This window comes from Papaver somniferum, chromosome 5 (genome assembly GCF_003573695.1).
Source record: "Papaver somniferum cultivar HN1 chromosome 5, ASM357369v1, whole genome shotgun sequence".
Classification (NCBI taxonomy): domain Eukaryota; kingdom Viridiplantae; phylum Streptophyta; class Magnoliopsida; order Ranunculales; family Papaveraceae; genus Papaver; species Papaver somniferum.
Genome location: NC_039362.1, coordinates 10,132,635 through 10,204,723, shown reverse-complemented (window position 1 = coordinate 10,204,723; position 72,089 = coordinate 10,132,635). Strand labels below are relative to the sequence as shown.

The 72,089-nt window shown below is 38.7% G+C and overlaps 4 protein-coding genes and 1 non-coding gene across 5 annotated transcripts; 2 read left to right on the top strand and 3 right to left on the bottom strand.

Moving 5' to 3' along the window:
* Positions 1–24,455: 24,455 nt before the first annotated feature.
* Positions 24,456–38,192, bottom strand: LOC113278743 (probable methyltransferase PMT26). The gene is made up of 3 exons (XM_026527501.1): positions 37,835–38,192; positions 24,618–24,952; positions 24,456–24,527 (listed from the first exon to the last, which is right to left on the bottom strand). The coding sequence occupies exons 1-3, from the start codon at positions 38,190–38,192 to the stop codon at positions 24,456–24,458; spliced, it is 765 nt and encodes a 254-aa protein (XP_026383286.1).
* Positions 38,193–44,059: 5,867 nt separating this feature from the next.
* LOC113278742 (F-box protein At5g65850-like) lies at positions 44,060–44,878 on the top strand. The gene has a single exon (XM_026527500.1). It carries the CDS (start codon positions 44,060–44,062, stop codon positions 44,876–44,878), a length of 819 nt encoding a protein of 272 aa, XP_026383285.1.
* Positions 44,879–48,006: 3,128 nt separating this feature from the next.
* Positions 48,007–49,569, top strand: LOC113278741. Its single transcript, XM_026527498.1, has one exon. The coding sequence runs from the start codon at positions 48,007–48,009 to the stop codon at positions 49,567–49,569; it is 1,563 nt and encodes a 520-aa protein (XP_026383283.1).
* A 6,951-nt stretch (positions 49,570–56,520) lies between these two features.
* Positions 56,521–56,593, bottom strand: TRNAA-AGC. Its single transcript has one exon. It is a non-coding gene; the product is annotated as a tRNA-Ala (tRNA).
* A 2,750-nt stretch (positions 56,594–59,343) lies between these two features.
* LOC113280978 (HIPL1 protein-like) lies at positions 59,344–64,635 on the bottom strand. Its single transcript, XM_026529606.1, has 5 exons — positions 62,490–64,635; positions 61,727–61,944; positions 60,851–61,025; positions 60,530–60,774; positions 59,344–59,806 (listed from the first exon to the last, which is right to left on the bottom strand). The coding sequence occupies exons 1-5, from the start codon at positions 63,030–63,032 to the stop codon at positions 59,404–59,406; spliced, it is 1,584 nt and encodes a 527-aa protein (XP_026385391.1). The 5' UTR covers positions 63,033–64,635; the 3' UTR covers positions 59,344–59,403.
* Between the last annotated feature and the right edge of the window lie 7,454 nt (positions 64,636–72,089).

Genomic DNA, 72,089 nt, shown 5'->3' with positions numbered 1-72,089 from the left:
AGTGGTTGCAATACAAGAGTTAACACACGAAATCAATTTGTTCATTTAAATCTGCAACAACGAACAACGCTTCATTAGTGCATAAAAAATGATTTTCTCATAAAATCATATACATAATTTTCATAATGTGAACATTCACACAACTGAACTATGATATTTACAATAAGACATAACTTCATCACAAATACGTTGTATAGTTTAAAGGTTACTCAAAACCCATGTCTTGATTTTACAAAACAATAATTAATGCAATTTGTTCATATAAATTTTCAGAATTTATCTAATAAAAAAAAATCCATGTGAATAAAATATGTTATCATGTTTCACATAAAATATGTCACGGCTACATATATATATATATATATATATAAAAAATCTATTTTCCTTCGTACTAGCGTTTTATGAAAAACGAAGGTTTATGCTAGTTTTGTGAAAGCTCACACCTATTGTGATAAAACACTAATTCTCATGAAAGCTCATAAATAAATTTTTATCACTGGACATAAGTTCACATACATAAAAATATATATCTATTTTCCTCGAATGAGCATCGTCTTCTAAAACGGGGTTTATTTCGGTTTTGTGAAAGCTCACATCTATTAAGGTAAAATCTTGGTTCACATGAAAGATCATACACTAAGTTTTATCACTGGACCTAAGTCCATATATATATAAAAATCTCTCATAAATAAGGGGTTTTTATTAGTTTTCAAAACTAACGGTCGAACGAACATACGTTAAATAAAACAAGGGTTTTTCTACAAAACTGACGTCAACATATACACATGTATAGAATTTTAACATGATGGAGGCATGAACAACTCATGAAATCATCCAGCAAAAGTAAAAAAAAAAAAGATTTACTTGGACGTTACCGGCCGGAATTTGGCCGGACGGTGAACGGACGGCGCCGGTGGTGGAATTCCGGCGAACTTCTCCTGCTGCTCCTGATGCTCGGACGTGAGATGGGAGGAAGATGAAGATGGTGGTCGGTTGTGGGAAGAAATAAAAAAAAATAAAAAAAGGATTAATTTGCTTTTATACCTAATTTTATTTCCAAAATCTAATTCCATAAGGATTTCCCTTTTGGGCCCGACCCGTGAATCCTAAACCATCCAAGGTTCCACCATCGAACCGGCGAGTTTACACGGTTTTATGTTCACTGGACGACGCTCTATTATGCCACAGAGGTTCCCACTCAAACCATGGTTTGCTCATTCAGTCGAAATCCGGTAATATCTTATCTTATGACTAAGTTCAATTACTTATTTTTATACCTGGAAAATCACCATTAAATGCTGACTGAGGAACATGACTATTCCTCACTAAGCAAGGGACTTAATGTAGATGGTGGATTTTCGACAAAGGGTAGAATTGTAAAACTATACTCCAGATTCGACAACCGGATGAGTATTGAGACTCGTGTCTCTCATTAAAGCATGAAAGCTCATGTCATAAATCTCTGACTGAGAAGGTTGCCTCTCAGAGTACGTGCAGATGTGTAGTCTCTCAGCTGAGGCCACGACACATCTCATGAACACCGAGCAATTTCAGTAATTACTCCGGATCCGACAATCGGATGAGTATTGAGACTCATGTCTCTGTGTATGAAAGCTCATGCCACCTCTGATAGAGAAAGTCTCTCAGAGAAGATGAAGATGTGCAGTCTCTCAGCTGAGGCCACGACACATCTCATACTGTATAGAATCGAAATATAGGGCGGCTCCTAGACATCATGTCTGCTAGTATAGAGCGACAACGTCTTCGGGATGTAACCAGATTTTATCCGACTATGCAAGAGGAATATGACACTCCAGCAAGTTCATATTGCTCAACCCTCAGATAATTAATGCTCCTAGACAGGAATCCTTTCTAGTATAGAGCCATCAATTAATTATCTTAAATCGTCTGAATATCTACCAATATTCTACGAGCCATCGTCTGAATATCCAGCAATATTTTACGAGTCGTCAATTAATCGTCTGAATATTCAGCAATATTCTACGATTCCTCATTATATTTCGTTACTTCAATCTGTGGTTTTTCCCAGCAGAATTCCACGGGTTAGTGATAAATATTCAACGGAACATGCATCTGAGCATCGAATAAGCCCTGACAAAAATGGTGCAAGTGTAATTAGCAGATAATGCATAGACCAGCATTTTGAATGCACGAACGAGCATTTCAAAAATACGAACGAACGAGGAACCTATGCAAAATAGGAAGGGAAAATAATAATAATAAAATATTAAACAAAAGCGCCAGGGGACTAGGTTCACCAGCCGGCCAGTCATGCCGTGACTAGTCCCGCGCCCAATTTTATATTTTACCATATTTTTACTATTTTCACGATCTCATGAAAATCCTCTCGTTCGAGCAAATTTCCTTTATTTCAATGAAATTATCTAAATCACATGATTTTATCAAAAAATAATAAAATTAGAGAAAGGTGTCGCGGGACCGAAAACCAGCCGGCCATGCCTTGACCGTGGCCGATCCCACACCTCACGTCTCCATCATTTTATTATTTCTCTCAAATTATGAAAATTCCTTGATTTTATGAATTTTCCCTAAAACCATGAAAATTACCTAATTTCATGTATTTTTATCTAAATCACATGATTTTATCAAAAAATAAAAAAATTAGGGAAAGGTGTCGCGGGACCGCCGGTCATGACTTGGCCGTGGCCGAACCCACACCTCACGTCTCCATTATTTTATTATTTCTCTCAAATTATGAAAATTTCTTGATTTTATGAATTTTTCCTAAAATCATGAAAATTACCTAATTTCATGTATTTTTATCTAAATCACATGATTTTATCAAAAAATAATAAAATTAGGGAAAGGTGTCGCGGGACCGCCGGCCGTCCGGTCATGCCTTGGCCGTGGTCGGTCTCACACCGCACGTCCCATTATTTTATTATTCCTTCTCAAATTATGAAAATTCCTTGATTTTATGAATTTTCCTTAAAATTACCTAATTTCATGTATTTTCTCTAAAATCATGGAAAATTAGGAAAACTTGTGGGACCGGGCTCTAGCCGGCCGGCCATGCCCTAGCCGGTCCAACATGCCCATTATTTTATTATTATTTGGTGTTTGGTTTCCTGATTTCATGAAAACTTCCTGATTTCAAGAAAATATCTTGGTTTTAAACAAATCCCTTTGATTTTATGAAAAATTATCTAAAATCGTCAAAATTACATAAAAGTGGGAAGAGTGCCTTTGGGATCGCGGCCATTGGCCGGACGGCCATTGACGGTCCCACACTCCCATTCCCTATTTTATATTTTAAATTATGTCTCTCATCTCATGGAAGTTCCCTAATTTCGCCAAACTCTCCAGTTTCATGGAATTTCCCTTAAATCAGAGAAAAATACATAAAATCACATAAAACTGGGAAAAGCATGTGGGACCGCGTGTCAGCCGGCCGGCCATGCCCTAGCCATGGACGGTCCCACACCTTGTGATTCCTTGTTTATTTATTATTTTCATCATCTAATGTATTTTTGCCGGTTTCAGCAAAACCATGGATTTTGCATATTTTCTCCAAATGTTGCTCAAACGTGCATCAGAAAATATCAAAATTCTCAGGACTGAAGCACCGACACTCTTGTGACACAGGCACATCCCCTTGATCGACCAAGGGTGACCCTGAGGCTTGCAAATAGCTGGTCCCGCATGTTTTAATGATTTTAACCTAATTTGCTCAATTGCTCATATTAGGTTCGAACTCTTTCCAAACAATTGGAAGTTCGCTCAAACGACCATCTACTGGTCCCATGACCATCAAGAGCCGGTATCATGACCTCTTGGTCGGCCTCTCATATTTTCTACATCAGGTTTTACGATTTGTTGCTTACACGAGCATTATTTCAGTAAATGATTAAACTAGCATTTAATCATTCTTTCACCAACTGGTCCTCAAGAGACTTTGGTATTTTTTGCTCATTGAGCATCTGGGCGTTATGTGGTGAACCCGTCATCCCATGTAGCCGGTCTCGTGTTGATTTGCAATCATTTCGGTAAAATTAGGGTTTTGAATCCAGAGCTCTGTAGAAACGTGATTATGTGCAGATTCGAACACTACTCTAATAATTTTATGTTGATTCCATGATTGATATTCATATTTATTTTGCTTGACTCAGTAGTCAGTAACTTAAATTAACATTTTATTTGGTCCAGCTACCAACAATTCATCAAAAGAACAATATTTGTTCAAACTAGTAATATTTGTTCAAATTAGCAATATTCGCTCGAACCGGAAATATTTACTCAATTAGTTATATTCGCTCAGACTAGCAATATTTGCTCAAATCAAAGAATATTGGTTCAACTATCAATATTCAACAATTTAGCAACACAATTTTGCTCGTCTTAGGTTATAATGATACCTCGTCTCAGAAGACACATTAAATTCATGAGTTTCGAAACATTTGTTAATCATGTTCAACTCAGTGCTACATGGACTCATCGTCCCATAAACTCAGCAACTGACTCCACAATAACGAGATTTCAATCGTGTCACATGGGGGGATATTAACTAGGGTTTTGGTCTGGCGGTCGACGACACGTGTGTTCACCCACGATGAGAATGTGAGCAAGTCGTGCAATCAGTTGGAAGAGTCAGCAAAGTAGTGTGTGGAAAGTTAACCAAGTCTCCGCACGATGAGTAATTGGTTTTAACATGATTTCCTCATTTCCCATTCTCTGATTCCAGCAACTGTCACACTTCATGGGATCATGGTGTTTTCAACTCTGGCATGATAAAATTTCCCTGAATCCTGATTGAAAAGACAGAAGTTTTCGAACAATAGAACAACATTCGCCAAAACGAGCAATTTCTCATCAAAGTTCATACAGACAATCTTTCGTCTACACGAACTCACAGAAATTACTATCAATTGAGAAAAATTCAATCATTTAGAGCATTTTCATGCTGAATTCACAACACACCTACAATCTTAGATCACCATTGATCTCACGCATTTCTCGGCTTCCCTCCTACAGATCAATCAATCCTCTTTTGTGACCAAATTGACTCTGGAACGTCCATTGTTCTTGGTTTAGGCCGGGGTCTTACAGATGGATCTCTCGAACTTAAAGCACTCCCTTCTTGTAGTGCATCTGTGTGAGATTCAACATTTCGCTCGGTTCAAGGAGTCTCCACACGGTCGACTCTTCAATTCCATAAAAACCAGCAAATCTTTTTTCCCACTCACATATTCCATATGTATTAATAGTTTTTCCACTAAAATTGACAAAGGGGGAGATTGTTAGAGAATTGCTTGATCAACCTCGCATGCGTTGCTATCTCAAGCATGTTTGTCAATGTTAGTGATCAAAACTATGATTCTTGATTTCTAGCCTACATAGCTAAGTCTCGGACTAGGATAGAAAATTGTAGTTGAGCTCAAGGACTTCATGGCGATTCATCATACAACAACGAAGATCTATACAAGGAACCGTGGAACTTCATCAACAAAAAGGTGTGTGGATACTTGAACTTATCTATCACTCAAAAGTCTATCTATTCTATCTCCTACTTCTTATGAGACAAAAGTCGTATGTTATATAGACTAGATAATACACGCTTGACAATAGAGGGTAAATCAAAAGTTGTCATACAATTTAAGGGTTCCTCCGCAAGGTTCGTCCACGGAGGGTGAATCAGGGCCTAAGATCAGGCCGAAAGGCGTAGTCGATGGACAACAGGTGAATATTCCTGTATTACCCCTTGTTGCTCCCGAGGGACGGAGGAGGCTAGGTTAGCCGAAAGATGGTGGCGATTCACAGGGTTCAACAAGCAATCGATATTTCACGATCAAAGGTGTAGTACCACTCATGGTGATCTGGTCGAATTGGGAGAAGCAGTAGGTATTATTACGGGTCAATCTATTGGGGAACCGGGGACCCAGCTAACGCTAAGAACTTTTCATACCGGTGGAGTCTTCACAGGCGGTACTGCAAAACATGTACGAGCTCCTTCTAACGGAAAAATAAAATTCAATGAAGATTTGGTGCATTCATTTCGAGCTGAGCATTCATTGATTATATTTTATCTCGAAATCGTATGTTGGTAAAGCGTTTCGCTTTGATCAAGATTCTCTTCACCTAGTGACGAAAGTCATGAAAAGTTTCAATCACTTTGAGAATTGCTCTGACGTGAATCGGTCTGTGAATAACGGCTACATAGCGTCCTCTGAGAATGTCTCAATGATTGAAAAAATGAGAGTTTAGATTACATAACCATGTATTCCTTGACCCGAAGTTTTCGAACTTTGTTGATCAAGAGAAATTGGGAGGATTGTTGAAATTGGCTTGCCAAGTCTGCGAACCCAGTCCGCAGACTCAGTCCGCGAACTGACGGAAGTTCTCGACCGAGAATTTCTGCTGGATTTTCCAAAACTCGTTTGTGTGCTAAGTCCGCGAACTGGCGGAAGTTCTCTTTCCGAGAATTTCTGCTGAGTTTGGAAAACTCAACCGATTAACTTAAGTCCGCGAACTTGTTTGTGAACTTAAGAGGTTATGATCTAAAGATGTGCTCTGAACAAGAAACATTAAATTACTAAGGAATGCTCTATGAAAACCGTGGCTATAATGTTCATGAGTCGATTCAATCGAATCGAATCATCTTTGTTTCAATTGTGTCTTGTGTAGTTACATAAGATCTCATAGAAATTAAACAACTCTCTAACTAGTTCATTTGAGTCAATTGAACTAGTTATGGTGAAAAAGAACAAGGTTAATATGAAATGCTCATATGGTTAACCTTTTGGGTTACTATGTTGAACCAACATGAACGTACACGTTTGGGCATGGTTTTCACGAACCCAGTAAACGTATACTGAGTGTGTGTGACAAGCTAAGTTTTCGATCTAACGGTTGAGAAATATTAGCTTGAATCTAAATCAGTTTTTCATCTAACGGTGAATATGGATTGCTTTGTAACTAAGGCAAAACCCTGATTTGAAGGCTATATAAAGGAGATATCTAGCACTGAGCAAACCTAATCCCTACACGTCTGTGTGCTACTAGTGCGCTCGCTAGAGTCGATCTCCATTAACCTTTGATTTTCTTCTCTAAAATCAGGTTAACGACTTAAAGACTTCTTTGGGATTGTGAAGCCAGAACGATACTACTTTATCGTAGTTGTGTGATCTGATCTTGCATCTTTTATCGTACTAGTACAATCGATTGATTGGCTTGAGATCGTGAGAGTTCTCCGATAGGCAAGATAAAGAAGTCACAAACATCTTCTTCTTACTGTTTGTGATTCCTCGAAAATCCGCTTGTGTACTCAGGAAGGATTGTAGAGAGGTGATTGATTAATCTAAGTTGTTCTTCGGGAATATAAGATCGGATTATCAATTGGTTCTTGTTCACCTTTATTTTATATCTTAAGAGAGAACAAAACCTATGGTTTATCTGTGAGAGACAAATTTATCCTTTGATAGACTTTTCTGTGTGAGACAGATCTGTTTATTATCAAGTCTATGATTTTGGGTTGCAACAACTCTTGGTTGTGGGTGAGATCAGCTAAGGGAATCAAGTGCGCAGCATCCTGCTGGGATCAGAGGCGTAGGAGTACAACTGTACCTTGTATCAGTGGGAGATTGATAGGGGTTCAACTATAGTCCAGTCCGAAGTTAGTTTGCAGTAGGCTAGTGTCTGTAGTGGCTTAATACAGTGTGTATTCAATCTGGACTAGGTCCCGGGGTTTTCTGCATTTGCGGTTTCCTCGTTGACAAAATTTCTGGTGTCTGTGTTATTTCTTTTCCGCATTATATTTTATATAATTGAAATAATACAGGTTGTGTGTTCGTGATCATCAATTGGAAATCCAACCTTTGGTTGTTGATATTAATTGATCCCTGGACATTGGTCTTTGGTCCCGTCCAAGTTATCTCTCTTTGATAAAGACTCGCAGATTTCTATTTGCTTGAGTAAAGATCAAATCAAGAGATTGAGATATAAACTCTTTGATATATGTTTTTATTGATTGCCTTGGAATGAAGCCTTGGAAGGAAGGCATAGTTGCTTAGATTAAGCTTATCTTAGTGTGTTAATTCTTGTGTTACACCATTATGGTGCAGTTCAGGTTTTGACCTGTGCAGTGGCTCAGGTATTGAAACTTTGACATGTCTGACTGAAGTTATTCAGTCTGACTCCAATTAGTTCTTGTCTTACTTAGTATCTGACTGAGTTGGATCGTGTTGACTCACCGAGTTTCCTGTCTTGACCTGAGTTGACTCAGTTGACCGATTTAGACTTTAGATTTTGACTGTTTGACCTGGACGTTGACCCGACCTTAGACGTTGACTGTCATTTGATCATTGACCGTTAGTGATTGTTAGTTGACCTTGGTGGACTTGGGCTTAGGGAAATTTTCTTAATTAGATGATTTGGACCTCTTGTGGTCCGAATTAGACTTTGGTTTCTTCTACAAAGTTGTAGATATTCATAAGACTTAGCTAGTGGATTATAGAACCAATCTAATTGAATTAGTAAACCTTTAGATACGCAAGATATGGATAATGAAGAAGTGTAGAACCATAAATGGACTCAAAATCATTAGATAGACTTGTATGATTCTTGTATGAGCCATTTTGGCTAGATTCTTAGAGTTCTTTGTGATTAACAATTAGTCTATATTAACAACGATCGATTCAAAGGATGGACCAATGGATCATGGATCTCGAGGTAGGCGCGGTTTGCCACCAAAATAGGTGGGAATCTATATTTAACTCTTTTTTGATTATTGTTGTTTTGTTTTAGAAAATTTTATGTTTAACAAATTCATGCATTGTCTGGTTGTGCTTTCCCTGCATTGTTTAACTTTGATTTATGAAAATTCTATTATTTCTTTTAATCTTTCCATTGCTTGGAAAGGAATTATATTGCTTTGTTTGTCTCTATGAATTGTTTGGGAAATAAGAATTTCCATTTGAATGCTTGGAAAATAAGATTTTCCATCTGTGGTATATAGGATACTGCTCCTTCATTTATATCTACATGAATTCGAGCTTTTATGCAATAACTAGGTGCGGGACGAGTTCACCATATATCTATTTAGGTGCGGGGCGAGTCACCATATTATATATTGTTTGGAAGGAGTTAGTTCCATATACGTGATTGTTTACCACTGTGAAATTGGTTGTGTTTAGTGTTAGGGAAAATATGAATTGTTTTCAAATCATTTTCAATGATTACTTGGAAGTTAAATGTTTATTCCTACTGGGCACCCCTTTTAGGGATGATGTGCTCACCCATTCCCACTTTCAGTTTCAGAGACAGATCAGAGTTGCACAACGTAAGTTTCAAGGAGTTTAGTCCGTTAGTTGGTTAACTTCGGCTATGTTTATTATGTTGCATATTATATTTGTAAACCAAATGAATATTGTATATGTATAGTTTGAGAGAAGTTCTTGTATATATATGTTTCAGAGCGGGTTAGTTCTGGGTTAAGTTTTGTAGCACATTTCTTAATTGAATGCTTAAGTATATGATTTAGATTTCTAGTGCCTCTATATTTAGTTAATCTCTTGGATTAGTCAGCTGCTAGCTTATGGGGCGCTACAGTAGATTTCTTAATTGAATGTTTAAGTAAATGTTTTATATCCTTAGAGAAGTTCCTATGGGATGAACAAACTCAGAGTTTGTTCATTTTTCTCCCACTATGGCATGAAAAAACATGAAAAATGGATGTTTAAATCATCAAATCTGTTACTTTGAACATTTAGCCGGAACATCCAGCGCGCGTCTGAGGTAAAGTCGGGCGATCATGTCATTGACTCGGAGTTAGAATGAATGTCGCTGGAGTTATAATGAATGTCGCTGGAGTTAGAAGGAATGTCGCTCCTCACATATTCTCTCTCCAAAACCTGATTATTATAATTATGGTTTATTTTTTATTATTTATTTTATTAGTTAAATAATCTGTGGGACCAAACTCTTATTAGTTTATATAAATAAAATGATTCTTATTAGTTTATGTTAATAAAATCAATAGTAGGACCCTAAAACATCATATTTGTTCATTCTTCCTTGTTTCCCATAGTGGAAAATGAAGTTTGTTCATCCACGTGGCTCAATAAATTTTTATTTTTGTTCATCGCCATAGGAACTGCTCCTAGTGCCTCTTTATTCATTAATCTCTTGGATTTGTCAGCTGCTAGCTTTGAGGGCGCTACACAAGTTAATATTACAAATGGCATTTTCTCTCAAGGAAAAAGGTGAATCAAGTAATCAAACATCTTGCAAGATTGTCTTTGTCAATGAAGATTATTCCAAAACCTATGAAAAAAATTCTTTCTAGAGATTCATAGAAAAGAAGTTGGTCAAGGATTATGTGCATGTTGGTGAATTATATTTTCTTGAAAAGTCCTTCATGTAGAAACTCAAGTTCTTGATGTGTGCGGTTGGATCATCCAACAAATGGCCACCATGACAATTTATGAAAAGAAATTTGGTTTTCCTTGTCCAATCGAGAGGATTTTTAAAGCCTTTAACATTGCTCCAATTGGTATTTCTATTGGTACTCCCTCTCCTATTCTCAAGACTACATTCAAACGAATGAGAATGAATGATTACAAGAGGATGATACGTCTTTCCCATTCCTCGATCGGTTTCTGTGATCCTACCTCATTGGGACTTTTTCACGAAATTCTCAAGAATGTGAAGATGGTAGACAACAAGGTAAAGTGTGTGCAAAAACAATTAGCTTTGATTGCTACAAAGTTTCCCGAGATTCAGGAGATATGGAAAAATTCAAGATTCTTGGATTGAGTCGGAAAGTGAAGATGATGCTTAGTTCCTTTAATTACTTCATCTTGTTACTAGTTAACTCCTTGTAGGAATTTTACTCTTATTGTTTTAAGGAGGAAAAATAGCTTGAGTAGCGTTTTTATGTGTTTGTTCTTCACTATAATAATTATGGAACAAATGTATCATATGTTTTCGTATGTTAAGCTCTTAACTCTTTGTGTTCGTTACTGACTAAAAGAGGAGTCAACTATTTTGAGAACTCTAATCTTGATCTTCCCATGGTAACACTTTTTGTGAATATATTGCATGGACACCGTAAGATGTTCTTAGTTATCTCCTTTCCTCCTTGAGTGCTTAAAAACCAGGGAGTAAGTTCGGGAACTTTAATCTCTATCTGCATACATGGATAGAGAAGATATAATTCTTACATTGAGTCATATCGCATAAATTGTCCTCTTTGTTCGTAATTGGCCTAGAGAATAGTTTTTGTCAATGATTATTTTTCTCATGAAAACAATGTATCTTAGTTCCTCTAAGATTAAGATCACTATTTTTAACTTCTTTGTTTGTAACTGGCGAAACGAGAGAAAAATACTAAGATACAAATTTACTTTATTCATAACTGGAGAGTCAATTTTGAAAAAGCGGGGGGTACAACAACCACACCCAATAATTCGATTAGCAATCTATATGGACAAACTCCTATATCCTTTCTAGAGAATCAACTAGACAGTCAGACTCAATCTAGAGAAAAGTATATCAAAGAGTTTATATCTCAATCTCTCGATTTGATATTAATCAAGCAAATAGAAATCTGCGAGTCTTTATCAAAGAGATAACTTGGATGGTACCTGATAAGAACGAAAGTGCTACATTTTATACCCATATTTATATTATCTAGGACTCAATATTTTGACTAATGACACTATTTTAGTGCTTTTGCAGAAAGTACAAGTGAATTCGATCATCCAGCAAATAAACATCAGAATGTGAGACTTAATGGTGAAGCGAGTTGATGTCAGCACACTAATGCCACTTAAGATTGGTCAAGAGTGACTTTATTATTGTTACCATAACAAGAATATCACCTCCATGACCACGTGCGAATGAAGAAAAAGGAAAGATTAATGTATCTTGTCCTTACATAAGTTCCCTTGATATATTTATAAGAAGAATCTGAAGGAATATTTGAAGCCAAGTGAAGTCATTTTGCAAATACAGTTAAGGTGGGACCCAGCACATGCAAGAAAATATCATGCTTTCTAAATGAAATTCATATACTATGGAAAGTGGAGATTCAGTGATACTTTACAATGTCTCGTCATATTATGACACGCGGCACAACATCATTGGGTGAATTTATATTTTCATGACATGTGGCAGACTTCTATTGGGAGGTGATTGGCGACAAATAAGAAAAATGTGAATTCATTTGTGAGCTATATTTATGTGTTGTTTCAAAATATACTGGTGGGCGCCCGGCCACAGAGCTGGACGAGAAACAGGAGAAGGATTTTGGAGTTTTTTTTTCGATTCTTCGTTTATGTTTAGCTAAAGTTTGATTTTAATATGTTTATGGTTTTTGAGAAAGCCATGGCTAGCTAGAGTTATGTTAGGGTTTGGGTAGAAACCAATTTAATTGTGTAAACTCTACATTTATATGCTCAATAATGATTTAAATGACTAGTAGTTTTTCTTCATATAGCTTGGTATTTTATTGTTCATGTGATTTTCTTGATTATTTATGCTTTTGAATTGATATTTCGTGCTTCGGTTAAATCCCTAGATGTGGTATGCAAGGATAGATAGGTAATGCTTTAGAATCACTACTCATGAAGCGAAGAAAACTAAAGCGGAGAAACAATATTTGAAAATGCATGGAATAAGTTTTTAAAGATTAGTATAGTTTGCATAATTAATTGGTGGAAACCGAAAATCCTAACAACCTTCTATCATTCTGTTTTTTCGTTAAAATTATTTATTGTTTCATTTTGTTTCAAATTTCTGAAAACTCATTAAACATTATCTATTTGATTATTTGGTCTTGGTATTAGTTAGAAGTAGTATTTTCACACTTCTCGTGGGAACGACCTGTACTTGCCATTGTTCTACTAGTGAGACACTGTGCACTTGCAGTATTTTATTGTAGGTTTCCGAACCTACCAAGTTTTTGACGCCGCTGCCGGGGAGTGGTAGCAAAATACTTGCTAGTTGATATCATTGTATATAGCTTATTTTTAATTTTTGTAAATAATTTATTTTTATTGTTCTTTGAGTTCTTTTTACGCAGTTTGTTTGATTATTTTTTAGGTACTTTAGTCTGAAGTGCGGGCGAAAAGAAAGTGTGCACTCGCAAGATATTTGCAAGAGCCACTTGGGAGATCCATTAAAGGTTTGCTTAGATCATTTTGGGTATGATTTTGATGACGATAGTGTTATTTGTGAATTCAATGCCTTGTTAGACTCCACACTGCTGTTAGACACTAATAAATGGAAATTTAAACTAGAACCTCTAGTTTTGTTCGAGTCTCGACTAGTTCCATCAGTCGAGAAAGTTTCGACCATGACCTTTAAGCCATTAAGTTCAGAATTTTTTTGTCTTGATGATATTGATAATGAAACCGTTTTAGATGATGATTGGTCTATGAGTCATGATATTATTGCTCCATTTGAGCCAACATATGTTCGTGTGCCCTATTTTGCTCAACTGGAACCAATATCAGCCATAAAAGTTATTTCCGCTGATTTAAAACCTGATTTAGGGCGTGCACCTCAACTAGAATTTATTGACAAATTTATACCTCTTTGTGTGAATGATCTACATATCCTGACAATGCATGGATTGATTACTAAGGATTGTTATTTATGGGGAATGGATTCACATATATCTTTGGATGATTATAATTTTTGCAGGTGCATATTTTCAGCTTATCGGATTGGTTGGGTTGATCCCCAACTTTTCAGACTCTATATATATGATTGGCAGCTTACTTTGGGGTATCAACCTCATTTTGTTTGAGATTATATGCTATTGAAAGAAGGGAAACAATACATTTTGCTTTGTGGGAGTCAACCCATCAGATTTGTTCCCTTTTCTCTATCTTTTATTTTTATTTGTTTATTTTTTTTTGCAATTTATAATTTCGCACCTTGATTTCTACGTTGGATGACTCAATTACATTGAGGACAATGTAATATGTAAGTGTAGGGGAGTGGCACTTTGGTTAGGATTTAAAAAAAAAATTATGACCAGCTATGTAGCGGGTCTAAAAAAAATGATCAGCTGTGTAGCGGGTCTTAAAAAAATATTATTATCGTTATGGTTTTTAGGGTCATGACCAGCTGTGTAGCGGGTCTCTCTCTCTTTATCTTATTATTTGACCAGCTATGTAGCGGGTCCAAAAAAAACAAGAAAAAAAAATGATATGACCAGCTGTGTAGCGAGTCTCTATTTTCATATGACCAGCTGTGTAGCGGGTCAATTCTTTGTTTTGCTCGAGGACTAGCAAAATATAAGTGTGGGGGTGTTGATAAGCACGAAAGTGCTACATTTTATACCCATATTTATATTAGTTAGGACTCAATATTTTGACTAATGACACTATTTTAGTGCTTTTGCAGAAAGTACAAGTTAATTCGATCATCCAGCGAATAAACATCAAAATGTGAGACTTAATGGTGAAGCGAGTTGATGTCAGCACACTAATGCCACCTAAGATTGGTCAAGAGTGACTTTATTATTGTCAGCATAAGAATGGAAGAATATCACCTCCATGACCACGTGCAAATGAAGAAAAAGGAAAGATTAATATATCTTGTCCTTACATAAGTTCTCTTGCTATATTTATAAAAAGAATCTGAAGTAATATTTGAAGCCAAGTGAAGTCATTTTGCAAATACAGTTAAGGTGGGACCCAGCACATGCAAGAAAATATCATGCTTCATATACTATGGAAAGTGGATATTCAGTGATACTTTACAATGTCTCGTCATATTATGACACGCGGCACAACATCATTGGGTGAATTTATATTTTCATTACATGTGACAAACTTCTATTGGGAGGTGATGTGGCGACGAATAAGAAAAACGTGAATTCATTTGTGAGCTATATTTATGTGTTGTTTCAAAATATACTGGGGGGCGCCCGGCCACAGAGCTGGAAGAGAAACAGGAGAGGGATTTTGGAGTTTTGTTTTCGATTCTTCGTTTATCTTTAGCTAAAATTTGATTTTAATATGTTTATGGTTTTTGAGAAAGCCATGGCTAGCTAGAGTTATGTTAGGGTTTGGGTAGAAACCAATTTAATTGTGTAAACTCTACATTTATATGCTCAATAATGATTTAAATGACTAGTAGTTTTTCTTCATATAGCTTGGTATTTTATTGTTCATGTGATTTTCTTGATTATTTATGCTTTTGAATTGATATTTCGTGCTTCGGTTAAATCCCTAGACGTGGTATGCAAGGATAGATAGGTAATGCTTTAGAATCACTACTCATGAAGCGAAGAAAACTAAAGCGGAGAAACAATATTTGAAAATGCATGGAATAAGTTTTTAAAGATTAGTATAGTTTCCATAATTAATTGGTGGAAACCGAAAATCCTAACAACCTTCTATCATTCTGTTTTTTCGTTAAAATTATTTATTGTTTCATTTTGTTTCAAATTTCTGAAAACTCATTAAACATTATCTATTTGATTATTTGGTCTTGGTATTAGTTAGAAGTAGTATTTTCACACTCCTCGTGGGAACGACCTGTACTTGCCATTGTTCTACTAGTGAGACACTGTGCACTTGCAGTATTTTATTGTAGGTTTACGAACCTACCAAGTTTTTGAAAGACCAATATCCAAGTGTCAATCAATTTAAATCAACAACCAAAAGGTCGGATATTCTAATTGATTGAACAACGCACAACCTGTGATATTTCAATTATATAAACAAATATATGCGGAAAACAAATAACACAGACACCAGAATTTTGTTAACAAGGAAACCGCAAATACAGGAAAAACTCCGGGACCTAGTCAGATTGAACACACACTGTATTAAGCCTCTATAGACACTAGCCTACTCCAAACTAACTTCGGTCTGGACTATAGTTGAACTCCAATCAATATCACACTGATCCAAGGTAAAGTTATGCTCCTACCCCTCTGATCCCAGCAGGATGCTACGTACTTGATTCCCTTAGCTGATCTCACCCACAACTAAGAATTGTTACGACCCAAAGGCGAAGATTTTAATAAAAAAATCTGTATCACACAGAAAATTCTACGGTAATAGATAAATCCATCTCCCACGAATATACCTACGAGTTTTGTTCCGTATTTTGATAAATCAAGGTGAACAGGAACCAATTGATAACCCGGAATTATATTCCCGAAGAACAGCCTAGTATTATCAATCACCTCACAATAATCTTAATCGACGCAGCGAAAAAAATATGGCGGAATCACAAACAACGATATAAATCTCAAGCCAATTGTTACAATCGTACTCAAAACGATAGAATCAACAAGATCATATCACACAACTACAAGAAAAGTAGTATCGGTCTGGCTTCACAATCCCAATGAAGTCTTTAAGTCGTTAACCTGGTTTACAGAAGAAACCCAAGGTTAAAGGAGAATCGACGCTATCTTACACAACTAGTATCACATGTAAGGTGTGGGGATTAGGTTTTCTAGTTGCTAGACTTCTCCCTTATATAGTCTTTCAAATTAGGGTTTGCAATCAATGTTAGCTTGGTAACAAAGCATTCAATATTCACCGTTAGATGAAAACCTGATTAGATTCAAGCTAATATTTCCCAACCGTTGGATTGAAAACTTAGCTTGTTACACACAAATGAAATTTCCAATTTTGGGTATATGTAACTGTTACCAGGCATTAACATTTGTTGGTTCAACAATAGTTAACCAAATGGTTAGCCATATGATCACTTTTATATCCACCATATTCTTCTTCACCATAACTAGTCCAAATGTCTCAAATGAACTAGTTAGAGAGTTGTTCAATTGCGTAGATCTTCTGTAACTACACAAGACACAATCGAAGCAAAAACGGTTTGATTCACTCGAAGCAGTTCATCAAATTTATAGCCATGTTTTGCAAAAGCATTCCTTAGTTTATATAAACATGAGTTCAAGAACAATCGATTTTAGATATAACCAACTCAGGTTCGCGGACTGGGTTTGCGGACTTAAGTTCACAGAAGGAGTTCACAAACTCCAACAGAAAATCTCGGGTCGAGAACTACCGCCATTTTGCGAACTGAGTTCGTGGACTTAGTTCACGCCATATTCCGTTTCTCTTGATCAACAAAGTTCGCAAACTTTGGTTCATGGAATAAGGACTTATACATATATGTGTTTCTACAACAATGCTTATATCCTACCGATGGTTATGTAATCTTAACTCTCATTTCAATCATTGAAACATTCTCAGAGGACGTTATATAGACATTATTCACAGACCATTTTTCGTCAGAGCAATTTTCAAAGTGATTGAAACATAACATGACATTCGTCACTAGGTAAAGATGAATTTGGCTAAAGCGAAAGCTTACTAACACATATTTCGAGAAATAGATAGGAGAGATAAAGTCGGCTCAAAATTACAAATGCGTATAATGAAAGTCTATATATCAATACGAATTTTGTCTCAAGAGTAGGAGATAGAGTAAATATAATTTTGAGTGACAGATAAGTTCAAGTCTCCACATACCTTTTAGTCTATGAAATTCCACCAGTTCCTTGAGTAGTCCTTCGTCTTGTATGATGATTTCCATGGAGTCTTGAGCTCAACTACACTTTCTATCCTAGTCCGAGACCTTTAGCTATATAGGCTAGAAATCAAGACTTATAGTTTTGATCACTAACATTGACAAACATGCTTGAGATAATAACGCATGCGAGTTCGACCGAGAAATGCTTTAAAAAATTTGTTAATGTCCAAGAAAATCCTTCTCTTGTGATTAGAGAAAGGTCGCTCATGTTGTTCTTTTGGGAATGATATCAAATGGGGAAGAATTCAATTTGAACTTGTGCTCAATTGTCATATCCTTGTGGGGAGTGCGGCTGTGAAATTTTAGGATATGTTTCTACCTATATTATCTTCTTGATGAAGACGCTGATTTTACAGAAAACATCTCATATATATCTTATGGGATGTCACTTCTTAAGAACGGTGTTTCTATCAACCCAAGGTGCAATTAGAAGTGTGCGGATGACTAATAATTTTGTGTCTGAATGCATAAGAAGTTGGTTTGCATACGATATGAACAATCTAAATGAGAATTCGACAGTGAAAATGGTCAACACGGGAAAGCACGCTGCAAATGTGTATTTGAAGATATCAATCCCAACCAAGTTACTGTGATAATAAATATTTAGCAACTCAACTCGATGACATGAAGATTCATGCAAAAGCAGCATGCGAATGCACCTAATAAGGCAAAGACTAATAGAGATCTATCTCAAACTCACTGGTAATGCATCTTTCAAAAAAACTGATAAAAATCATTCAGCGGCTGGACTAATCTTTCGTAATTTTGCAGGAAACTATGAGCAGGCGAAATGCACTAACACACATAGCTTCATAAGCACATATCATTCTGAGAGTGAGGTACTCTTGCAAAAGCCATTGAGTGGGCTGAAGAGCTCAGATTATAGCATGTATGCTTTGAGGTGGATGTGAAGTTACTGGTGGATGCAGTAAACTTAGATATTAGAGTTAAACTTTGAAATGATCCATTATGGAAATGTAAGTTTATTAAAAGAGTTTGTAATAATCCAGCGGACTCATTGGCCAGGTATGATAGGATTTTTAAAGTTTTTAAAGTCAAAATCGGCTATCCACAAGTTTTTATTGCTGGGTGCAATATTGGAAGAAATAAACAATGTGTCCCTCTCAGTTTAAGTAATGAATTTTCTTTTGGTATATAAAGAAGTATTATTTATCAGAAGTGTATTGCAGCTGTTTACTGACCTCTTCTCTCTTCTCCTCTCTTAGAGAAAAAAACTCCAAAAACTCTTCAAGTAGCCTCCATTTCTTTGCTCAGTTCTAGTCCGTTTTGGACTAGATCTGAGCAAAAAAATTGCTTTATTTTCATTATTATTAGTTTTTAGTGTAAGATTTAAATTTTGGTTTGATTTCATGTCATTGGACATTTTTTTCACCTTTGGAGCAATTATATCTTCGCTTTTGTGCGATTTTGTCTTCATCTTTATGGTGATTTTATCTCCAATTTCCAAGGTGACTATTTCTAGGAATTTTGCTTGGTATGTGGTTTGTTATTTTGGATTATTCAAGAACATCAATGATTCGACTCGGCGGCGCTGCGATTTCACCTTCAATCCAAGAGATTTAGATCATCCGGGTTCGTCTCAAATCATCTCTTTTTGAAGAAGACAACTATCTTAAATGGTCGGATTTTATTCCGGTTTATACCACCCTTCCTCCTCCCTACAAAAATTGAATACTATTGCAGTTCTCGCTCTTTCTCTTCACGATTTATTCGTAATTTGTATCTTTATTTGTATTAGGATTTTAATTTTCTTGTTTTACGATGTTCTTGATTGTAAACATCCTTTATTTTTCATGAAATAAAATGTTACATGATATCAAAAAGAAGAAAAAATATTTATTGTCTCAAAATACCGAAGAAACAAATGCATTGCTCCCTAAGCCTTGTTACCTCAAAGTGGGCTTTTCCCAGTTTCCATTAGGGGAAATTAGGGGGAGACCCAAAAAAAATAATATTCTCATTCTCAGGCCCACAATTAATTTTGGGTACCGTGACACCCATAATTATTTTTTTGACACCCATAATTATATGAAATTATTAAGAATCAATATATAACTCGTTATGCATGCTATTTTTTCAGGCATAACTCGTTATGCAGCATAATTTTTCAGGGGTATAATTGGAAGCGCAACTTGGACATAACATATTTAAAAATCCGCGCCTTGAAATTTTAAAAATTTTATATCGTTGGAAATCTTTTTAAGAGAGCTACACAACGAGTACAAACAACAATATCAAATTTTTGTTTTTCACGAAAAAATCGGAGTTGATCATCATTTTAGGCAAAATTTTCGAAAACTTGATACATAACCATTATGCAGCCACCAAAAAAGATGCATAACACATTATGCAGACGCATAACGAATTATGCAACCATTTTCTCGACTGCATAACAAATTACGCATCTGCATAACAAAGTTATGCATCTATAACAAGTTATGTAGCCATTGTTTTGGTTGATTTTAGTGCGTACATAAAAAATTGATGCATAATGCATTATGCAAACATATTTTCGGATGCATAACAGGTTATGCATCTATTTTCTCGATGCAGAAAAGATTGTGCAACAAATTTCTCGATGCATAATGCATTATGCAGCCATATTTTCGGATGCATAACAGGTTATGCATCAATTTTCACGACTGCATAACATGTTATGCAGATATATTATTGTAGGTGCATGACAAGTTGTGCAGTCTTTATTTTTGTTGGTTTAAATAGTGACGAAAAAGTTGATGCATAACGTGTTATGCAACCGTTTTCTGGACTGCATAACAAGTTATGCAACAAATTTTGTAGATGCATAACAGGTTATGCATCTATTTTCTCGATGCATAAAAGATTGTGCAACAAATTTCTCGATGCATAATGCATTATGCAGCCATATTTTCGGATGCATAACAGGTTATGCATCAATTTTCACGACTTCATAACATGTTATGAAGATATTATTTTAGGTGCATGAAAAGTTATACAGTCTTTGTTTTTGTTGGTTCCAACAATAACAAAAAAGTTCATGCATAACATGTTATGCAAACATTTTACGGACTACATAACAAGTTATGCAACAACTTTTTAAACTGCATAACAAGTTATGCATCTATTTTCATGGTTGCATAACATGTTATGCATCCATTTTCATAGCTGCATAACATGTTATGCATCCATTTTCATATATGCATAAATTTTTTTCGAAACCGATTGGAACGGTAACCTTTTGAAACATCAATCGAAGGTTCAGATTATAAATCCATTTTCAGCCAAGCCAAGTACACCATATCAGTTCATTCATCCATAGCCCATTACATCTCCAGATGCTCTCACTTCCCTGTACGTCCCAATACCGACACCAATACCATGATCATCTGTAACAACATCTCAACCACAGAATAATCACGCACCATTTGCATCCATTTCAGACCGTTTTCCTCCATACCAGGCCTTCCACAGTAACCAACACCACTAGCAAATCTGTATGTTCTCAACAACAACAACTGCTTCATCTCCAGAATCTGTTCTTAACTGACTTCTCATCACCATCTTCAGTGACACCAACACAATGACCATCTCCATCTCAGAAACATCCTCTGCAGCTACAAAATGTCATCATCTGCTTCATACCAAATCTCCAGTGCCAACCAACTTAAACTGCATCTGCTTAGCTTCAACACCATCATTTTACATTATGTGTGCCAACAACATCAGTACCATCTCGACATCACCAGCTTCAGTAAAATGTCTCAGCTGATTCTCAACATTGTCTCATACCAAAACCCATTCATTCAAATTGACTGCTCCAGTGAACATCTTTCCCTAGCCATCCAAGTTCAGTCCCATCAAACCCTGTATCACCAATGCCTGATCACTGTAACTGCATCTTCTGTTCTTTCATAGACCATCAGAAGCAACATAACACTTCCATAACATTCTCAACATTAACAGCACAACCTGCAATTCTTTGTTAACAACCACCAGCAAAACCTCCAATCGAAGCCACTATTTCATTCCCTGATTTCAAACCTACAGCAACATCACTTCCTCCAACCCTTGAGCCTCTTCACTTTTTGTAGCTTCTTAACCAGATTCAAACCAAATCAGAACTCATCTATTTTGCAGCCAACCTCAAATTAAAATCAAACCCATGACCATCAACACCTTTATACCCTCAAACCCCATCTAATCAAACAAGTTCTTCATTAAATTTCTTCACATAATCAAACATCCTACAAAACCTAATTTCTCTATCCTCAACCAATTCAGCTGGATTGAAACCCAATTTCTCAAATTCAATGTGTCAGTCTTAAAATCGAAGAGACCCATCTACTAATTTCATCGATTCTTCCCTGATTCTTTCATAAAGAATTCTTTGGTTCCTCATCACAGACACAAAGATTGATCTCTCCTTCCTCCGGTATCCACCAACACAACATCTTCCCTGGTTTCTCTTCGAATTCACGTGAAGAACAAGCTCAACACTGTAATTAAAGAAAAACGAGGAAGAATAAGGGAAGAAACAATTTTAGAAATTCTGGGTGTGGGAGACATTTTCACCGAGAAAATGGGTGCGCGCCTTCAGTTTTTTGTCGGTGGGTTTGACAGTGGGAGAAATCTGAAAAATGGGTGTGACTGTAATTTTCACTTTCCATTATTGAGCTGGCCCAATAGGATTGCAAGTATTTTCTTGAACAATTTTCTGGGCTATATGATGGTATTCGAGGGGACCATTCAATTATTAGACCATCCACTATTTCGGGATAAGAGGTGTCGTAGTGAAAGGCAACAAACGACCAAATTGATCATTTATTCTACTATTTATTGTTTTTTATCTTGATTTATTTTTCCAATTCTTCAGAAAAAAATACTCCCTCCATTTTTAGAAAAATGTTATTTTTACTTTTTCAATTTGGCCTAACGAAGGGAGTATTATTTTTCTTAAAATATTATTTTTATTTTATTTTTGTTTTTTCGATTCGAAAATTATATATATCTCCTAGCATCAATCTATTGTTCGCAAATGAGGAACAAACTGAGGTTCGACTAAGTTGATTTTTTCCTCGTAACAGAACATAGGTGCGGTTGAGTTGGTTTTCTATAATTCCTAGACGGACTTCAAAAAAAATAATATTATCATGCGTATGCAAAAGAACAAAGTGCAATTTTCCGTTTTAGCCGAGACATCAGTTGGATTTTTTTCATAACTCCCCTTATGCAAAAAACAGATCGATATTTTTCATTTTAGCCGAAACATCGGTTAACTTTTTTTTCCACGAACCTCCATTTGTTCTTCGCATATGAAGAATATATTTAGGTTCGGCTGGGTTCTTTTTTTCATAGTCGAACATTAATCTGAAGAGAAAAAACAGCTAACTGAACCAAACCCAATAAATTTTTTTGAAAATTTTCAAAAGTAAAACTAAAATAAAAATAAAAAGAATAGAAAAAAAGAAAAGAAAAAAAAAGGTCGTGAGCTCAAAAAATAAAAATAAAAATAAATTGGAAATTATTTGTTCCACATGATTGGGATTGTTATTCATAAAGGTATAAGTCCAAGCTTGTTACTAGCCTCCCAACCAATTCCTTGTAGAGTACTCTATATTTGTCTCATTAATCATTATTATTATTTATTATTATAAAAAAATAAAGAAAAAAAGAAAAAAGTAAGGACACTTTAGCCATTCTATGTATGGGTTTTCATTTTAGTCATAATGATCAAGTAACAATTCAAACTTTAATAACGCGTTGGGATGTATATTTAAAAGTTACTTTTTCACTTTTAGTCGTAAAAAGCAAAAAATCAGTTCGGATATAAAATTTTAAAACGATTTTTATGAGTAAAAAAAAAAAAGCTTTTGTAAAACAAAATAGTATTGCTTTTAACCCCCGCTTTTGACTTCTATTTTTAGAATGGTCCCCTCAAATTTTTGTATAGTGCAAAGTCATTCTTATTTTCTTTGTTTACATCCCATCGCAAAGATCATAAAGTACAAAAAGTTTGTATAGATCGAAAGAAAAACCACACTAAAAAGCGCCACACACAATGCCTCCTACTACATGTCTTCGGAGGGGCCGGGTCCACTGGGACCCACAAATTAAAAGAAAAATTGTGAGTGTCCATTTTGTCATGGTTTTTTTTTCTCGGTTCATAGAGAACCACATAAAGTATTACGCGTGATTTTTTTTTTATTTTTTTGAAGCATGTAATTTATTAAATGAAATTAATTTATAATTTGTCGTGGGTATGTGGTACCCACTGAGTCTGAAAATAAGATTTGATTAATAAATGATGGGATTGTCTGGTCTCATATTTTGGTTGATGAGTTTCCTGTTTGATTTCCATCTGCCAAGTGATTGGCCAATCTGTCGGCTGCCTGGTTTCTTTCTCTGTAGTTGTGTTGGATGGCGGCCTGCGAGATATGTTGGAATCTCATTTTTATTTCTTCAATCATTCCTTCTATGTGCCAAGGTGGAGGGGTAGATGAGGTGATGAAACGCAATAGGTTTTCTGAGTCAGTTTCAAATATAACTTTTGGCCATAGTGTTTCTGCTGCTGTTCTTGTAGCTAAGAGCATCACTCAGGTTTCCGCAGTTAAGGCAGTCGTAATTCCCAGTGGTTGAGCTACAGCTAAAAAAGTTCGTGTGTCTGAATCCCTGCAGATGAATCCTGCTCCTAGGGCTGCACAGGTACCGTCCCGTCCCATGGAACCGTCCCGGAACCGCAGGAACCGTACCGGAACCACGGTCAGATGGGACAAGTACAAGTACTAAGACTGGTACCGTGCCTAGAGTAGGTACGAGTAACGGGTGCTATTCCCGTCCCGTCCCGTCCCGTAGTACCGAAGATTTATATCCGTTGAAATTAGGGTTAAATCTTAGCCGTTGATAGTGGGGTTATACTCTTTCTCTATCGTATTCTCTTCATTAGGGAAAATACTATAATCAATCTACTAGCAACATTTTAAGAAAATTATACAAATACTAGACAGACTCTTACCAAAAATAAGATTAAGGAGAGTGAGGCAATGAAGTCTCACCATGTCCCTATTCTTCATCCAAGAAAGCGTCATCTTATAACCTTTCGGAATCGGAATCAAACATCTGGAATTAGGTTTCGGACAATGTATTTCTCTATACTCCATATGTCTTCTCGATTTCAATCCTTTTATCGCCTTCATATTATCAAGACAAGGTATATAATCTGCTGCTACACTTCCATTACATAATCTCCAATCAATCTCAGCACCAGCAGAAGAACCAGCTTTCTCTTCATCATTATCAGATAATCCTGCCGACGAAGTTGAAGAGATCTCAGGATCGGTGATTTTAGGGATATAAGAAACAGAATTACGAGTATTTGAAATTACAAGAACTGAGAAACAGACGAGTAAGATGATCGATGCGTATATGAATGGGTATTTTGTTTCTCTGAATATACTCTCTATTGAATTCGCAATTAGAGAGAGCCAGAGAGGAAGATAAAACTTGATCTTCCTCTATTGAAAAATAATTTGAAATTAGGGTAAAGAACCGGTCCCGTTCCGTCCCGTACCGATTTAAATAGGTACAGGTCCCGTCCCATACTGTACAGGTACAAGGTACAAGTACAAGGTACAGGTACCGGTCATAGGGAGGTACATGTACTGAGCTAGGAAAAAACCCGTACCGTCCTGTCCCACGTGCATCCCTACATGCTCCTGCAAATCCTGGATGACTTCTGGATGCTCCATCTATGTTAATTTTGATCCAGTTGATGTTCGATATTGTGAATAATCCCTTATCTCTTATTGGGTGATCTAATGTTGGTGTATCTCCTAGAAAAACTAGTGGTGTGGAGTGAATGGCCCGGTAGCAATATTTTGTTTCTTCGTATACTCGCGTCTCGGTTTTGTTCTTATAAAAACAAATAAAAGCTTCACTCTTTTTCATTTTCATCAACTCATAAGGTTTACATACATAACAAGAACATCATCGAGAACCATAGAAAAACCTACTAAACTACTAGTACAATATGTAAATTCTAACGCACAAACAGTCGGAATACTTTTTTCTTTCTTGTACACAAATAGTCGGAAGTACAATTTAAACATTTAGTTGAATGGTCTCTTAAAATAAAAACATATGCTCCTCTGGAATATTTTGAGAATCAAGATTTGTATGGCCAAAGCGAAACTGAAAATGAAGTAACTCACATTATTCCATAAATATAAATTTCTTCTTATGAAACCGCTCTGATATAGGTTGTTAATGCAAATATTGACTGATTGATCACGAAATGCAAATTAGATTGTCGTCTTGAATTAATCAAACAAAAAAAATCGCCAAGAAAAGATGATAAAGAATTTACCTGAAATGATAGTTTATTCCTTGAACGAGAGAAAAAAGGATTTTGTTGTACTGGATCGGTAATTTCGATGAAAAAATAACTATTTCCCCAGAATTGGAATCATAAACCCACCTACGACGTGGGTTTTCTGTTCCCCATTTTGGGGAAACATAAAATAAAGGGGAATCATATTCCTACAGTTATTGCACGTTCCAAACACGGGTATGGAATCTTATTACTAGGAATATGATTCCAAACCCCCCAAACAAACACGCATCTAGAAGCCATGAAAATTGAAATACGAAGGCATCCACATGATAATATTTCAAGCTTAAAAAAACTGAGCACCTCCAGTTGTTTCTACTGAAATCAAAATCATGTCAAACTTCATAAACTTATTAAAAAATCGAGACCCTATAAAAGTACCAAAAATCATCAGGTGAAATCGAAACCCTAATTGAAAATAATATCTAAAAGAACAGATCGAAGATTTAAACGAGCATATCGAAACCCAAATCGAGATTACTTACATCTTCTGCTTCAAATCGAAACTTCAAATCGAAACCGTCAAACTGAAACCCCAACAGATGAACTATCTTCTACAAGCAGCTTCAAATGAAACTTCAAATCGAAACCCTCAAGCTGAAAACCTAAAAAATGAAATTTCTTCTACAAGCAGCTTCAAATCCAAACTTCAAATCCAAATCCTCAAACTCAAACCCTAACAGAGAACGATTTTTTTGCAGAGATGGGGAAAGAGAAGAAGTGGATAAGCCGAGAGAAAAATGGAGGGGAATGACCGAGTCATGTGAACAAGGGGACTAATGGCTAACGTCGTGTGTGACCAAGGGACGAAATATCCTCAGGTAAAACTGGCTTGGGTGGAAAAATGATGAAGGTGTGACCACCCACGCGCACAGATGGCACGCTCGAACCATATCCAATTACGAATTCGTAACATCTATAGGACAATTACGAAATATGACAAGATTTGTAACAACTTCAGCCTGTTACAACCGGTTTGTAACAGTATCTTCCTGTTACGAATTCGTAACTGCCAGTGGGCTGTTATGATTTTCAGTTACTAATCCAAGAAAATGGTGTAGTGAGTTCTTAGCAATTAAAGATTGGCAAGAATAATGCGATACAGTTGAGAGATATGTACAATATATAAACAGATCATAGAGACGACATCTCATATTCTTTGGGAATGTCACCTTTCAAGAGCAGTGTTTTTGTCAACCCCAAGTGCAAGTAGAAGTGTGCAGGTGGCTAATAATTTTGTGTCTTAATGGATAAGAAGTTGGTTTGTAGACGAGATGAACAATCTAGATGTTCGAAAATGAAAATGGCCAACACAATTTGTAAATTTTGAAAGCACGCTGCAAATGCGTATTTGAAGATATCAGCCCCAACCTAATTATCGAGATAAGGAGTATTCAACAACTCAACTAGATGACATGAAAGGGGATGAAACAGCAATGCACCTAATAAGGCAGTGGATGATAAAGATCTATCTCAGACTCACTGTATGTTATGGCACATCTTTCAAAAAACACTTATAAAAATCATTCAGGAATTTGACTAATATTTCGTGATTTTGCAGAAAACTATGAGCAGGCAAGATGCTCTTACACAGAAAGATTCCTAAATGCGGAGCATGCTGAGAATGAGGGATTGTTGCAAAAGCCAATAAAATTAATGGGGTGAAGAGCTCAGATTACAACATGTATGCTTTGAGCTACACACGCAATTAATGATGGAAGGAGCGAATTGTGATCATCACAAAATAAAATGGAAGAATCAATCTATTATCTAAGATATTAGAAATAAACTTTGCAATAATCGATTATGGAGTTATAAGTTTATTAAAAGAGTTTATAATAAGCCGACGAACTCATTGCCCGGGAATGCAAGGATTTTTAAGGTTTCCAAGTTGTAGATTGGCTATCCACCAATATTTATTGCTAGTGCAATATTGAAGGAAACAAACGATACATCCCTATTAGTTCAAACAATGAATTTTGTTTTAGGATCAAAAGAAAAAAGTTTTCCTTCAAATATTTATCTGTTAACCACACGGTTCCCTATTCCTTTATTGTTTCAAAATTATTTCAAAAAACTGAAACAAGAAATGCATTGCTCCCTTGTTACGTCAAAGTGAGTTTTTCACAACTTCCCTTATAGGGCTGGCCCATTAGGATTACACGTACTTTCTTGAACGGTTCTTCCATGATATTTTTAAACGAAAATGATTTGTGACTCCCAGTTTTAATGCTCCCACTGCTCCCAACAGTAGGTGGCAGTCCACATAAGCTAGCTTTAAGAAAACAAAATGTGAAAGCGTTAATGCTCTGTGATATTTTTTCCCATCTTTTTTTCTTGGATCAATCTGCAAACCCCAGAACAGTATCTGGCCCTAATTTGATATCACCATTTTTACTACCAAGATTTTGATTTCCATGATTTTCAATTCTACAACTTATCGTTTATCATCATTCTCGAATCTGCACAGTATTTTTTTTTCTTCTTACGGGAAGTAAAATACACAAACTATGAAATTGGAGATAGACAATTACAAACTGAAAAAAGAAAAAAAAAAAAGAACATTAGTGTTTGAGAAGCAATTAAAAAATTGGACTGAATTCCCATCCTTCATCTTACACCTCATAGTTTAACTTTACATATACCAGACAAATCTACAGACTAAACTATACACACCCATTTTGCCTCTTTCAAGAAAAACTATACAAACCCTTTCTAGGTCAAGAATTCGTAAGCCGTAACCAGGCAGTGATGGTGAAAGATCTAATAAAAAATCAAATAGTCGATTGTCAATGGAAAGATGGAATTTTGCTTGGATAAGCAACGAGACTTAATTATATATATGGAGTAGCTAATGGAAATTGCAGAGGATGGATCTCCTTTAGTGTCTAGTGAGGAGTTAAATCAATGATTTTTCATATTAAAAGCTTCAATTGAAATAGCTATTATACTAGATTAAGTAACGATCTCGCAACTCCATTGTGTGTACATATTTCATCATCAAACACGTGTATGTGAGAAGACACGTGGAGAGCATGCGGACCAAGTCATCAAAACATGACGACACACGCCCACAGCCAAGAAGCCTATCCCGTCGACGTCGGATCTTCGCCCGAACAAATCCAAGGGCAGAAGTTAAAGGATGTACCAAAAGCACGGTGTACTACAGAGCACCAAATAACTCCCGAAGAGTTGCTTTATCTCATCCCAAAAAGAAGCCAAGATCAACGGTGAAGAGAAGTTTGACTGACATGGACGTGACCGGGGAAGAAGACACTTGTCTGACACGAGCATGCGTCTCAACTACCCGCATTAAACACTCTGAGCAGTGTATGTGTCGATCAACCCGTGGAACGAACGAGGATGACTCTGCGTGATCAAGCAATGAACGAAGACCTCTGCGTGATGAACACAAAGCACAAGAAGATAAGGTTCCAACGGCTCTCAGAAACGGGTCCCACACTCTAACCCTATAAATACCCCCTCTGTACCAAGAGAGAGGGGATCGAAAAAGAGAGGGAGGTTTAGAGAGAAGTCGAGAGAGAAGAATTGTTAGTGTAAGTTTACCTTTTAAAATTCGCAGACCTATGTAAACTCCAAAGTCATTCGACTACCTCTGTAATCATCAAATGCATAGTGAAAACGACAACCCAGTGGATGTAGGCCTTAGTGCTAAACCACGTAAATCCCAGTCTTATTTACATTTCAGCACTTTACATCCATTTCATACTCCACGAGTATTACTTTTACACTTCGTTTTCTTTATCTTCCTCTATGTGAATGCCTCTGGTGATGATATTAGACGAGGCAATGATAAACCCGAAGGTTTTGAGCCAAGGAATCAATACAATCGTCTCATCAGTGCGAGCATGTGTATAGAATGCGAACATTGTTTGTGAACATATAGATGCCTTCGTGATTTACGTGTTCACAATATGACTCTAGAAACAGGGACTTCGTCCCGGTAAAAGATTTATCTTATTCTGTGATTTCACCTTAAACTAGCATATGATTGCCCTGCTTCATTAGATATAGCAGTATTTATGTTTTGTTAACTTTATTATCTTCAAAAACACACACATTATCTTCATTAACTCTAGCAGTATCTATCGATGCAGTTTAAACTGGTTAAAATATTTATTGCTTAGATCCACGGATTTACATTTTTTAGATCTCATACGGACATGTTTCTTCGGTGGGTTTTCATACATTTTCAAAGGATATACGTGCATCTTCCAAGGGATCTTCACGCGTTTTCATGTATTTTCAATGAGTCTGCACTTTTAATAGAGCTTAACCCATGTATTTTAACTCATATGTTTTAATCAAATGAGCCTCCCTAAAGTTTTCTCTGTGGCCCTCGGGCAGTTTCTCCCCATCTTGGAATAGGGTATTTCGCAAACGAACCCGATCCGCACGGACATTTCTGTTTATCGCTGTTTGAAATTCCCTTGTGCAGAAAGAAAGCAACAAAAGGACCCAAGATGGAAAAGAAGAAGGAGGAAGGAAAATCCAAAGTCTCGTCAAAGGAAGCACCAAGGACAACCCCGGTCATCACCCGAAGCAACCAGAAAGGAGACAAAGCCAAAATGACTAGTCAGAGGCAGGATACTGCGAAAATCACTTCGCCTATGAACGCTAACTCCGTTGCAGCCGCGGCTCTCAGAGAAGCGGCGACAAAGTACAGTACGGCTTCGGCAGACCCGAAGGCTGCAGAAACCAGCAAAATTTTTGCTACGAATCAATTCCATCAACCAAAATAAAGGGTGGCTGAATCCAGAACACATCAACCCGCGCATCCTCCAACCAATGGGGTCTCACCGTACCAATTCCGCGGAACAAACCAATGGGGCCAAAAGAAATAGCTCAGTGGAACGACCTCACGAAGATAGGAAGGAACGAAGAGATGGACGACGAAAAGACGATCGAAAATTCGAACATCAAGTTTACACGAAGCTCAATGCTAGATATGCTCGGATCTTGCGAGAGATCAAAGGAAGGGAAAATTTGGAGTGGCCGTGGTCTAAGGGAAAACAGCCCCCAAGAACCGAGAAGTCTAAAGATTATTGTGAGTATCACTGCTTCAATGGACACCAGACCGAGAAATGCAAAAACCTCAAAATAATGATCCAAAAATTGTTTGATGCTGGCGAAATCCAACATTACATACGAAAGGAGGTCGCAGAGGATAGATCCAAAAGGACCAAGCAGTCCAACTTCCAGAAGGAAACCGCACAATCAACACCATCTCGTATTCCGAAGCCGCGGGGCCCTCCCTTACAGCGCAGATAGGAAAGAGGCTACGAAAGAAGTTCGAGGACCACTGCGAATTATATAAGATTGATGGTGTAAAGGTGGACGAGCACGAAGAGTGGATGGACGCACCTATTATCTTCGATGCTGAAGATATCGAAGAAGATATGGAAGATCATAACGATCCCTTGGTCCTAACACTACCAGTGGCTGGATGTAACCTCAAAAAGATCCTCATAGACGGAGGAAGCTCAGTAAACGTTCTATTCTACGACGCATTCAAACGAATGAAGCTCTATGATGAACAGCTAATGACCTCTTATTACACCATCTACGAATTCAATGGAGCACCCACGAAGCCATTGGGAGACATCATGTTGCAGGTTAACGCCGGACCCATGAAAGTAGAAACACGATTCAGCGTGGTTGACGCCCCATCCCCCTATAACGCCATTATTGGACGAAAGTGGTTACATAAACTCAAAGAAGTGGCGGCAACTTACTACCAATATCTCAGATTCCCTACACCTGAGCGAGTGATGGAAATCAAGGGAGATCGGGTCTCTGCAAAAGAGTGCCAAACCACTTAGGATCGTATCAACAGCGAACAAGAAGAGCAGCGAAAACCCTAAGAATTAAAAATAAAGAAGCCGCGAAAGAAAAGGCCATAAACCTGTTCCTCAAGGAAACCACAGGGAGGGGTTTGACAAAAGATGATAATGTCCTAAACACAGAAACATGTACTTCAGCAGCCAACGAAGGACATAAACATACCAAATAGAAATCAAAGAACGTCCCAGTCCTCGGGGATCCGAAACCGGTGTTCACACCAGTAGAGCCCGTAAAAGAAATGAACATAGGAACGGAAGAAAACCCGAAGATGATAAAAGTAGGGACCATAATGAACGAAAGAAGAGAAGATTCCTTAACCAAATTACTTAAAGAATACGCGGATGTATTCGCATGGAAGCTAGGAGATATTCCGGGGATTGACCCGAAAATAATCCAACACGAGCTTCGCATCAAACCAGGCACGCCACCTTTCAGGCAGAAATAAGAAAAGTTGCACCGGAGTATCATAAGGCAGTGGAAAAAGAACTTCGGAAACTACTAGAAGCAGGGTTCATCAAGGAAGTCAAGTACCCTACATGGATCTCCAACATGGTCGTCGTTCCTAAGAAAAATGGAGGGGTTAGGATATGCATCGATTTTACTAACCTCAACAAGGCATGTCCAAAGGACAGCTATCCCCTGCCAAGCATAGATCAGCTGGTGAGAAGAGTAGAAGGATACGAAGAGCTGTCATTCATGGATGGATATTCTGGCTACAACCAAGTAGCCCTGGCAGAAGAAGATCAACTACACACACATTCTACACCCCACATGGCCTTTATTGCTACACTAGAATGCCCTTTGGACTTCGAAACGCAGGGGCAACGTACCAAAGAATGGTCGATGCTATCTTCAGGCCATGGATTGGTAGTACCTTAGAAGTCTACGTTGATGACATGCTCGTCAAAAGTAAGCTGCGCAAAGATCACCACCAGGATCTGAGAGATATCTTCGAAGCAATGAGGAAACATCACATGAAAGTAAATCCAGAAATGCACTTTCGGTGTCACCTCAGGGAAATTCCTCGGATATCTGGTAACAAAAAGGGGCATTGAGGTAGACCCAGCGAAGATTCAGGCCATAGTAGAAATGCCATCCCCGAAGAATTTAAAAGAAGTGCAGAAGCTCAATGGGTCCATAGCAGCCTTGGGCAGATTTATTGCCCGATCCTCGGACAAATGCAAACATTTTTTCAATATTCTCAAAAAAGGGAGTAAGTTTGAATGGACCGCAGAATGCGAAGAAGCCTTCCAAAAAATCAAAGAACACCTGGCTTCAATTCCAATCCTGCAGAAGCCTGATCCTGATGAGGTTTTGGCATTGTACATAGCAGCGACAGAAGACGCAGTTAGCGCAGTGTTGGTCAAAACCAATACGAAGATAGAACACCTATCTATTATGTCAGTAAGACCCTCAATTCTGCGGAAAGGAACTACACGAAGATCGAACAACTTATCCTGGCATTGGTATGGGCTACTCAAAAGCTGAGAACCTATTTCCTAACTCACTTCATCCGCGTCCCATGCAAAGCACCACTGGAAGCAGTCCTCAAAAGCGCGGGAAAAGTAGGCAGAATAGCCAAGTGGAACACCCACCTGGACCAATTCAACATCATTCATGAAATTCAACATTCCCAAAAATCCCAAGTTTTGGCGGATTTCTTAGCAGACCTCCCCTGGACAACGACGAAGAGATTAAGGGAATACCAGAAGCCGAGAAGAAAGCAAGGATCCAATGGATATCCTCGAACCCGCGAGTCAAAGACAATGGGAAGTCTTCGTCGATGGTTCCAAAAATAAGGAAAAGGAATAGGCATTGTCATCACCACCCCAACTGGAGAAAGGATCGTACAGGCACTCAGGTTAGAATTCAAAGAGCATACTAACAACATCGTCGAATACGAGGCAGTCGTACATGCCCTCCGCTTAATAATAGAGATGGGGGTAACCGATGTAAGACTGACAAGTGATTCGCAGCTTGTCATACGGCAAAATAGGGCTCGAGTACAATGTGTACGACGACACCCTCTCAGCTTACATGGCCTTGGTCCAAACATTGGCATCACAAATTCCGAACATCAAGTTCGGCACTTATGCAGAAGGGATCTCAGGCACGCGGATGCCCTAGCATATATATCATCCATGCTGAAGGACAAAAGCGTCGAAGCTATTAAAATAACAAGGGTATACGAGCCTTCAATTGCATCGCAATTCTCCTTCGCTACCAATCAAGATACAGTGGAAGAAAATATCGAAGACCAGGTAGGAGAAGACATCCATAACGATTTTGACGAAGAAGATATCCTGTCAAGAGCAAATCAAGACGAAGATTTCAGCAACGAAGATGATTGGAGAATGGTGATCCATGCGTTTCTCGAAGAGGAACCTTACCCGCGGATCATAAACAAGCCAGGAAAATACTCTCCAAAGTAGGAAGATATGATCTTCGGGATGGGGTCCTGTACAAGAAATCCTTCCTCGGACCGTTACTACGTTGCTTGTCCAGAAAAGAGGGGCATCGAATTCTAAACGACATCCATTATGGTGACGCAGGGAATCATAGCGGCATGAGATCACTAGCCGACAAAGCAAAAATGCAAGGATATTACTGGCCCACAATGATACAGGATGCCGCAAGAATGTCCCGACGATGTGAAGAATGTCAGCGTTTCGCCAAAAAGATACACGCGCCAGCAACAACGTTAAATTCTGTAGATAGCCCGTGGCCATTTGCAAAATGGGGCATAGATATCGTCGGGCCTTTCATCGAAGGATCAGGGAAAAGACGATTTTTGATAGTAGCCACGGACTACTTCAGTAAATGGGTGGAAGCTAAAGCCTTAGCCAGGATCAGAGACGTGGATGTGTTTACTTTCATATTCCAAACATCATTTGCAGGTTCGGCATACCAGCGGAAATCGTGTCCGATAATGGTAAGCAATTACAGGGGAAAAATATAGACATGCTCTTCGATACTTTCAAAATAAGGAAGAACAAATCCACCCCCATATACCCTCAAAGCAACGGACAAGCGGAAGCCACTAACAAGACCCTCGCCCTTATCCTCAAAAAGCAATTAGACGAACATAAGGGGCGATGGTGTGAACAGCTGCACAATGTGTTATGGGCATACAGGACAACACGAAGATCTGCCACTGGGGAATCCCCGTTTCTCCTCACTTATGGAGCTGAAGCAGTCATCCCAACAGAGATCCTCATGCCAACCACAAAGACCGAAGCATGGGAGAAAAATCTCACAACAGACATGATGTTAGAGAGATTGGACGACCTGGAAGGAAGAGGGAAGCACATTGCAGAAGATGGAAAATTATCAACGAAGACTAGCAGGGAAACAAAAAGGTAAAGCTTCGAAATTTTGTAGAGGGGCAGTATGTGCTAAGAACAATCCCACAGTATCAACGAGAAAGAAATGGGGAAAGTTAGCACCTACATGGGGAGGACCTTTTATAATACACGACATTGCGGGAAACGGTTCCTACTATCTTCGCAATCTGAAAGGCGAGGTCCTCCGGCATCCTTGGAATGCTAAGTGGCTCAAACCGTACTACCCATAGGAGCAACGCAGCTTTGCATCTGCGTGAAGAATACCAGAAGAAGAAGGCAGCGTAACCGCTTTACATGTTTCTATCTCTGGACGAGGAGTAGCAGGCCTCAACCTATCAATCAAACAAGCTTTTGAAACCTTCAAGTAAACAAAACTTATAACAATATTGGGGAAAGTAGTTAATCTACAATCTCTCAGGGCTCCCCCATCAGTGTCATGAGTGTAAGACCAGGGGGAAGGCACCCAGCAGAAAGAGATACCCAACCAATCTTAAGGCAACGGGTCGACGGAATGGGTGTATGTAAATATTTTAACCCCATATCCTAGAACGTTCCTCGGCCCCCACCGTCTGGGAATCCTCTGGCCCAGGGTTCGCCAGCGGGGTGACAGGTCTCAAGACGATCACGAAGGTACCTCCCTTCGGTATCGCACCCAAACACTTAAAACATTCTTCTTTTGTTTTTAATGTCCTTCCTCACAATGCTTAAAATAAAAAAAAACTGATACTGCAGGTATACCAAAAGAATGATCCATTTCATAAGGTTGGTTACAAAAGCGGCAAGGCCAATTCAAGGAAAAAAACACATCAAAAACATTCTTTTACAAAATACTAGCAAAATCTAACTGAAGGCTAATGCCGTGGTTTCTACTTGGAAGATGCCGCCCCATCAGCAGGGTTGTTCCGAAGAGTTGAAGGGACGCTCCCACCAGAAGAGGGTCCCGAGGAGCCAGGCAAGGAGGCAGGTACAGGACACGCGCGGATAGCTCTTGACGAGGCCATGATCGGTCTTAAGGCCAAGCTCAATCTTCTCCAGCATCTTGTTTGTCTCCTCCGCCAATTGACACCGAGCCTTATGCATAATAACTGTCGTTCGCTGGTGGGCTTGAGATAACAACGAGGATAGACGATTCACTTCTTTAGAAAGCAGCACCAACGGCCTCCTCGCGGGATGCCACCAGACTCTTAAAATAATTAGTCTGTCCTTCCTGCTGCACTAAGGAAGATTGAGCCTTTTCAAATTTTTCATTTGCAGCGGAGTTGTCCCTCGAGCTCTGAAAAAGACAACACAAGGGAGTTAGCACAGAAAACACAATCACACTCGATGAAATGAGGTTATACCTTCGACACAAGCCGAAGCCTCTTCATACTCATTAACAACCGCGTCTCGCGCTTCATCAAGATAGTCATATTCCTCGGATTTTCTTATAATCTAGTTGAAGGTTGGTGAGAAAATTGACTTGCATCTAATTCTACCTGCTTCATCGAATCCATGTGACGAAGTGGTTGACTTCGTTTTTTTATCTCTGTTACCCCTTTGTTAAGTATGTACATGCATACTTCGAGATTTCTCTCAAACTCAGCCTGGCGGGCTATTTCAGCGCGAGACGCAGCAAGGGCTTTGCTGAGAGCCCCAACCTCGGCTCTGGCATCGTCCCTTTCTCTGGTAAGACACATCATACTCTCCCTAATTCCCGGAAACGGAAGGAGCGAGCCTTTCGTAATTACTCTTCCAGAAGATGTATTCTAGCCTCTAATAACGAAGTACGCTCACGGGATTCCCGCAGATTCTCACGTATCCACAGCAGCGTACCATTGAACAAAATACGGTCATGGTTATACAAATTCTGCATATCAACCATCTGAACATGCCTTGCGCACCATCCCTCAGCCAGAGCGTCCCACTTTTTGGCTTCGCTCTTAATTTTTTTGACCAACTCTTTGATACGAGATTTTTGTCGTTCCCTTTCATTCCGAAGCCATATCAGCTCGGGGACTCCACCCACTGAAGATAGGGTGGGGAGACTCAGACAGAACAACAAAGTAGTAGAAAGGAATTACGGGGGATAAAAGATGGAGAAGAACTAAACCTGTGAAAGCTGAAACTTTGCCGCGAGTTTGCTCTAACTCAGCGCGAACGGTGGAAAGCTCTAAACGAATACTAGCCTCCGCTTCACCCATCCTTTCTTTCTCTTTAAGGTTATTCTTAAGTTCTTCTATCTCCACCTCAGCCGCAAATAATGCCTTTTCCCTGTGACGAAGCTTAGCCTCCAGCTTCAAAGATTTCGCTTTAAATAATTGATACAACACATGGTTACAATGCTTACTACTCATCATCTACACATCAAACGAAAAACATACACCGAAGGATTCGAGTGTCACGAAGAGATATGTACGGGGACTTACCTCCAAGACGCGCTGCTGGGGAAAACCATATTGGTACCCATCAGCTATGGCCATCATTTAAGCAACATAAGATGGAGGGTCCGCTACGAGGGTAGCCTCTGGAACACTCAATCTTTTCCCCCACATCTCGGCAACACGCGCCTCGGAAGATAGTTCCATCATCCGACGAGTATAAGCATCAGAATCTTTCTCGCCAGCAACCACCGGGGAAGGATGGGGAACAAACAGCATACTCTTTTTCTTGAGCCAATCCATTATGGCATCCTCACCCTCAAACATCAGCGAGTGAGGTAAATCCTCGGAAGGTGAGTCAACCACAGACTTCCCCTTTGCTGTCATTTCCCCATCAACACAAGTCTCTGCATCACCACGTGCAATGTGATCATCCGCGCCTTCATTCTGAACAGAAGCATTTTCCTTACCAAAATCCCCGAGTACATCCCAATCATCATTGGGGGAAAGCAAAGAAAAGTCTTCGGGAAAACCGAGGGCATCATCAAAGAGTTCCTTTGCGGAATATATCCTGTCAAAGGATAACTCTTGAGAAATAGTGGGGAGAGTTTCCGCAGCCTCACCCCCTCCGATAAATTCCGGACCACCAGGGTTATCACCAGCAGGAGCAGACATTTCCGCGGTAACACTTCCCTCGGCCACCGCGGTATTATTTCCCCCATAAACACCATCACAACCCGCACCAACCTCTTCCTCGACATCAGGAGGGGAAGTATCAGTGCGTTCTTCCCCATCAGACATTTCCTCATCCTCGGCAAACTCTTCGTTCACTGGACTGGTAACTTCTTCATGAACCTCAGCCTCACACGTCACAATGGTAGAAGACTGCTTGGGCCCAATCTTTTTCTTTTTCGACACCTGCAAACCAATACACGTTCCACAAAAAGAGTTATTTCCTCATACACAAAGTTTGATTTTCAAAAAAGGAGGGGCGCGGCCAGAATCTGCAATAACCATACCTTGGTAGTAGCGCCACTCTTCGGTGGAAGTATAGCACCAGAACCCTCTTCCTCGTCTCCATCAACAACGTCGAGAGCATAAAGAAAGTTCATGCCCTCGAAATTTAAACGCCAGGGACAGAAATCTCCATAACGAGCAGGAGGAGATTCACGAGGCCTGCTACTCTCAGAAGGACGCCAACCGCGCGGACCGGGAATCCAACCATACGCCCAAGGACCAACAATTTCAATACAGTGGCATGCCACTCATAATCATGGTCACTCTTGATCCTTTCACGAGCAGGAAAAAGTTTCCGCTGAGCCGACCCATCGGTGCCTGAAACGTATTTCAGTTTGGCATCGCTCACCTCACTTAAGAGACGAATTTCGCCCCGAGGAGCAGCGAGGTTACGAATACTAACACTCCACGGTTTACGGTTCCTACTATTGACATAATCCCCAAAGGAGCTGTTGAAGTTTTCAGGAGTATACGACTCCCTCTCAGCGGGATTTGGAACATAACATGTCATCGTCGTCTCCCCCTTACTCCGCAGATAACATTCCCGCACGGAGATAGTTCCCCGATAATTGCGACAAGGAACGACTATGAGTATTGGTGGAAGAGCCTTCTCGACCATAATAAAAAGAATCACCAGACTTATACAACGGAAGCATAAGACCCGCCTCGAAGGCTCCAACCGTAGTCAACAGATGAAACTCATCAAACTAATACTTCGAGATGAGATCGTAAGTAATATCATCCTCAGGGGCATAGAAACGAACCTAGAAGGCTTGGAGCTCATGCTTTTCCTTGAAAACTTCAAGGTAAATGTGCTTAAACGTGACTTTCTTCTTGCTAACCGAAACACTGCGTATCACCGGGACAACCTCCTCTTCTTCCGCGAGATCGGACGAACCAACAAAAGCTTCGGAAGCTTTTCTTTTGAAAGTAGGATTTTTAGATGATTCAGCTCTCGGCACAGAATCTTTGGAGTTCTTCCCTTTGAAAGAAAGTACTGGAGGAGGCGGCATAGGGTTCTGCACGGGCACTATAGAACGAAGAGGGGGAATATCGAAGGTGTCACCGCGAGGAGGTGTCTGCGTACACCTGGAGTCATCACGAGGACGAGAAAGAGCACGGCTGGCAGCGTATCGAGACCCGGAAGGGCCCTTCGATGGATCCCACTTCCTATGAGGAGAAGCCTTCGTCCTAGAAGAAGACGAAACTCTGCGACAATTTAGAGAGATCTCCCCCATGTGGAGATTTATCAGACTCTCTACGCGGAGGGGATCTCGGCAGACTGGAAGGAGGAGTTTGATAAGGAAGCCGCGGACGGTCAGACATGGCTGCGAGGAGGTACAAAAAACAAGTTAGAATCAAACACGAGGGCATCAACAAAGATCAAAAAACCGCAAAATTAGCAGTTCATCTCAGCATAGCCCAAAAACCCTAATACTAAAAAAATAAATAAAAATAAAATAAAATAAATCAATCAATACAATTGAAACACTGGCCTCCTCGACTTGAGAAGAAGAACAGGGGCAAACTAGCATACATGCATCGAAAGATGTTCTTCATCACAAACAAGGTACAACAGCAGCAGGAAATTTACAATCAACACAAAATTTAAAACAACAGAAACAAAGAAAAGAAATCTTACCACCACAAAAAAAAATCCCAAAAGAAGACAATTGAGAGAACAAACCATAAACAAAGAAGAAACGAGCGTGATTAATGCTAGGGCAGAGAGAATTTAATGGTTGAAGAACAAAGGATGAAGTCTGACAGGGAGAATGAAATTAATTTTCAAGGAGAATGATATTAATTTTTTCTCCTCTCCTTTATATACTCGAAAGAAAGAGAAGGAAGTTAATGGAGGAATGGGAAACGTACCCATTAAATGAGCAGTTAATGCACGAGTGAGAAACGTACCCAAGTATCTAGGAGAAGTTATTAGGAGAGAGGAGGAATATGTAACGTCTGTTTTCTTCAATGCTCCCACTAAACACTCAATCCCGAAGAAAAGGGGAAAATTGTGTGTACATATTTCATCATCAAACACGTGTATGTGAGAAGACACGTGGAGAGCATGCGGACCAAGTCATCAAAACATGATGACACACGCCCACAGCCAAGAAGCCCATCCCGTCGACGTCGGATCTTCGCCTGAACAAATCCAAGGGCAGAAGTTAAAGGATGTACCAAAAGCACGGTGTACTACGGAGCACCAAATAACTCCCAAAGAGTTGCTTTATCTCATCCCCAAAAGAATCCAAGATCAACGGTGAAGAGAAGGTTGACTGACATGGACGTGACAGGGGCAGAAGACACTTGTCTGACACGAGCATGCGTCTCAATTACCCGCATTAAACACTCTGAGTAGTGTACGTGTCGGTCAACCCGTGGAACGAACGAGGATGACTCTGCGTGATCAAGCAATGAACGAAGACCTCTGCGTGATGAACACAAAGCACAAGAAGATAAGGTTCCAACGGCTCTCAGAAACGGGTCCCACACTCTAACCCTATAAATACCCCCTCTCCACCAAGAGAGAGGGGATCGAAAAAGAGAAGGAGGTTTAGAGAGAAGTCGATAGAGAAGAATTGTTTATGTAAGTTTACCTTTTAAAATTCGCTGACCTATGTAAACTCCAAAGTCATTCGGCTACCTCTGTAATCATCAAATGCATAGTGAAAACGACAACCCCGTGGATGTAGGCCTTAGTGCTGAACCACGTAAATCCCAGTCTTATTTACATTTCAGCACTTTACATCCATTTCATACTCCACGAGTATTACTTTTACATTTCGTTTTCTTTATCTTCCTCTATGTGAACGCCTCTGGTGATGATATTAGACGAGGCAATGATAAACCCGAAGATTTTGAGCCAAGGAATCAATACAATCGTCTCATCAGTGCAAGCATGTGTATGAAATGCGAACATTGTTTGTGAACATATAGATGTCTTCGTGATTTACGTGTTCTCATCCATCCTACTATTTAGTTTGCAAGTTCAAATCTTATGAATAAATAAAAACTCTGATTTTTGATATTAGATTGTGTTCTCCAAGTCCACAGATTGAAAACTCAAAATCAACGATGAACTTGGAAACATGGTTTATTAGGATTAGTTAAGAGAAAGTCCACTTAAGCGCCACGAGCAGTGGGAGCACTAAATCTGGAAGGGGACCACTAAGTGATTAAGCCATCCACTGTGTAGTGAGAGGACAACAGACTACCCAATCATCTCGTTATTCTATTATTTATTGTCTTTTATATTTATCTATTTTCCTTCTTTTTCTTTTAATTTAATTTTCTTTTTTTTTAGTAATTTTCTCTCGGGTTTTTATATATATTCCCCAACATAAATATATTCTTTGCATAGGAGGAACAAGTTCAGGTTCATCTAAGTTGATTTTTTTCATAGCAGAGCACGGATTCGGGTGGGTTGTTTTTATGTATTTCCTAACCAAACTTCAAGAAAAATATATAATCTATATATGCAAAAAACAATAAGTCGATTTTTTTCTTAGTCGAACCCAAATTCAGTTGGATTTCTCCTTCTAACCGAACCTCAATTTGTTATATGCATAAGAAAATATATTGAGCTTCGGCTGGTTTTCTTTCCTAGTCTAATATTAGTATGAAGAAAAAAATACTTAACCAAACCAAACCTAATATTAGTATGAAGAAAAAAAATACTTAACCGAATCGAATAATAAAAAAGACTTTAAAAAATAAAATTAAAAATTAATATAAGGACAATTTAAGCATTACCATGGAGATTTTTATTTTTACTTAATAATGACTTAGTAAAAATTTATAATGATCTGGTCAAAATTTGAAGAATGGTCGCCTCAAATTTTTGAATGGTGCCCAAAAAATCATCCATCTTCTTTGTTTATGTGGCATCGCAAAGGTTGTCAAGTGTTATAAATAATATTCAGGATATAATAAAAACCTTTTTGTTTCTTTCTTCGTCCATTTGCTACTTAATTTTCATCAGTTCGCGAGGTTTACATACATAATAAGAACATCATCAAGAACCATAGAAACCTACTAAACTGCTACAATACATGAATTCTAGCACAAAACATCCAAAAATAAGCATATAAGAACCGACAAAGCTGGACAGAAAATGATATTCGCAATATAATCTAACCATTTGGTTAGATTTATTCTAAAAATAAAACGATATGCTCCACTGGAATATTTTTTAGAATGAAGATTTCGGTGGCCAAAGGGTAACTGAAAATGAAGTAACTCCACATTATTCCATAAATAGGAATTTTTTTCTTATGAAACCGCTCTGAGTATAGGTTGTTTATGCAATTGGCTGATTGATCACGGAACCCAATGAGACACACAAATACTCTCTATAAGACAAGACAGACAGAGAAATAAAACCCAAACGTTCCAAGTTCTTGTCGCCTATTTCTAGTTCCCTTTGCTGTTGCTTCAATTCACTTGCACGGTGTTGTTGCGTTGCGTTTGCTGATACGATTAAAGGTATTTTGTGCTACTGCACTTGGCTTCATTTCTGCTTTTAATTTTTTTCTGAACCCAGAATTCTTTTTTGCATGTTTCCAACAAAATCCTTAATATAAAAAGAAGAAATTCATGACTGAAAACGGGAAAATAACAAATAAAAAGGCCTAGCTAGAGATTGATGGACACTTGTCAAATGCAGTTGCTTAAACCTTGTTACTATCGACCCCTTGAAACCACTTCCTGTTACAAGACTGAATATTTCTCTCGGGTAACCATTTTTAACACTGAACTTTGTGTTTTGGAATTGTAGACAAGGAAAGAAAACTTTGTTGATCTCACCACCACCACCACTTTGCAATCGATTGTTTTTGTGTTGTTTTCTAGTATGTTGTTTGTGTGTATTCTTGAATCTTGGGGATGCTATGGTTTTATGATTCAGAAAATTACCAAATTCAATAGATTATCTGGAGGCTGTTAAATGATCGATTGTGATATTGCAGAGAGACAAAGGGATTGGCGGAAAGATGGGAAAAAAGATGTTGCAGAACAGGAAAAAAAGTAATGCTGCTGATAATGATGAGAAAGAAATTGTTCCAAACACTACTACTGGTACTACTAATGCTATTATGTTCGATGAAGATATGGTAGTATGTGACATACTAAGCAGAGTCCCTGCAAAGTCACTTATGCGGTTCAAGTGCGTGTCTAAACCTTGGCGTTTATTAATCAAAGATCCCTACTTTGTCGATTTACATTTTACTAGATCAAAAAAACTTCTACGTTTTTTCATCATCATTCCGACCAAGATTAGTGGTATCAATTACCAAGATCATCAGGTGTATTTCAAGACCACTGCTGGCTTACCGTCTGAAGGAAGCGGCATTGTGGCGTCAAATATTCCCACCATAAGGAACTTGAGGTTGGCTCAATGTACTGAAATTATTGGAGCTGTTAATGGTTTGATATGTTTCATCTGCGGCTACGATAATGCTGCTTGCATTTATAATATCAGCACTAGGGAAATAACACCATGGATTGAATCCACAGTCCTAATGGAGGCTAGAAAAAGTCGTACTTGTTGCTATATCGGTGGTTCTACCTATTGTTTTGGATATGATCCTGCCACTAAGAAACACAAAGTCATGTGCATGTGGAATATGTCACGGAAACAGGATGATGGGACTATCCTTGATGGCCTAGTTTGTGAGATCTTGACTTTAGGCCACAATTCATGGAGAAAGATCGAAGCTGCCCCGCCTCATCATTTCTGTCGCATTGTATGTTCCGTATATGTGAACGGATCTGTTTATTGGTTTCCTGGTATAGTTGAGTGTGATAACGATGATGATGTATTTATGGTGGCATTTGATGTTGGAAATGAGAAATTTAGAACGATTCAAATTTCCAAGTTCAGATCTGGTAGTAAGCCTTCTGACCCAGATCCTTTCCTCGACCGTTGCCATTTATTAGAAGTGAACGGATGTGTTGCTATATTACGTAGAAATACTGCCGACACGGCTGACCTATGGGTATATGAAGACAGCGACAAAGAGAGTACTTATAAAGCTACAACCATGAACTCCACTGACAAGAAATGGACTAAGCATACCATCACCTTACCTGTTCATTGGGTAGAAGAGCGGGATATGTATTTTCATACTACTACTGGAGCAGATCAAATCATCCTGGAAACTCATTTAATGAATTCTGATGGGCGCTCAAAGGCCGTGTCAGTTTATTCATATGATTTGAAGAAAAAGTTTTTCGAGGAGATTAAGATTAGTGGTATTCCCTTGTCAATTCCTTTATATTTCGATTCTAGACTATGTATTTCGTTCAGCGAAAGTTTGTTGTCCTTATCAGAAGCCTAAGAAAAGCGTGGCAGTCAACTTTCAGCAGGATCTCTTCAGCGAAAGTCTTCTTCCCTAAATAAATATATTTTTGTGCAACTCAGCTTAGTAGGTTGTTCATTCTGTGATCTGACAAACTATGAAAATGTTTTTTTTCAGCTTAGGTGCTTTATCGTTTCTTTTGTTGCAATAGGGTTTATAGTCTGTCAGTATGAACTCATGACAAATTCATCACAGAATTGACAGAATTATTATTGCGGTCCATCTGCTCGCAAAAGAAGCAACCACCTGACATTGATCACAGAACTCTTGTTGCTAAGTGTAGGCGTAGATAATCCACCAGGCTAGGTGGCAAGATCCTAAGCTATGATACACCGAAGAAGAAAGAGCGGCGAAGCACATGATAGAACTGGACGGCGCAAAGAGCGAGGTATCACATGGGTCGGACGTGATGGCCCAACAGTTGTCGGATGTGGCGTGACCCTTATCTTCTGACAGGTCGGGTGGACGATCAGAAAGCACTCGGTCAGACAAAGGAAGATGATCAAACAAAGGAACGAGAAGAAAGAAGGGCGACATCATGCTAACCAGACGATCAAGACTCGGCCTCGGATGAAGAACTATCAAAAACCAAGACTCTATCGGTCATACCAGAAAGATGGGCGAGCAGTGCAGGTCCGATAGGGAACAACTAAATTGATGTAATGTGACCAACATTTTAATTCTGTTGTATGTCGACCTTGGCCTATAAATACAAGGGCTGGTCGAGAGAGAGAAAGGCAAGTTAAGAGAGGGAGAGAAACAAGGCATCATACTTGAGTTTTTGAGAGTTTCACCATTTGAGAAGGAGAGAACAACTTGTAATCAAAGAAAAGAAATAATAAACTTTCATCCTTCCACCCCGTGGACGTAGGTAATCATACCAAACCACGTATATCATTGTGTCTATGTTTGTTTGTGCACCTTTACTTTGTGTTAATTCATCTTCTACTTCGTTGGATGTAGTGTGTGGTTTTATGCCACTACATTCTGGCGCCGACTAAGGGGAACGTCTAAGTTCTCCGGATACCTTGACTGCATGTGCCAACAGAGACGATCCAAAAGATCCTAAAAACACTTTGCGTGTTAGTTGATGCTATGAGATGAACTCTGTTTGGTGAAGTCTGTTTATGTTTGTTTAGTCGAAGTTTGTTGATATAGTTGAGTTTTCATTGTTGAAGTCGTGTCGTTAGCGAATATTTTCAGTCGGGTCGATTCCGAACAGTCAAGTTGATAGGAAATCCTTCAAGAGCTCCCAAAAAACGCTATTAGCGCTTGGTTGAGGACAGGGAAGGATCCTGATAACAGATCGACTAGCCTTGCTTGTAGGCGAGTCTGTTCTCGTGTCTTAATTTTCGTTTTCATAGTAGTTTTCGCACTCATCTTCGTATTTTAATCTTAGTTTTTTCCTTACGAGTTCAACAACGGAATACCCCTAAAACTCCTAAGTAACATCTTTGATGTGTGGTTGAAGTTGCTTGAGGTTCCATGTTGGCTTGGGAAAACGCCAAAACAACAGCACGGCGAGATTATCGGTCGCCGGTGAAAGAACCCAAAGAATTAAGGGAAGACATCTGTCTGTAGTTCCAAGGGAGTACATAAGTCTTGGTCCAGTTTTTTCCATGGCGTGCTGACCTCATAAAATTACGAATTTGGACCTTTTACTCACAAAGAAATAGGAGTTAATGATTTGGAGTCTAGGGAATGTAAGAAAAATTGTAGTTAATGCAGAGTCGTGGTACTGAAGGCGAAGTCGTGCAACCTTGAAAGCGACGTAGCATGATACCCGTCTAAAAGAAACACTTAGAGTCAAAACATGGCAGACTGGCGAGGTCAGCGTGCTAGAATAGAGGGAATCGTACTTTTTAAACTCAGTTTTGGTGTCAGTCACCCTTTTCCCTTTAAAACCGTACGTACTATAGAAACTTTTCAAAAACAGGTCAAAGTAAGGTGTTGTCTGTTTTCGCTGACGTAGGAAGGGACGACTCTCGGACTCACAGCATACTGTGTCCGATGGCTAGCACGTCAGGGATGGGGAGAACTCTGAGGAACCGCACGATCACCGGAAATAGCATGCAAGAAGGAGTAAATGGGTCGAGGCGAGGAAGTGACGGACATCCACCACATGAGGAATCACGAGCTGCTGCAAGGGGTATGCCAACTGTGGACGAGGAGATCTATCTGGGACGAGACGATGACCCATCGCCTCTGGAGAAAATCGTCCCGCCTCCGAGGAGGAATGATCAAATAGATGGACTTACCTCATCAGACACAGAAGATGATGAAGAAGCGCTAATCTTGCATGCCCAGAGACGAAACACCAGACGACAAGCTGAGTATTAAGAAGCCCTAGGGCGAGAGCAAGAACGACTTAGACGAGTACAATTAGACGAGAAACAACTATCGGGGTCGATCCAGCGGCATCGACTCAGATACCCCCGACTGTACCACCTACACCACCCATGATGACGGCCCCACCCCCTGCTCATTTAGGCCATCCAAATGGTCACTCTATCCATGAGAGTACAGATCCAACATTACTCGCAATTATAAAAAGCCAAAGAAGGCAAGAGGCGGCTTTAAGGGATCTTCAACAGAGGAACCTAGCTCTAGAGTTCGAGAACTATCAGCAACGCAACTTAAGGTCGAGGTCGAGAGGGTCTTCCAGCCGAGGGACATCAGGTCACCAAGGACGAATTGGGAAAGTACCACCAGCGGTAGGACCGAGCAATTCCTGCCGATCAGGACCACCCCCGACACTACTTATCAGAGGGTACGGTCCGCCCTAGGATTCATCAACAGACGACGAGAGGCGCGAGAGGAATAATCAACAGAGAAACACAAAGGACGACAATGCGACCGAAGCCAAGCTAAGAGAGTTAGAAGAAAAGATAAGGAAGCTGTCAGGAAGCGGCTAACAAGATAAGCTATCCGAGGTCATAAGCGAGGCCGAGAGGACCCCTTTCATCCAAGAGCTAGAACTATGGGCCTTCCCACCTAAGTGCACGCTTCCCACCTTCCCATCCAGGTTCGACGGTACAAGAGACACAGTTGAGCATTTGAAGATGTACACTATGTCCCTAATCCAATGGAAAAACCATGAGGTGGTAATGTGTAAGTTCTTCCCAGCAATCCTGAAAGGCGAGGCAAGGAAATGGTTCTACAACCTCTCACCAGGAACAGTTGACAGCTATGAGACTCTAGTCGAAGCCTTCCTTGAAACGTACATGCACAACAACAGACATCGGCCCAGGGTCAACAGGCTATTCACCTTGGCCCGACGGTTTAGAGAACCTCTCAGATCATTGACCGACCGATGGAGAAATTTGTGTACAGAAATTTGGGAAATACCAGTCGAGCAGATATTTGGGTTCGAAAACGCACTAGGGAGGTCGGAACCCATCTGGATAGCCATGTTCACTGAAAATCCACAAACATTGAAAGAAATGAGAAAAATGCAAGAACATTTCATCGCCCTAGAGGAAATTCAGGAAGAATCAAGGGATAGGGGAGTGCAAGAGGCTAGCGCGGCGCCCGAGTCGACATCAGACGATGTTCAAAGGCGTCCCGAGAAGAGACCGAGCCCACCTACGCGAGGAAATCGGAAGAAGGAATGGGTAGCTAAAGGAAAGAGGCCGAGGCACGAGGGGAGAACATACACCCCTTTGAATGCTCCGCTAGAAGAAATCTTCAAAGAGGTCGAAAAAAGGAATGACATCATATACCTAGCTTCAAGAGGGATACAGTTCGAGGAGACCAAGGATCACCCAGAGTATTTCCATTATCATCAATATCGAGGCCACTATACAAATAACTGTCGAGAAGTAAAAGACATCGTGCAACACCTTATTCGAGATAGTTACCTGAGACAATTCGTCCGACACCCAGCCCAGACGACCACAGCGTCCGATGCACCCGTCCACCAGGTCAGAATCGACAGATCCACGCAGTTTGTCAACACGATTTCATATTTGGCCACTCAAGCGTACAATCTGAATCCTGGGATCATGTCTAGAATCCACAAGAGGGATCATAATGGGAAGGAAATTTTCAGTGTAGCAAAAGCTTTGCCAATGGAACCCTGGATGATGCAACCCATCTTTTTCTCGGCTCAGGATGTCCCGATGAAAGGCCAAGCTCACAGTGATCCCTTGGTCATCACCCTGCTGATTGAGGAATGGGGGCTAAGAAGGATACTAGTAGACAGCGGGAGCTCAGTCAAAGTAATCTTCTACGATACGTTCAAGAGGATGGAGTTTTCAGATGATATACTCGTGCGATCGACATATCGTATCTACGGTTTTAATGGGACCGTAACCATCCAAAATGACGAAGTAACCCTGAGGGTATCGTACGGAGGTGGTTACCTAGACACGTTAACTATATTCTGTGTGGTCGATGTCTCCTCGCCCTATGAAGCTATCATCGGGAGACCGTGGATCGCGGGAATCAAAGGAGTGGCATCGGCTTATCATCAAAGGCTACGATTCCCAACGTACAAAGGAATAGCCGAGGTCGTAGGAGATTCACAGGCATCCCGACAGTTCATGCAGGTCGATAACCAAATAAATGAGGAGCGGCGAGCACGACAAAGGAGAGAGAAGAACAAGTCTAAAGAAGCCAAAGCCGCAGAGGACCTGGAAAGAGTTATTTTGCAGGGAGGTCATGACTAGCGTTCGCCACTCTGAAGCTAAGAACATATTTCCAAGCCCACCGGATCCGCGTGCTCACAAAATCACCTATTAAGGCGGTATTAGACAATGCGGTCCGATCTGGAAGGATCTCCAAGTGGGGGGCGCAAATCAAACAGTTCACCGTTTTCTACGAAATGAGGACAGCAGTGAAGGCACAAGTAGTGGCAGATTTCTTGGCGGGTTTTCCATTAAGCGACAAAGATGAGGTCGAGGACATACTCGGAATGGAGGAAGATCGAGAAGATCCGTCCGGCTTACTCGAAGCAGGTAGCCCAACACGTTGGGAAGTATTCGTCGATGGAGCGTCGAACAAAGAGGGATCGGGACTTGGGATAGTCTTTACCACGCCAAAGGGGCGAAAAATAGTCCATTCGTTTAGATTGGAATTTAAGGCAACAAATAACGTCACCGAGTATGAATCAGCGGTTCACGCCCTGAGGCTAATCGTTGAGATGGGCCTACAAGATGTAAGATTAACTAGTGACTCGCAGTTGGTGATCCGACAAATAACGTGCAAATACACCATCCACGATCTGATTTTGCAGAAGTACTTGGATCTCGCCTAATTCTACATCGACCAGATACCCAGCATCAAATTTCGCCATATATGAAGAAAAGACAATAGACACTCGGACGCATTGGCGTACATTGCATCCCAGCTCATAGACCCAAGTGTGGAGGGTATTCGTGTCATGAGACTCCTCGCCCCATCCATACCAGAGATGCCCGAGGTACACGTCGACGTGGCTATCAACACGGCCTATAGATATCCGGATAGAGATTGGAGAAAGCCGATTCATTCGTACTTGGAGACAGGCGAGTACCAAAGGTACGACCCGAAATCAACAAAATCAAAAGTAAATCGGCCGCTTATGAACTGAGAGATGGAATCCTATACAGAAAATTATACCTGGTACCACTCTTAAGATGCTTAAGCAAGGAGGAAGGCCAGAAAATCTTGAATGAATTACATTACGGAGCAGCCGGAAATCACAACTCAGGACGAAGTCTGTCATCAAGAGCTAAAACAATGGGATACTTGTGGCCATACATGAATGGTGACGCAAAACAAATGGCGCAAGCTTGCGAAGAATGCCAGCGGTTTGGTAAGAAGATACATGCGCCATCAGTGACTCTAAACTCGGTGGTAAGCCCTTGGCCCTTCGCCAAGTGGGGGATCAATATCGTGGGACCATTACATGTGGGATCGGGGCAGAGAAAATACTTGATAGTGGCAAGGATTACTTCACTAAATGGGTGGAGGCGGCACCACTGAGGCATATCCGTGACAAGGACGTCTTCAGGTTCATTTGGGAGCACATCATATGTCGTTTCGGAGTACCAGCGGCCATCGTCTCGGATAATGGAAAACAGCTCCAGGGAGAAAACATCGACCTACTATTTAACACATACAACATCAGAAAAAGCAAGGCTACCCCCATATATCCTCAAAGTAATGGGCAGGCCGAGATCACAAACAAAACTATCGCCAACAATATGAAGAAAAAATTAGATAGAGAATATGGTGATTGGTGCGAAGAACTCTACAATTTTTTATGGGCCTATCGAACTACTCGAAGGGAAGCAACTGGGCTATCACATTTCATGCTGACCTACAGAACCGAAGCGATACTACCAACTGAAGCGATGATACCCACCACAAGAACTGAAGCCTGGAGGCGAAACATATCGGCAGATCTAATATTTGCCAAGCTTGATGACTTGGAGGAAACAAGGGAAATGGCGTTGCAAAAAATGGAGAATTACCAAAGGAGACTACAACGAGAATACAACAAACGATTTCGACCAAGAGAGTTTCAACCGGGGCAGTTAGTGTTGAAATATCTAGCCGATTGGGAACGTGACAAAAAGGGCGGTAAACTAGCGGCAAGGTGGGTAGGACCATACACAATCGTGTCTAAATCAGACGAGGGAGCTTATCGATTACTCAAACCAGACGGCAAACCCGAGTTAAAACCGTGGAACGCTCAACATCTAAAACTCTATTACCCATGAGGGGTTCGATAGAAACAGGTAAACATACTTGTCATTAATTTCTTTAAACCGCGAGGGGTAGGAAATATGACATGAGCGAACAATGGTCATTCGTACTCGGGGCAAGCCAGTGAGGAAGTGCCGAGGTGACTTACACTCGAATGGTCATTCGTACTCGGGGCAAAGCCAGCGAGGAAGTTCCGAGGTGACTTACACTCAAATGGTCATTCGTACTCGGGGCAAATCCAGTGTGGAAGTGCCGAGGTGACTTACAGTCGACTGGATATTCGATACTCGGGGCAGTGGCAGTGTGCAAGTGCCGAGGTAGCCTAAGGGTACTGATGGTTGGAAGCCATATACCAAAGGTTGTTAAGATACGATTTCTTCTCATCTAGGTAACCTACTTACATTTGAAAGGTTACCCCATCGTAGGTGGCCGTGACCACTTGCCTGAGTTGGTTGGTCGATAACCACTCGGGATTATCGGGCCTAGAACTAGGACGAATAAAACCCTTCCACTGAATCTAAAAGATAGTGATGAGATACCTCGGCTGGGACATGGTATCGGGCCCGATGACCCTCCTTGTTGAGTGTGTTCGACAGAAAAGGCATTATTACTAATACATGTGACATAAAATGTAGACACGGAACACAGGCAACAACATAGCAATCATAAAACCAAACAACGTCAATAAAATGATGAAAGCGGAAATTGTCAAGAAAAATAACAAGCTTGGCGACGCAACACCCCATTCAAAAAAGTTGTTAAGATAAGCATGGGTCAAGTGTTCAAACGAATTACAACCCAAGACAAAGGGCAAATTAGTGGCGCAGCACTACAAAAGACACGATCAATTCTTGGGTGGAACAGCACCGACCCCTCCCCTCTTCTGAGCGACCTCGCGGCGCTTCTGCGCGATATACTCGTTCACACCAGCACTGATTGCGTTAGGAATCTCGTTCTGATGAGAAGTTCTCTCTTCCTCAATTTGCTGAGAAAGCTGTTGGGACCTCGCCTCGGCAGCGTGGAGCTTAACCTTCACGTCACCTTCAGCCTTCTTCCACTGCTCCACCTCCTGACCGAGGTTTTGCACATCTCGCTCCAGATCCTTGGAATGATTTTGTTTGGCTGCAACAAAACATTATAAACATGTTAAGCATGTAACATGGCAGAATACGGAGTAAAAGCAACAAACTAGCTAGGTCTTAAGGTCGCCCCAACATGCACTCCAGAGACCTGATAGAATTGACAATACAGATTCTAACGACTCCACAGACTTGGACAACTCGTCCTCGGTCTTGGAAAGCTTCAAGGTTAACTCATTATAGTATTGTTCATTGAACTCATTCGAGGGGCAATATTTCTTGTGATCACTCCACTCTGCCCTATGACGATTATAAGACACCTGTAGCATCGATAAATGGGCTTGGGTCCACTCTAGGTCACTGGAAAGCTTATCGAAACCCTTAGTCCTTTCAAGAAGATTTCGGTTGGACTGCTCGGCCACAAATTTTTCCCTCAAAATTCGTCGCTGATCCTCATGAAGATCTCGATTTTGAAGCCTAAGGGAACCATTTTGACTCTCCATATTATCGACCAGTAACGTTTTATCACCAACAAGTCTTTGAAAGATGCCCAGGAGAGCCCGTAAGTTATCTGTCTCTTCGGGGACATACTCAAACATGCGATATCTGTCCAATTCCTCTTGAAGTTGTTGGATCTCGGCCTCCTGTCGGTCTATCTTCCCATCCTTATTGGAAATTCGTTGTCGAAGATTCTCCACAAGATCTTTCTCGATATCCCACTTTCTCTTCATAAGCCTATACTCCGAAGCAGCGTCTAGATCTATACTATATATTTCGGCTAGAAGAATAATACTTGACTCAGGATATTGGTACGAAGAACTCAATCAACACAACTATTATAAACAATATACCTTGCGCATCGGCCAGTTTGATCTCCAGATCACGGGATCGTTCCTTCTCTTGCTGAAGAGCAGCCTCCAACTTCCTAATCTCTTGTCGGCGGAGAGAAGCTTCCAACCTCGACCGATTCAGCGCCTACATATTTTATCCCAAGGAGAGTTAGTGGGGCCCGATAACATCAAAAAGAAAAGTAAACAAATCACTTACCACATTATCAAAGACCGGCACGATATCATGATACAGGGGAACGACAACAATCATCTGTTCATCAGTATAGGAGCCAAACTCCTCAGAGTGAAATGCGCCAAGTGAATCCCAGATAGGGCCCGATATGGTAAAGGATGTCTGAACACCAGATGGAGACCCAACAACCTTCTGGGGAAGCTTTTGGAGTGATGTTTGGTCGGCCCCTGAGTACCAGACTGCACGCCAGGAGTCACAACATCAGTCTCCACATAAACCACTGTTTCCTTCTGGCCACCAGCATCCTCATCAAACAGCTGATCGTCCCCGAATATATCGTCCTCATCATCTTTATCGGGGATATCGATCACAACGTCCAAACTTTTCAATACCACGCCCTTTGTCGCCACCTTTCCCCGAGGAGGATTACACCTTGGGACCAAACCTTCACCACCACGAGTATCGGACCTTCCAACATCTTCATTCTCACGCCTAGGGAATTTCTGCACAAGGTCCAGCGTCAGAACACGTGAAGGAAAAAAACAGGAGCAAGTATATGTACTTAGAATAAAAGCTATATATTTGTTACCTTCTCCTGATCTTCCTCGACCCTTGTGCCAGCACTCCTCTTCTTGGAAATAGCAGCCGACTTGGTAGACTCGCCCCGAGGCTTAACCTACGACAAGAAAGTAATCAGTACCCCAAGTCGATACAACAGGAATCAAAGAAAATGGAAAGAAAACAACATACCTTATCATCATTAATCACCCAGAATGGATAAGGCTTCGTAGGAAATTGAGGAGGAGTAAAGCTACCATGCAAAATTTGGCCTCGAACAAGTAGTGGAACTCGGTCCCAGTATGGGTCATTGGTGTGGCGAGCATGCTTGTTGGAACCTTTACCAAGGGGGTCAACATCTAGCATCAATCGTTCAACACCCTCGGGCATATATTTCAGATGATGAGGGCTAGCAGCAAAACCAGCAAGGTCGCCATTGGTAGATGTTCCGCTCCGATAGTTCATGACGAAATTGGCAGAAGTGTAATCGGGAGCGTCTTCAGGATTATAGGTCAACCAATCGGCCGTAGATCCATGACCCTCGCCTCGGTCTCTCCACTCATTCATCAGGAGGAAAGTGTTGCCATTCCACTGAGTCAAGGCCCGATGCGGACAAAGCTGTGACAACACCTCGTAGTAGAAAGGGCTAGCAGGGTTGTATAAAGGAAAGTGAAGACCAAGTTCTAATTGCCCACGAGTGACGATGACCGTCTCGGATGACTGCTCATACTTATCAACATCGGACTTCTTCAACACACCCGTTTGGCCCGAGACTAGGTTCACTTCATAGTTTTGAAGACCGAATTCTTCCTTCAACAGTTCGATAAACTCATCATCATATAAGTCCTTGAAAATTCTCTTATCAGCCCTACAGGAAAAAGAAGGAGAATCGTTAGGGAAAAGGGAATTTATAGCACGATAATCGTGATGGGAAGGACTCTCAAGACAAAAAAAGGAATCAAGACAAATAACATCGCTCTCAGAGAAGGTATCACTCACGCACCTTTTTTCAGTCATTGATGGAGAAGAAGTAGCCATGGCAGAAAGCAATCAGAGAAATATGAACTTCGATGAAGAGAGAAGTAAAAAGAAGAACTAACCACGACTGTGGCAAACCTCACCAACGGAAACAACGAAGATGAAAACTGAGAAGATAAGAAGGTCACCGGAGTTAATGGCGTCGACAAAAAAGGGAGGTAAAGAAGAAGGAAGAACAACGCTTGGTTTCTCTGAAAATGGCGAACAAAGGAAAGAGAACATAAAGGGAGATATTTATAGGATGAAGCGCCTCGACCGACAACAGCGGTTACAAGTCATAAAGGGAGAATTAGTGGGAGACTGCATGGCGGAATTCTCGGCATGCTCAAGGACGTGGGAAGGTGGACCGATTTTCTTTCCCTCGTGCCAAGCACACGAGCGAAAGAAGGGGCATAAATGTAGGCGTAGATAATCTACAGGTCTAGGTGGCAAGATCCTAAGATATGATACACCGAAGAAGAAAGAGCGGCGAAGCACGGGATAGCGAACGGCGCAAAGAGCGAGGTATCATGTGGTTCGGACGTGATGGACCAACAATTGTCGGATGTGACTTGACCCTTATCTTCTGACAGGTCGGGTGGACGATCAGAAAGCACTCGGTCAGACAAAGGAAGATGGTCAAATAAAGGAACGAGAAGAAAGAAGGGCGATATCTTGTTAACCAGACGATCAAGACTCGGCCTCGGGTGAAGAACTATCAAAAATCAAGACTCTATCGGTCATACCAGAAAGATGGGCGAGCAGTACAGGTCCGATAGGGAGCATCTAAATTGATGTAATGTGACCAACATTGTAATTCTGTTTTATGTCGACCTTGGCCTATTAATACAAGGGCTGGTCGAGAGAGAGAAAGGCAAGTTAAGAGAGGGAGAGAAACAAGGCAGCATACTTGAGTTTTTGAGAGTTTCACCATTTGAGAAGGAGAGAACAACTTGTAATCAAAGAAAAGAAATAATAAACTTTTATCCTTTCACCCCGTGGACGTAGGTAATCATACCAAACCACGTATATCTTTGTGTTTACGTTTGTTTGTGCACCTTTACTTCGTGTTAATTCGTCTTCTACTTCGTTGGATGTAGTGTGTGGCTTTATGCCGCTACACTAAGTAATGAGGAGTTTATTTTAGTTTGATGGGTCTGTAGATTGCACAACCTTAGTGTAAATTCACACCAGAAGGTTGATTTTACCCTAAAAATATATTGTAGCTAATCTTTCAGCTAAAAAAATAATTGGAGATGCGGGGTATCGATCCCCGTACCTCTCGCATGCTAAGCGAGCGCTCTACCATCTGAGCTACATCCCCTTTGTTGAACTTTCACAGAATAAGCTCTTACTAATCGGGTTTTTCCCCCTACAAGCTAGTTCCATTTATCAAAAAGTTTTAACGGGAGAGAGGTAGACATAACAGAGGTAGAGTGTAATTTTCCCAAACAAAAAGAAGAGAACGAGATTAGGTTCTCCAACACTTAAAGAATTAGAGAATGGGCAGGCCCGGCCTTGGGGCAAATTACCCAAAGTTGAACTTTGGCAACATCCAAGGAGGGGCATCAAAAAGGGTTCGTCACTATGTATATTAGTGTGTGGACATTAATGAGATATTATCTCACACATAAGTTGGATTTGGATAATAATGTCCAAAGATTAATCATCTTCTTAGGTCAACACATACACCGATCCCTTAGCGCTCATTTTAGACTCTGGCCATAGGTAGCCATATGGCATTTTCGGCTTATACAACCATGTACAAACACACTCATGTATTTAGTTAACTGAATATATTAAAACTCCAATTTCTTTGTAATATATTCGCATGTTACAGCCTTATACACTCCCTATATATCAAAACAAATACTGTGATGGTCAAGTAATATTATTGTTATCACAAATGACTATAAATAAGTTAGCAAAATCTATTATCATCGGTAGCTATTATTTGGAGAGTAATTAACAGTTTATTTAGTGTAGCTATTATTTGTAGAGTAATTAACAGTTTAGTTAGTGAAGTATGACTGCACCACCGTAACCATGGGTTCATATTTGAAAAGACCGAGTTAAAAGTACATTTTGCACTCGCGTTCAAAGTATGTTGACTTGTTCAAGTTAGGAGAGATATTTTTGATGTTTAATTTGGGCATCTCAATGTCAGAACCGGCCCTGAGAAGGGGTGTTTCAAATGCATACAAACTGGACATGAACCTCTACTCAAGTAATCGGTCAAGTAAACTATGTTTGCAGACTTTGAAGTCAGCTAGTCATCAAGTAAAATATGTTTGGAGACTCGGAGTTACTTAAATAGAGCTTTACCTTTAAAATAAAAAAATAAAAAGCTTCTCGTAAAATCACTGGTCAATCGGGTGTACTCAGATTAGTTTGGGTGTACGAATTTTGCTCCCAATGGATAAGGGGTGTCTAATGTGTATAAAGTTATCTAATTACCGTCCCCTAATAATTACTAAACGACTACCTTATAGATTTTAGATCCATATATTATTCCTTTTCTTGTCCTTCATCAGTCTAATGATCAACTCTGTTCTCTTTCTTTATATTTTATCGTTTTCAAATGAAAAAAATGCCGATTAGATTCTTTTTATTGTCGATTAACTCTTTCAAACTCTATCTAATGCTTTGTTTTGTTGTTTGGATGATATATTTGGTCGGAAAAATTGAAATTAATGAATTGCAGTTATACAGTCGTCATGGTATCTCTTCGTCGAGCATGACGACTTTTCATATTTATTTTCAGTCGTCAAGGTTCTATGACAAATAGCATGACGACTTCTCATAGAATTTTATTTTTGAACATAACATTCACAGGGTTGCCATAGTCTTCATCCCTAAACCTTGGAGACTACTGATGTAGAATGAATAGTCGCCAGACTTTGAAAAACTAAACCTTGGTGATTAATAACTCCCAGAAAACAAGATTTCTCGTGTCCAATTTTTTTATTGGTCGTCATGGTTTTATTAAAAAAAGATGATGACTAATAGACAGTCGTCTGTGATGCGTTTTCGACCATGATGCCTATAAATGTAAAAACCGATGTTTGGTGGGCATGCTTTGTTTTAGTGGAGCATGCCGACTTTTCATGGAATGAATTCTGAAAGTGCTTAGTCAATGTGCTTTTTTCCAGTCGAGCATGCTCGACTTTTCATAGATCTCATTTTGAAAATTTGAATTCACGCGATCATTTGAAGAATTAAACCGACAAAATTTTGTTCCATTCCATTTTGAGAAGTGTTTGACTAGAGTGATTCATTTTCATTACAAAATTTTCAAAACCCAAAAAATTAACACATTGTTTTTTTTTTAGATCTAACAACACCCATAAGTTTCAATTAGTGTTAATCACTTAGCAATAATTTAGCCATTTGCAAAAATATTTGGCTTTGGAGCTTTCAGTTTTACTTCCTCATGATCATATTTTGTTTTATTTGGTATACGCCAATTAATCTGGATATACATCAATCTCGCGAGTATAAAATCTAGGGACACAAAATAAAATAAGTCCACTTTAGTTTTATGCTTTCTTAGAGCATCTCTCAGAAAAGGAGGACTATTTATTTTTTAATGATATGTAGGATTTTAGACCTCTATTCAAAATATATTCATCTCGAACAGTAGATCCTACTAAACAAGAGGATGAAATATTAATAATGAAGGTTTTAAAGAAAGTCTTATCAAAATCTTTGGAATAACCTTCGTGTCATACTTTTGATTTTTAATAATTAATTAAAAACAATTAAATAATTAATATTTCTTAAGGGTCAAACTTTTATACTATTGGAGATAGTTTATTTGTTAAGGGATCCTACATTTACAGATTTATAACATGTGCAAGTCGTCCTAAATAAGGGTTTTAATATGTCTTCCATGTAGGATTTTAAACGCCCGCTATTGGAGATGCTTTAAGGTGTTCCCTTATTTAGTCTTCCAAGGTCAAACCAAACAGATACAAATCGTTTAGTTTTTTTTTTCTTCAATTTCCCAGAAAGGTGTCATTGGTACGCACATGGATTCGATTCTTGATTGCTCCAATTATTTTCTTCAAGTTCAAAAATATGCAATCAATGATGAATACCCAACTAATTCAATAGTTAACCTAAGTACAATGATTATAAGATTACAATCATAAAAAAAAGTAACAAACCCAAAGATGGGAACAAAATCAACAACTTCGTCTGTGGAATTCTGCCACTGTTGCAAGATGGATGCATAAGATATGAGTTCCGAGAATCTGTAATATTTTCCAGTGAGCAAGTATGATTACATCGACTAGGACGAACAATTCTCAAAATACCATTATTTGTTAACAAAAAAACATCGTTCTTGTTATCCGTACCCATTGAGAATAAGTAACCCACACTAGGTAATGGACTTTCTTCGGCAAAGTTACACTGCAGCGCAGAGTCATAAGCACAGCCAAAGGAAATTTCAGAAGTACTGAAATTCCCACTATTTATTGGGGTTTCTGTGCCTATCCACATACCACTCCCATACAAATCCGCGTACAAGTACCTGAGGTTGATTTTCGCAATAAAATGATTAAGAAACAACAACAAATCCGATCTTTTAGATAGATAAATTATGAAAGGATTTTCTTAAATGTAGCCCACATATTTATTAAATAGAACCCAAAAAGTTTAAGTTAAATTGAAGACCCGAACAAGTTTTAGTTTTTTACTAACAATTAAACTTAAGTTCTCCTCTTATTCAAAATCAAAATAAACCCTGACCAATTATAAATCTTAATTCGTACTTTTCCTCGTTAACAAAATAAACCCTAATTCTTAACTTTCTCTAAAATAATATTCTTTTTTGTTAATCATGATTACATTAAAATTGATGAAGGTGTATGTTCTAATTGTTCCATTCAAAAACTTATACAACAACATCAATCGAGACAGATTTAATAATTTTTTGATTCTTTCCCTAGCTAAGAACATTTCCTAAAACTTCATAAACATGACCAATAAAAGAATCCGCTGAGATGATTTTTTTCCCAATCACGATTATTTTTCAAAAACATTAATTATATCAAATATTGCACGTTAATTTAATTATAAAAAATTAGATAATTAAATTTTTATTTTTGTTGTTGTTGAATTAGATATTTAATGCTTATCTTGTTATTTTGGGTTATATTGTAACTATGCATAATTTTGTGGGCTATGTAGAATGATTATAAAGGTATGTTTGGTTAGTTTTAGGAAAAGCCTTATGAAATGGTACAAAACTTACCTTCCATACATGCATGGATCAGTTTTGGACCGATAGAAGTAACCACCTGTAATAGCTGCAGATCCTTCGTTCGCATTTACACTAGAATGCGCATATCCCATTACAGGGGGGATATATTTTTCGGTGCTAATAGTTCTGTTTTCTTCTTTGGTAAAGTTTGCAGGATCAGCGAAAGTTGTACCCTTGTAATCTCGCCATCCGTAGTTTCCACCCTTGGTGATGAGATTCACCTCCTCATATTTATCCTATAACATTTTATCAACTTAGTAACAAACCATACTAATAACATGAAAATAGAATAATGAAAAATTATATGCAAACCTGCCCACAATCTCCACAAAGAAAGTAAGAAGGTCTGTCAGAATCGAAACTACATCGCCAAGGATTGCTAAGGCCTATTGACCAAATTTCAGGCAGCAACTCTTTGTCATCATTATAAGGGTTGTCATTGGGAACAGAATAATTTCCCCACCGCTCGAACTTGTTTCTTTTGCACCTTGAAAATGCATGCAGACAGTAGTAAAATGGTTACACACAAGACTAGAATGAAAATCACAACAAAATGACTCTTTCGTTGACTTGAAACGATGACAAATGAGCATAGTCAACTAGAACAGACAGTAGTCACTCTATGCTTATTGGCACGCTTAATCAAATAAAAGTTTATCAATCCATAGCATTTTCTAATTCACCAAAACTGCCTCAAATTTCATAAAGACAATATAATTTAGATTCTCTCATATCTGTAAGAGGAAGTTTTTGTGCAGATATCTCGCTAAAATGGAGGATGCCTCAGCATCACAAGCAACATGGTTGTGTTATCCCCCTCAGTTATTAATTAGTCCCTCGTCTTATTTTAGTCGAAGGTTTAAGGGTTTTTTGAGTCCCATAATAGATTGATTTCTAACTAGGAATTTAAATATTTTAAAAATTATTATAAAGGAGTATATTTGGAAGAAAAAAAATCAATCTCTCCCTTTTTCTAAATCTGCGTGGAATCACATAGACCTTCGACTAAATTGATATGAGAGAGTATTATAATATAATGTCATGATTTTAATGTCAGAGGCATCCAACACTATACCCCCTCGATTTTATTTTCATTTTATTTCATTATTAGTATGTTTGTCTTGTGAAGCTTGCTGAGAAAAGATTAAGGAAAAAAAAAAAAGCAGATAGTTGTATTCTGGAAATTACTTACTGGGTATTTTATCAATGTCAAACCTGAGAATCTTTCCCAGCAGTGATTTCTTGTTCTGTGCAAAATTGTAAGGATCAGTTCTAGCTTCATTATCCCCGGTCGTTAAGTATAAATACCCATCAGGTCCAAATAGGATTTGGCCTCCATGAAATGTTGTATACGCAAGCCCCATGGTGAAGATCCTTCTCACTTCTGTTGGATTAGCTCTTATTACCTTAAAATTTTGGGTTAAATTAAACGGTTAAAAAATTGATTAATTTGGTTCGCCGAAGTTTGCAAAAACAATACCTAGAATATACAGAAGTTATACTCCCTCTGTCTTTTTTTATCTGTCCGCTTTGACTAAGTTAAAACATTAAGGAGACTGAAGGAAATGTCATGACTACCTACATTAAATGCTAAATTATTACTAAAATTAAAATTAACATGTGTAATATATAGAAGAAAACACATATCGGGTAATTTTATTATTTTTTGGAAATTTTAAAAGAAGATGAAAGAAAATATTTTATAGATATGTAAAAACAAAAAGGAATAATTAGAATATATTAAATAAATTTGTTTCCTTATATATGGAGATAATATTTAAGATTTTGAATTGAGTTTATACTAAAAATGATTTCATAATTATATAAAAAACTAAGGATATATTTAATAATTTAATGAGAAGATATGTCTATATAAGCAGAACTGCACGGATAAAAAAAGACAAAGAATAATAAAATAAAGGAGGGATAAAAAAGATGAGAGAGAAAATACCAAGGATGGATCTGATAATGAACTGCCATTAGCAGTAAATTCTGAAACAACCGAGTGATACTGGCAAGGCTTGGCTCCATTTCGAGGACTTAACTTTGAAGGGTCACAGTTAACATCTGTATTGCACGAACATCTTCCATAACAACCAAACCATTTAGCGTTATCACAATTATAAGAGGCAAAGAATCGCCCGTTTTGTGCAAATTTCGGATGGAATGCGATACTCAGAAGACCAAGCTCACTCTCAACATGTACTGTATCCGTTATATCTAAAAATGGACTGGATTCATCGACGATAAGTATTTCTTCTCCAAATCCTTGTTCAGGAACTGTTGCTAACCAAATCTTACCATGTATGTTGGCCAGGAAAACACGATTGGATCCATCAGGATGAGCAGCCATGTCAAGGTAGGATCCATTTGCAATTTTCTCAAGGCATATACCTTTTGGTTGTCGTGGAGGAGTTTCATTATTAGCAGCTGATGAGAGAAGAAACGGTTGCAAGCAAGACAAAACCAAGAGGAAAGTAGTTGCTTCACCCATTTTTATTTCTGAACATCTTACTGGCCGGAATGAAAAACTAGTCTCTTTAGTACCTATAGTATCTAGGTGATCACATTTACTATCACAAGGTCACCTTAAGATTTTGAAGTAAGAGACTAAAAATTCTTAATATTCCTTTTGAATAGTTTAAAAATCTAATGGCCAAGCTTAATTTGTAGTTTGTACTTTGTACCTCGATTTAGGAATTTAGTGATCCAGTCTTCTTTGACTCTTCTTAAATCTCTCACAATCCCAAACATCCATGCACACTTCAAAATATTCAATTCGAGCTTCACATGCAAAGCCCAGCCATAAAATGAACATATGTAGTATTAAAAAATGTTTTGATGGTTACTAACTTGGATTGCATAAAACCCGAAGTAAATTTTAAATGCCTGTATGTATAGAGTTCCCATGTTGCAAGTGCCTTTGGGTTTTTGGAAGAGTTGGATCGGGAACTAGGACTTGAGCCGGAAGGTCTAAGCCAAGAAGAATACTCATCCCGTGTGTGATAGCGGAAGAGTGAGTTTTCGATTTTTTACAAGTCTTTTTCTTTTTTCTTTAAAGTTTAAGCAAAGTTCCTATGAGATTTTGTTGAAAAGGTGCAAGACAACAGAATGAGGGGAAGCAAGCATATAACTCAGGCGGACAAGAGAAGAAGAAATTTAGAAAAAAAAAATGAAACTAAACATTTGTAAACAAGAAATTTATTTATCACATCTCTTGTTACGCTGGAAACTTATTTTTCTTGCATTAATAACAACTCATTTGTAACAATAGGATCAAACAAAAAGAAATAGTTCCCACCACAAACAATTACTCTCTCCGTTTTTAATTAACAGTCCTAATTGACAAAGTCAAAATATTAAGAAAATCCTACAAAATGTCATGATTAATGCTTGACTAGCCCTATTCAATGTTATGTAATTACTAAAACTAAAGTTATTATATTAAAAAATATAAATTGGAAACTATTATAATTTTAGAAAATATTTTAAGAAAATAAAAACAAAGACATACTGCTTTTATTATGGCCACAATTAGAACGAAATGTACTCCATAAATGTAGAAGCTCTTTTAGAAATATTATAACTATCATAAAAAAATTTATTTAAAAAAAGAATGACGATTCATACAAAGATATTGAATAAATTTTTTCCTTATATATGATGATAATATTTAAGACTTTGAATTAAGTTTATATTAAAAATGATTTTACGATTGTAAAAAAAAATGGTATATTTGATAGTTTAAGGGGAAAGTATGTCTATAAACAGAACGAACAGATAAAAACAGATAGACCAAAGTAGAAATTAAGATAGATAAAAACAAAAAAGACAGAGGGAGTAATTTATATTAAACTACCTGACACAAATAAGAAAAACATGAATTGGTAGAACTGATATTTTGAGTGTGAGTTATGAAATGTTGAGCAAGAATATTCCGCGCCTAAATCAAGAGAAATAGCCATGCAAGGGATGCTTTAGTCATAGGAGAAAACGATTAGGGTTGCTTTTGGGGAGGAAAGCATGTGAAAGAGAGAGAGATATCAGAGTAATTCTAGGTTTGCAGAAAAATTATTTGAGAGATGTATTGAGCTGGGTCGATTAGTGACACATTTATTGTATTAAATCTCTGATCCCAAGTCGGCAAGATAACGATAAGTAGATATTTCTCACACGTGTCCTAGACCACCAAATCAAAATCCTAATTGTTATCCACTCATTGTGTGGTTGAGTCATCTTTTGAGCTGATGATAGTAGGTCATGACTGAGATGAGCCACGTGAGAGATGAGAAATGTCTTGGAAAATATAGGTAGAAGATGAGAGGAGTTGCGTCCTAGCCTAAACCTTGTGTGTCTGGCTCGTGATGGTCGTCTTTGCTCTTGTGGGTCATCTCTAATGAGTGTGTGAAGCTCTCGGAGGTTTGACCACGTTTTTGGATAAGTCTGCATGATTCAGACTCAAGTTGTCAGTTGTGAGCATGCATAAAAGTCTCAGAATGAGGCATGCATACACCTTGTGTGAGGTGTGTGACTTAGTATTTTTTCTTTTATGGACATTTAAGATGATCTAGTAAATCTCATGTCACATGAGGTCGTCTTGGGCGTGCTTATGGAGTTTAAGTCTCATAGAGTCAGATGGGACGTGTTTGGAAAATTGAAAGTGATGCTTACATGCCTTATAATGTCTTTTTCATGAGACTGTAGAATAGTCGGCTTAGCCAGCATATCTCATAGGGATATGCCTGGAGCTAATTGTAAATAGTGTTCATGCATGGAGCAGAAATGACTAATGTATTTTGTGTGGGCGTAATAAAAGTCATTCACGGTTCCTAGGGTCAAACACGACCAATGCATATCACGTTTGGATGTACTAATAATCAATCATGAGGCCCTGGTAAGACTTGAGTCATGCTCTTGAGACTGAGAAATGAATCGCGCTTATCGTTCATGCTCATGGAATCAAGTGTGCATGCATTATGAAAACTATGAGTAGGCATGACCAATGTATCTCGCATTGTAATAGGATCCGTGTATATAGGAAATGAGGCAATGGACTGAGTCTCGAGAGTCCGAGAAATGAGTCCTTTTTATGAAAAAATGAGCGGAGCCTTAATCGTACGAGGCTCAGCGGAGGCTTTCTCATAAGGAGGTGAGTCGAGCCTTGCTCATCTGTGAAGCAGAGTCTATTCCATATGAGGATGATCGGAATCTCTCTCATAGGAGGTTGAGTGAAGATTCGCTCATAAGAGGAAGATTTCGGTCAACAATGGCTCATACAGTTTAGGATTCACTCACTTGAGCTTCGAACGTTTGACTTCTGGCATTAGGCCTCAAACTGAACTTCAACCATATGTGTTAGGCTTTGGTAGTATAATCTACTCCCTCCGTCCCACTATTAAGTGACCTATTTATTTTTAGATTTTGTCCCATTATTAAGTGACCTATATCAGTAAACAAGGAGATATTTCTAAAATTATCCTTTTAATTGATTATAAGAAATATGCATAATTTGATAGGCATATTTATACTCGTTACGTAGGTGTTTTAAAATGCTTTTCAATGGTATGAATTTTGCGGACATTCGTGGTATAGTTTGAGAGGTAAATCATTTCAAAATTTCACTAATTATTATCCATAAGGATATAATTGTAAAAAAATGCTTAAATATACTCTTTTCTCTTACTTGCCTCAAAAATTGTTCAAACTTGAACTATGTCACTTAATAGTGGGACGGAGGGAGTAAGACCTATCTTTATCCATATGATGAGATCTTGATCTTCATGGAATTGATTTTGTTCACAATTTGCGAATTGATCTTAAAATGACCATTTTACTTTTTGTCTAAAGTTCACCATCTCCATTAAGTCCTTTACTCAGAATGGAACCTTGAATGGTCCATGTTGATTATATAGATGGTGTACTTGCTTGCAGAATTTTCGATCCTTTCTTATCGACTTATCTTGGACATGTGTAGTTGAGGCTATAGTTTCACTTTGTTGACCTTGTACGTTTATTTCTAAGAGATCGTGATCTAGAAGCAACCTATATTTTGTGTGAGAAACTGATGTCGTATATTCGCATCCCGTCGGTGGAACACATATATTTTTCCACACATGGTTTTTTCTATGAGAATTGGTTTCATTCTTGGTTTAAGATCGATTTTGAACTTGAATTTGATGTAATGTCTGAGTTTGAAGCTGGAAACTCAAGCATTTTCTAAATTAGGGTTTGTAAAACCCTTGACTTTTCTTTACACCATCTAGGACTGGCTATGTGTAGCTAAGAGAAAATAAAGCGTCGTTTTTCTAATTTTGGTACGTGAATGAGACTTGAGCATGCCTCTGGTTTAAGTTTGGAAAATTATAGACCATTGTCTCTGTTTTGATCAACTAGAAAGGAGACTGAGACTTTATTTTCTTGCATGAAGCTTCGTACTTTTCATGAATATAATGAGAAATGACTTTCTCATAAAATTAGTCTTTGTCATGAGTTTGTAACACTAAAACCTTATCACGAATCTATAGTCATTGTTTTCCTTGTCAAAACCCTTGGTTTGGAAACTGAGTTCTCCAACCTTCCATGAGTAGAAATTTCAATGAGTTCATATTTTCTCTTATGATGTTTGAAACGTTACCAAGTGATATAATCATTTTAAAATACATCCAAGAGTTATATCTCAATTTCTCAAATCAATCTGCAATCGAACAGATAGAAATCTGTGAGCAGGATTAAAGACCAATATCCAAGTGTCAATCAATTTATATGAACAACCAAAGGTTGGACTATCTAATTGATTGAACTACGCACCACCTGTGACATTTCAAGCATATAAAAATATAATACGGAAAAGAAATAACACATACACCAGAAATTTTGTTAGCGAGGAAATCGCAGATGCACAAAAACCCTGGGACCTAGTCCAGATTTGCACACCACACTGTATTAAGCCGCTACATACTCTAACCTACTACAAGTTAACTTCGGACTTGAATGTAGTTGAGCCCTAACCGATCTCACACTGATTAAGGTACAATACGTTCCTTACGCCTCTTGAACCACGCCGGATTCTGCGCACTTGATTCCCTTAGTTGATCTCACCCACAACTAAGAGTTGCTATGACCCAAAGTCGAAGACTTGATAAACAAATCTGTCTCACATAGAAAAGTATATTGAATAGATAAATCTGTCTCCCACAGAAATACCTATGAGTTTTGTTCCGTCTTTTGATAAATTAAGGTGAACAAGAACCAATTGATGTACCATACTTATATTCCCGAAGAGCAACCTAGTAATATCAATCACCTCACAATAATCTTAATCATATGGAAGCGAAACAAGATATTGTTAAATCACAAACGATGAGACGAAGATGTTTGTGACTACTTTTTATCTTACCTATCTGAGATTATATCTCGAGCAAATCTTAGAGAAGATAGTACTCAACACGATATAAAAAAGTAAGATCAGAACAAGCAACTATATAGAAAATAGTTGGGTCTGGCTTCAGAATCCAAATGAAGTCTTTAAGTCGTTAACCTATACTGGTTTTACAAAAACCTAGATAGGTAAAGGACTATCAACTCTAGTCGCAGGAAGTATCACACATGAGGTGTGGGGATTAAGTTTCCCAGTTGCTAGAGTTTTCCCTTATATATTCTTCAAATCATGGTTTGCAATCAATGCTACCTTGGTAACAAAGAATTCAATATTCACCGTTAGATGAAAACCTGATTAGAGTCAAGCCAATATCTTTCAACCATTAGATGGTCTTAACTTGCTACACACAAATGAAATGTACCTTCATTTGGATATGGGTAACCGTACCCAAGCGTGTGCACATAGTTGGCTCAACAATAGTTAACCGAAGTTAGCCATATCAACCTTGTTCATCTTAATCACAACTAGTTCAAATGACTCAAATGAAACTAGTTATGGAGTTGTTCAATTGTTTATATTCTCATAGAAGTATGCATGACACAATTGAAGCAAAATCGATTTTGATTCACTTGAATCATTCATGAACATTATAGCCACGGTTTGCAAAAGATTGCATTCCTTAATATATAAATGTATTAGCTCATGAACAAACCGATTTTAAAACTTAACCCATTCAAGTATGCAAACGGGTACGCATACTTAGAGTTCCGGACTTGATCTGGGTACGCATACTATCGTACGTGACCAAACTCAGTTGAATTCCCGGACTTGAACTTTTCAGCCGGTACGCATATGGGTACGCATACAAATTTCCCGAACTTAAACTTCCAAACCAGTACGCATACGGGTATGCATACTATGGTTCCCTGAGTTTGAATAACTTGCAACAGTAACCATACAAGTACGCATACTATGCTATATTCAGTCAATGGTTAATCGTTCTAAACTCCATCTTAATCATTGAAACATTCTTGGAAGACAGGAATAGCTTTCTCACACAAACTATTATCTTTAAAGCAATTTTCAAGTAATCAATAGATCAATACGAAACACTCTGAGTCTACATCAAATGACTATCCCATAAAAATCATGTAAGATGCTACCAGTCGATTTTCACATGATCATCTTTTGAATTTCGTCAAGAATAAAGATGAACTTAAATTAAAGCTAAAGCTTACAAACACATGTTTCGAGAAATATGTAAGCGAGTTAAACTCAGCTAGAAATATCAAATGTGTATAAGTTAAAGTCTATATAGCTATACGAATTTGTCTCAATAGGAGATAGAATAGAAATGGACTTCTGAGTGATAGATGAATTCAAGTCTCCACATACCTTTTGTTGATGAAGTTCCACAAGCTCCCCTTAGTAGTTCTTTGTCTTCAATCGATGAACGCCGTGAAGTCTAAAGCTCAACTACAAATTATATCCTAATCCGAGACATAGCTATAAGTAGACTAGAAATCAAGACTTATAGTTTTGGCAACTAAACTTGACATAGCAACGCTTGCGAGTTCGACTGAGCAGTGCTCTAACAATATCCCCATTTTTCAATTTTAGTGACAAAACTATCAATACATATGGATTATAAAATAAATAAACTTTGTTAGCTTCTCATACAAATGCTTGATTTCCTTGGTTCTTCAACATTACTAGAAATATTCGTCACTTCCAAGTACTCCAGTTATTTTGAACGTGTTCAACTCAACATCATAGTTGTTGAAGATCCGTAGCCGTAACAATAAGAAAATAATTGTTCTCAATTATTTCTATATAGTGTCATAGTATTATTACACAGGATCAAAGTACAATTGTATCACAACTTTGAAAATAATACTACAGTGATATGTATCACTCCCCCTTAGTCAATACTTCATCTCATGATAAAAATAAAAACCACTCCCCCTTACATAATGATCCGTAAATCATATGTATTTGTAGCGTGAACTACACGTTAATTCTCCCCCTTTTTGTCAATATAAATTAGCAAATGTACCAAAACTAGTGGGATCCTAATGAAATTCTCATAGAGATACTTCATGACTAAAAGAGAACATAAAAACTTTGGTTCGATGATTTCACATAGCCGAAACTTAGTGTATTCATCAAGGAGTTTATAAAGATACAAGAAAACTCCTAAAATATTCCACAACCGCACTCCCGACAAAGATTTGGCAATTAAGCACAAGTTCAAATAAGAACTCTCCCCCATAAAATGTCATCCCCGAAAGAACAACAAGAGCGACCTTAATTTTCACGAAAAAAGAAGGATTTCTTTGGACATTAACAAATCACATGAAACATGAATTTGTATCCAGAAAACTCAATTAAATTAACTACAAGAGAACCTATCGTTAATTTAATCGGAAATACTCAACATAAGAAAACTTACGGAGCCATACAATACTTTCACATAGGAGTGGATCAGGGAAAGATCAATACTGCGGAATATTCAAAGATTCATTCTATTTTCATCAATATTTGGATAATTGAAAATGCGGGGGTCTAACAACCACACCCAACAATTCGTTTGGAAATCTGAGAGGACTTACTCCAATACACTTTCTAGAGAATCAACTAGACAGTCAGACTCAATCAAGAATAAAGTATATCAAAGAGTTTAATATCTCTAACTCTTAATTCAATCCGCAATCAGCAAATAGAAATCTGCGAGCCCGATTGAATAAGAGGAGTAACTTGAACGGCACCAAAGACCAATGTTCAAGTTTCAATCAATGTAAATCAACAACCCAAGGTTAGATATTCTAATTGATTGATCTTAACGCACAACCTGTGATATTTCAATTATATAACAAAATATAATGCGGAAAATAAATAACACAGATACCAGAATTTTGTTAATGAGGAAACCGCAAATGCAGAATAACCCCGGGACCTAGTTCAGATTGAACACCACACTGTATTAAGCCGCTACAGATACTATCCTGCTACCAATTTGAAAAAGCATACTGGTACGCGGACTTTAGTTCCTGTTTTCTTGAGCAGCAAAGTTGTAGATGGTGGATTTTCGACAAAGGCTAAATTCGTAAACTCATAATTATACGAAGCTCTGATTCAGCAATCAGACGTGAGTATCGAGACATGGGTCTCTCATTGAATTCTCAACAGAGAGTACTTTCTCTTAGAGTACAATGTAGATATGTAGTCTCACGACTGGACAACGACATATCTCATGAATACTGAATACTTTCAGTGATTATTTCTATATAGCATCACGAGATGGACGGCTCCTAGAAAGCTTTCTCTGCTAGTATAGAGCGATAACGTCTTCAGGAACAAACAACGAGTTTACCCTGACTATATAAAGGATATGACTTATCGACAAGCTCATGTCGGGATAATTAATGCTCCTAGACAGCTTGCTCCTATTCCATGGTCGAATCCACGACTGGTCCCCTGGAATGGCAATAACAATTGTTCTGATTCTATGATTGAATCCACGACTTGATCTCATAGAATAGAAATAAATATATTATCTCATTACTCCGATTTCATGATCGAATCCACAACTGGTCTCATAAATGGTAATAGATAAATCTTAATTACTCCGATTCTATGGTCGAATCTACGATCCCACGGAATGGTAATGCTCACTTTATTATTCTGAATTCGTAGTTGAATCCTCAGCTGATCCTATGAATTAATAATAAACATTTTATTACTCAGTTTTGTGAGTTATTCTCCACTGGATTCCACAATTAGTAATAAATAATCAACAACCGGGCGTCTGAGCTACCTCTAAGTAAGCCCCGATTCAAATGGTGAAGGTGTATCCAACGATGATACACTATCAGTCACCGCACGAACGAGTATTTCAAAAATACAACGAAACGATGAACCTATGCAAAATAGAGAAGAAAATAATAAATAATTAAAAATATTGACCAGGGTGATGGGAGCACGGACACACGACCAACCGACCGTGTCGTGGTCAATCCCACGCCAGTTTTATATTTTAATGCATTTTTATTATTTTTCATGATTTGATGAAAATTCTCTCATTTTATCAAATTTCCTTCTTCTCGAGGAAACTCCTCGGTTTCATGGTACTTCCATAAATCCATAAAAAAAAATATAAAATTAAGAAAATGA

Coding starts and splice junctions, on each gene's coding strand:
- LOC113278743 (XM_026527501.1), bottom strand. CDS start 38,192: ATGTCTGCTCCTGCTGGTGATAACCCTGGTGGTCCGGAATTTATCGGA. Junction 24,953..37,834: donor TCACTCGCTGATGTTTGAGG/GTGAGGATGCCA, acceptor TCTGTTTCTCAG/TTCTTGTAATTTCAAATACT. Junction 24,528..24,617: donor GGATGAAGAATAGGGACATG/GTGAGACTTCAT, acceptor TGTTGCTAGTAG/ATTGATTATAGTATTTTCCC.
- LOC113278742 (XM_026527500.1), top strand. CDS start 44,060: ATGGAGGCTAGAAAAAGTCGTACTTGTTGCTATATCGGTGGTTCTACC.
- LOC113278741 (XM_026527498.1), top strand. CDS start 48,007: ATGTGTAAGTTCTTCCCAGCAATCCTGAAAGGCGAGGCAAGGAAATGG.
- LOC113280978 (XM_026529606.1), bottom strand. CDS start 63,032: ATGGGTGAAGCAACTACTTTCCTCTTGGTTTTGTCTTGCTTGCAACCG. Junction 61,945..62,489: donor CATTATCAGATCCATCCTTG/GTATTTTCTCTC, acceptor CAAAATTTTAAG/GTAATAAGAGCTAATCCAAC. Junction 60,775..60,850: donor TTTGTGGAGATTGTGGGCAG/GTTTGCATATAA, acceptor AAAATGTTATAG/GATAAATATGAGGAGGTGAA.